Source organism: Pan paniscus, chromosome 11 (assembly GCF_029289425.2).
Source record: "Pan paniscus chromosome 11, NHGRI_mPanPan1-v2.0_pri, whole genome shotgun sequence".
NCBI lineage: Eukaryota > Metazoa > Chordata > Mammalia > Primates > Hominidae > Pan > Pan paniscus.
In genome coordinates this window covers 11,363,570-11,431,854 of record NC_073260.2, presented here as the reverse complement: position 1 = coordinate 11,431,854, position 68,285 = coordinate 11,363,570, and the positions used below count along the sequence as shown (strand labels likewise).

At 55.5% G+C, this 68,285-nt stretch overlaps 3 protein-coding genes and 1 long non-coding RNA gene across 10 annotated transcripts in view; 1 reads left to right on the top strand and 3 right to left on the bottom strand.

The window, feature by feature from the left end:
- PIP5KL1 (phosphatidylinositol-4-phosphate 5-kinase like 1) overlaps window positions 1-9,274 on the bottom strand; it is a 9,978-nt gene extending 704 nt beyond the window's left edge. Inside the window, exons 1-10 of one of the 5 annotated variants that reach the window (XM_003822307.5) lie at window positions 9,155-9,274; window positions 8,120-8,317; window positions 6,866-6,916; window positions 6,498-6,652; window positions 6,081-6,205; window positions 5,728-5,762; window positions 5,584-5,639; window positions 4,281-4,393; window positions 3,521-3,674; window positions 1-530 (exon numbers count right to left, since the gene is read on the bottom strand). The exon at window positions 1-530 is cut by the window's left edge and continues 704 nt beyond it. In XM_003822307.5, coding sequence (XP_003822355.1) covers window positions 263-530; window positions 3,521-3,674; window positions 4,281-4,393; window positions 5,584-5,639; window positions 5,728-5,762; window positions 6,081-6,205; window positions 6,498-6,652; window positions 6,866-6,916; window positions 8,120-8,317; window positions 9,155-9,184 — 1,185 coding nt within the window. In that variant the 5' untranslated portion in view covers window positions 9,185-9,274 and the 3' untranslated portion in view covers window positions 1-262. The remainder of the gene's footprint in view (window positions 531-3,520; window positions 3,675-4,280; window positions 4,394-5,583; window positions 5,640-5,727; window positions 5,763-6,080; window positions 6,206-6,497; window positions 6,653-6,865; window positions 6,917-8,119; window positions 8,318-9,154) is intronic. The other 4 variants (XM_008975831.4, XM_034929134.2, XM_034929135.2 and 1 more) reach the window with 4 other exon arrangements.
- A 4,253-nt stretch (window positions 9,275-13,527) lies between these two features.
- DPM2 (dolichyl-phosphate mannosyltransferase subunit 2, regulatory) lies at window positions 13,528-16,380 on the bottom strand. Of its 2 annotated transcripts, XM_003822308.7 has the most exons (4): window positions 16,242-16,380; window positions 15,858-15,947; window positions 14,982-15,084; window positions 13,528-14,209 (listed from the first exon to the last, which is right to left on the bottom strand). In XM_003822308.7, the coding sequence occupies exons 1-4, from the start codon at window positions 16,242-16,244 to the stop codon at window positions 14,151-14,153; spliced, it is 255 nt and encodes an 84-aa protein (XP_003822356.1). In that variant the 5' UTR covers window positions 16,245-16,380; the 3' UTR covers window positions 13,528-14,150. The 2 variants fall into 2 exon arrangements, with proteins under 2 accessions (XP_003822356.1, XP_034785029.1); XM_034929138.3 differs by lacking the exon at window positions 15,858-15,947 and having other exon boundaries at window positions 16,242-16,346.
- LOC134728558 (uncharacterized) lies at window positions 14,733-19,147 on the top strand. Its single transcript, XR_010109085.1, has 2 exons — window positions 14,733-14,871; window positions 18,803-19,147. It is a non-coding gene; the product is annotated as an uncharacterized LOC134728558 (long non-coding RNA).
- Window positions 19,148-19,285: 138 nt separating this feature from the next.
- On the bottom strand, window positions 19,286-59,420 carry EEIG1 (estrogen-induced osteoclastogenesis regulator 1). Of its 2 annotated transcripts, XM_003822309.6 has the most exons (11): window positions 58,391-59,417; window positions 32,224-32,344; window positions 31,994-32,023; window positions 28,839-28,955; window positions 26,782-26,828; window positions 26,485-26,639; window positions 24,061-24,165; window positions 23,779-23,974; window positions 23,189-23,310; window positions 23,027-23,096; window positions 19,286-21,646 (listed from the first exon to the last, which is right to left on the bottom strand). In XM_003822309.6, exons 1-11 carry the CDS (start codon window positions 58,534-58,536, stop codon window positions 21,601-21,603), a joined length of 1,155 nt encoding a protein of 384 aa, XP_003822357.1. In that variant the 5' UTR covers window positions 58,537-59,417; the 3' UTR covers window positions 19,286-21,600. The 2 variants fall into 2 exon arrangements, with proteins under 2 accessions (XP_003822357.1, XP_034785028.1); XM_034929137.3 differs by lacking the exon at window positions 31,994-32,023 and having other exon boundaries at window positions 58,391-59,420.
- Window positions 59,421-68,285: the final 8,865 nt, after the last annotated feature.

The window sequence follows — 68,285 nt, the reverse complement described above, 5'->3', positions numbered from 1 at the left end:
CTGAGCCTCCATTTCATGGTCTGTAAAAAGAGAATAATAGCATTTTTTGAGGATTAAATGAGCTAAAGTAGGGGAGTCCTTGGCACGATGCTGGGCACGGCACCACCGTCAAACGGGACTGCGCGGTTACGGTATTAGTTAGGGGATGCTGCCCTCTGGCGACCATCAGGAGGAAGCGCAGGCGAGATGCCCGGGCCCGGGGGAACCGGCGTTCCTGGCGTGAGCCCATCATCCAGATCCGGAGAGTGGGGCCGGGCGCCCGTCACTCCGTGTGCGCCTCCACCCACTGGCAGAGGCGACGGGCGTAGCGAGCCGGGCTGACAGTGGAGAAGGTCCGGCCCGGGTAGCGCAGTGTCTTCCACAAGTGCTCCAGCCGCTTGCGGAGCCCGTAGACCGTGGCGAGATCCACGACGCCCAGGAAATAGCGCTGCTCGGGCCCGTCCAGGATGTGTAGGGCGTTGGGGGCGTCGGGCAGCAGCCGGCGGTTTTGGGCTCTCGACTCTTCCGGGCTCTGTGCCCCTTGCACAGACCTGGGGGCCGACAGGAGGGTGAAGCTGCCAGCTCCTCCAGGAAGCCCCAGCCAGTCGGCTCTGCAAGCCTGGCCAGGCTGCCCACCCCTCCACCAGCTCATTCCCACACCTCCTGTGTGCCCAGGTTTGTGAAGTCAGGTAGACTGAGAAAAGCGAAAGTGTTGGGCTAGAGGTGCACTGTTCAGTAGACATTGGCCACAGGTGGCCACTGAGCCTTGAAATGTGGCTATTCCCAGTTGAGATGTGCTATACGTGTACAATACATACTCAATTTCAAAGACAGGATGAAAAAAAGGATGTAAGGCTGGGCGCAGTGGCTCACGCCTGTAATCCCAGCACTTTGGGAGGCCGAGGCAGGCGGATCACCTGAGGTCAGAAGTCGGAGACCATGACATGGCGAAACCCCATCTCTACTAAAATGCAAAAATTAGCCGGGTGTGGTGGCGGACGCCTGTAATCCCAGCTGCTCAGGAGGCTGAGGCAGGAGAATCGCTTGAACCCGGGAGGCGGAGGGTTGCAGTGAGCCAATATCTTGCCATTGCACTCCAGCCTGGGCGACAGAGCGAGACTGTCTCAAAAAAAAAAAAAAAGAAAAGAAAAGAAAAGAAAGAAAAGAAACAAAGGATGTAAAATATCTTACTCATTTTTACGTTGATTCAATGAAATGAACATTTTGGATGTATTGAGTAAATGAATTATAGTATTTCACCTGTTTTTACTTTTTAAAATGAGGCTACTAGAAAATTTTAAATTACATGTATGGCTTGAATTATATCTCTACTGGGTAGCACTGGTCTATAGCCTTTGCGTCACACAGACCCTGGAATCTGCACTTTGGTGCCACACGACTTCAGGTAAGTCTATTTCCTAAATTTCTCTTTGGAGTCATCCAACCCTGGAAGTCTCAGGGTTGTGAAGCAGAAGTTTTGTGAACAAAATCCAGCAACCCCAGTTTGCAGATGGTGTGTCTATGGTTTTGCCTCAAAATGTCTTCCATACCAGAAGGTACCTTTGGCAGGGCGCCCAGACCCAGCAGAAGTAGGTTCAATTCCCTAACTTTGTCCTCAGGCGTTATTGAAGGGCTTTAATCCTGTCCTGTCTGGGTCTCGGGGTAAATAGACCAATGAGAAAAAAGCCCTGCCCGGCGCTGGCCAATCAGAGCTCAGTGGTCTGAGAGTCTGAGCAGAATGCTGGTACCCTGTGGGCTACCTGGATGATGGGGAGATGTGGGATGGGGGCGTTCTCAGTAGGGGCTGGGAACTGGGTTGGGGTGGGGCTGGGACAGCCAACATGAAAATATTTCAATGTCACAACAATTCCATGCAAACCAGGACTCACTGACTGAATGACAGCGGTGGCCTAAGTACCAGCTAGGGGGAGAGGGCAAGGGAAAAGCTGACCTCACTTGGATGGGCAGATGTGGGAGGCTCCGTGCCCCATGGCAGGCTTGCCACCATCCGGTCAGGACATGTCCAGCCCAGCCAAAGGCCAGTGACTCCAAATTCTACCCAAGTCTCACCCATACCAAGTTCTTCCTCTGAGGGGTAGGAACGAGGCAGGGGACGGGAGGGGTGGCGGCTGGACCTCCTCTTTCACTCTCCTTGTCCACCCACTGGATCAATGGAGTGCCTGTCTTAGCTCCTATGTAATTCTGTTCGACCACAGGGGTGGGCCTGAGGGAACTGAAATGGAAGTAGCTGGCCAAGTACTAACATGAGTCCTCAGAAGTCATTCTGCAACCTCGTGTCTGCTTCCCGAGCCTCAGTTCTCACATTTCTCAAATGGGGATGAGTCTACCCTCCCAGGGAGGCTCCCAGTCAGCACGAAGGAATGACGGTTACCACTACTGAGATGAAGACAGGAAGACGGTGCCAACGATGATGACGTCAGCGTCCTGGAAGTGGAATGACCAGCTAAAAAGGGCAAGGACCCTTTCTAAAGCAAAAATTAGGCTGGGCGCGGTGGCTCACGCCTGTAATCCCAACACTTTGGGAGGCAGAGACAGACGAATCTCTTGGTCAGGAGTTCAAGACCAGCCTGGTCAACATGGCGAAACCCCATCTCCACTAAAAATACGAAAATTGGCCAGATGCTGGGCCTCCCAGCACTTTGGGAGGCCGAGGCGGGTGGATCACTTGAGGTCAGGAGTTCAAGACCAGCGTGGCCAACTTGATGAAACCCCGTCTCTAATAAAAATACAAAAATTAGCCGGGCATGCTGGTGTGTGCCTATAATCCCAGCTACTCAGGAGGCTGAGGCAGGGAGAACTGCTTGAACCCGGGAGGCGGAGGTTGTAGTGAGCCAAGATCGCGCCACTGCACTCCAGCCTGGGCTACAGAGTAAGACTCCATCTCAAAAAAAAAAAAAAAAAAAAAATTAGCCAGGCATGGTGGGGATGCCTGTAATCCCAGCTACTCAGGAGGCTGAGGCAGGAGAATCGCTTGAATCCGGGAGGCAGAGGTTGCAGTGAGCCGAGAGGGCACCACTGCATTCCAGCCTGGGTGACAGGGCGAAACTCCATCTCAAAAAAAAAAAAAAAAAGCAAAAATGTTAAAAATTAAATAGGTCTTTTTCTCTGCTCTGAAACCTTCAGTGGTTCCACAGCCCCACTGGAAAATGGGCAGATTCTTCAAATAGTCACCAAAGCTCTTCTCCAACTGGACTTCATCTGTTCTGTCCCCTGCTGCAGTCCACCTGTGCCCCTCCTGCCCTACCAGCCAGGCTTCTCCAGCCCTCCCCTCTACACACACACACACGCACACACGCACACACACACGCGCATATGCACACCCACACACATGCACGCACACGCATGCATGCACTCACACATATGCACACACGCGCGCACACGCACACACACACACAAACTCTGCACTTTCCGCCTTCATGTCTTTGGCTGCACTGCTCCCGGTGCACTCTCATGCCCCCGTGTCTGTCTTTCCCTTACTCTCACCACCTCAATCTCGCTGTTGCCCCTGTGGGAGGCTCACCTGGCCGTGCGGAAGATGAGGCTGCTGCCCGGGCCCCTCTCATCCTCGTGGAGACGTTGGAAGGCTATCAGGAGGCTGTAATCCAGCACGTTGAGCTCCCGAAGGAAGGTGGTATCCAGTTCCATCTGGCGGAGGAACCAGCTCCGCTGGGGCCCTGCCGGAGCATCAGTGCCCCCACCTGAGCGCTCATCATGTGCCAGCCACGGTGCTCCACACACTCTGCCCCGTGACAGCATGTGGCATTACTGTCCCCATCTCACAAATAAAGAAACTCATCTGTAATTTGCCTTGGTCACCTAGCTAGGAAGTCATGGAGCCTGAATTTGAACTCTGCTCTGCCTGATTCCAGAATCTCTTTTATTTTTATTTTATTTTTTGAGACAGAGTCTTGCTCTGTCGCACAGGCTGGAGTGCAGTGGCGCCATCTCGGCTCACTGCAACCTCTGCCGCCTGGGTTCAAGCGATTCTCCTGCCTCAGCCTTCTGAGTAGCTGGGATTATAGGCGGGTACCACCACGCCTGGCTAATTTGTGTGTTTTTCATAGAGACAGAGTTTCAGCATCTTGGCCAGGCTGGTCTTGAACTCCTGACCTCGTAATCCACCCGTCTCGGCCTCCCAGAGTGCTGGAATTACAGGCGTGAGCCACGGCGCCCGGCCAAATCTGGGCTCTTAATAACTCAGGCAGAGGGCAGCAGGGACACCCTTCTAAACTTCACCCTGAATGAAGGAGGAACAGGCATTGGCCACCCCCGTGGCTCACCCAGGTTGATGGTCTTGCCCTGAAAGTTGAGGTCCTTCAGCACCAGAACAAGGGGGCTGCCCTCAGGGGCGGGATCCACCCAGCGGCTCACCTCGCAGCCTTTGATGTCATACCTGGGTGGGGGGACAGAATTCAGCTTTACATAGATTTGAGACACACAGAGAATCTCACAAGAGCTTCCAGTGACTACTTATGTGCACTGAACTATTACATAGATCATCCCCAATCCTCAGCACAACCCTGGCCTGTCTTTTTCTCTTTCTTTCTTTCTCTCTCTCTCTTCTTTCTTTCTCTCTTTTCTTTCTTTCTCTCTCTCTCTTTTCTTTCTTTCTCTCTCTTCTCTCTTTCTTTCCCTTCCTTCCTCCCTTTCTTTCTTTCTTTCTTTTTTTTTTGGAGATGGAGTCTCACCTGTTTCTTTCTTTTTTTAGAGAAGGTCTTACTCTGTCACCCAGGCTGGAGTGCAGAGAAACAAACACGGCTCACTGAAGCCTTGACCTCCCGGGCTCAAGCAATCCTCCCACCTTAACCTCCCAAGTAGCTGGGACTACAGGCACGTACCATCACACCCAGCTAACTTTTTCATTTTTTGTAGAGGCAGGGTCTCACTCTATTGCCCAGGGTGGTCTCCAACTCCTGGGCTCAAGTAATCCTCCTGCCTTGGCCTCCAAAAGTGCTGTGATTACAAGCATGACGCACCATGCCCGGCCCTATAGCTGAACCCCGGCCTATTATTGTTTCTGAGTTAAAGATAAGAGCAGAGCAGGCATTCACACTCAGGCCACTGGTGGCCCAGCCCAGGCTTGAGCCCTGCCTGTGCCTGCCTCTGGACACCTTGTCACCCCTGAGGGTGTCCCAGACACAGGGATCCAACCCCAGGCGGTGGCAACAGGAGGGCTTGGGGGCAGCCAATGGCCGGGGGGTGGGGAACCTGCGGGTAGAGTCAGCGCTGGAGGGCACAGGGGGTTACGTGCAGTCAGAGGCTGGGTCTGAGTCCCTGCTCCCCACATGTTAGCTGTGTGGCCTTCTCCTTCCTCGGTTTCTCATCTAGGAAGGAGGATAAGAGCTGCCCCTCAGCGTCCTTCTGGGAATTAAAAAGCATGCGAAAGGCCCAACACGGCGCCTAACGCACACTGAGTGCTCCAGAGATGCTGGGTGTGGGCGTCACTGTCTCTGACCCACCAGATCTTGGGAACGCCCCTTCTCCTTCCTGGGCCTCGGTTTCACCGTCTGGCTAGTGAGTGTGGGTGCTTAGGGCCGCGAGTTTCGGCTGGGATGGGGCCCCAAACCTGCTTAGGCCACTCACCTCTCGGAGATGCGGCCGGCGGGGTAGAAGACGCTCTGCATGACGATGAAGTACGTCTGGGGGCCGGGACAGGGAGTGAGGGAGGCCGGCTGTCGCCCTCCAGCCGCCCGCTCCGCCCAGCCACCTCGCCTCGGCTTCACCCACCTTCTTTCCCCGGTCCACCCGCAGACTGTGCACTCCTGGAAGGGGAGAGGGCGCCGGATGAGGATCCCCAAACTCCACAACCCGGGGTGCATCCGGCGCCAATCCCAGCGCCAGGCCACGCCTCCTTCTCAAGATCCGCGGCACCTGGACCCTTCCTTGGCTGGGGTCCGGATCCCGACCCGATCCCACCCCTAAACACAGCCCCAGTGGTGCCCCGCCCCCAAGTATGGCCCCACCCCCATGCCCTACAACCCCAAATCCGCCCATTTGGGCCCCGCCCGCACACCCCGCCCTCCCCAGGTATATGATGACCTAGGACCCGCCCCCACTGAGCCCCGCCCCCAGCCAAGTACCCAGCAACCGCGCCAGCAGCGAGTGCGGGTGCCGCTGCAGGTGCTGCACGTAGCGGGGCAGGTGGGCGAGCAGAGCCTGCACCTCTCGGCGCCCCTGGGTCTTCAGGAAGAAGCGCTGGTCGTGGCTGGGGGGCAAGAGAAAGAGGTCACTGCCCAGGCCTGGCTGGAGCAGCTCCCACCCGGCCCCCTTCCCCGACCTGTGCACGTGGATCTCGCTCCCAGGTCTCGGCACCGCCCCTCTCGCCTTCGGCCCTCGCCCTCCTCTCCTCCCCCATCTGTCCACCATCCGGCCCTGACCCTCCCAGATTAGGGCCGCTCTGTTTCTCTCTTCAGGGGGCCTTCCCCGCCACTGGGAATTCTGCCCTCCCAGCCAGGGGTACCACTCCCACCCCTGCCCCACCCCTGCCGCAAGCTCACGACAGGAAGAAGCTGGCCTTGCTCTTGGAGGTGCTGAGGAACTGCAGGTAGGGGCCGCCGGGGCCCAGCGCAGCCTGATAGTCCTCCTCCGCCAGGCCCAGGGAGCCGCGCAGCCAGGCAAAGGCGGGGCCGGCCAGCGTGCCCAGCTCGAAGCCCTGCAGGGGAGGAAGAGCCTCCTCTGGAGTGTCTGCGTGGGCCCGGGTGTGTGCAGTTGGTCCTGGGACAGGAGGGTCAGGGTGACCACACCCTTCCTGCAAGGCTCAAGGCTCAGGGACAAGCCTTCACTCCCACTGCACAGATGGGAAAACTGCAGAGGAGAGAGCAAGACCAGCACACGTCCCTCCCACACGGGAGTCTGGGCCTCCTACCTCATGAACCTGGGTTAGGACCTCCGAGAAATCGTCCCGGGAGGGCGGCCCCTGCAGGGAGAGGTAGAGGAGCTCAGGGCAACCCTCAGTCCCCTGCTGCCTGCCCCAGGATCTCCAGATGTCCTGCACCTGGCCCGTCCCCCACCTCCTCCAATTGGATTCCTTCAGCAAACCGGGACCGTAGTTTCTGGGAGTGCCTGAGTTGGGCAGATGCCTTGCTCACCTCCCAGGGATGCCAGGGGGACAAGAGTGACCCACGGCAAGGCCTGAGTGTATCTCATCCACTCTGGATCACCAGCACCAGGCCATGAGTTCAAACCAGGCACGTTCCCAGACTCACAGGCTGGCCAAGTGAAGCCAGATTCAGTCCAGTACAAGGGGGTGGCCCTGAAGCCAAGGGACCTGCCTGATGCAACCTGGGAGGGGCAAAATCAGAGAAGCCTTCCTGGGGGTGGAGACCTCTAAGCTGAAATCTAAAGGGTAGTGGAGAGGAGGAGCAGGGTGCTCGCACCAGTAGAAACAGCACTGGTGGCTGCCGGCAAGGGAAGGAGGGCCCAAGTGGCTGAAGCCAGTGAGGGAGGGATGGAGTGTGAACAAGGCTGGATGCAGCTGGATCTGGAGGTCATGCTGAGTATTGGGGAGCCATGGAAGCTTTTCAGCAGGTGATGAGGTCAGTTTGTGATTTAGAGAACTCCCTCGAGTCTCTACACTTTCCCTGGATCTCCAGGTCCCTGTGCCGGATGTGGTCTGTGGAATGTGGTCCCACTGCGCACACATGCACACACACGAACACCACACACGTGCTCACCCAGGCCCGCCCAGCTGCTGAGCTTGCAGTTGGGCCACCTTTCTGCTGAGCCAGCCCTGCCTCAGCCTGAGCTCCAGAGAGGATGGGCTAGGCCAGCAGGGTGGGGGTGGGGGTCCCTTTTCAACCATACACCCTGGCAGGGCTGGGAGGGCCTCAGAAACCAAGGAGTATAATCTCCCCCCATTATACAGATGGGGACACTGAGGCCCAGAGAGAGGCAGAGACCCACCTAGAGTCACACAGCAACCACCTGAGTCAGGGGGTTCCTCACACCCCCAAAGCACCCCAGACGTTCCAGCTCCCACACCACAATGTTCCTCCCTCTCTGCCTTCCTCCCCTTGATATCCCTCTCTGATCCCCACACCTGCAGTTTCAGCCAGACAGGGCATCAGCCAAGTCTTGCCATTGCTGGTGTGGAGATTCGTGGGACAGATGGGCCACTCACCGTGGGTGGGTGGTCCATGGAGACCTGGGTGGCAGCCCACAGCCCTGCCTGCATCATGCACGTCATCCCATGCAGTTCATGCCCCGGGCTGATCTCAAACAGGCCCAGGCGAGACTGCTTGTCTCGGAGGCGCCAGAGAAGCCCCCGGCGGCTGGAGGTGACTGCTCTGCATCCAGCCTCAGGGGAGGGGGCCAGGACCTGGTGGGAGGAGGCACAGGACACAGCCTGTGGCAGCGTCACAGAGGAAAAAGATCAGGGTTCAAGTCCCACTTCCACTACTTGTGAGACTTCCCCTCATCTCTCTCTGCCTCAATTTCTTCAGCTGTAAAATAGAGATGATGCTGGTACCCAGAGGGGCCACACAGTGCCTGGCACGCAGTCAGCACCCGAATAAAGCAATGGTTATGATTATCAGTAGATACGGCGTGCACTCTGCAGTCAAACCTGGCCTTAGATGGACCGTCTCTCACCAACCTTGTGACTTTAGGTAAGTCACCTAACCTTTCTGTGCCTCATTTTTTCATCTGCAACGTGAAAACTAGAACAGCTTCCTCGTGGTAGGTATGAACTCTTGTTACTTTTGAGTTTGAGCTCCTTGCACGGGAGCCCTTGATAGTAGGAGCTGTGATGCCGGTGATTCAGTCACATCTCTTCCATTCGCCTATGCTGAGCGCCTCCAGGCCAGCACGGAGGGGCCAGCACGATGCTTTTCATAGCCGCTGACCCACCAGTAGTGGGCATCCACCGCGTGCCCCGCACTGGATGAGAGCTTGACCTCCTAACAGCCCCCTGAAGGAGGAGCTTTAGCATCCTCTCCATTTTCCCAATGAGAAAGCTGAGGAAGTGTTGAGGGATATCCGCCAGGCCGCCCCTCGGGATACCTGGCGCCCCGTGTGGGGCGTGTCCTGGTCTTCGCCGGCTGCAGGGCCCCTCCCAGGCTTGGATGGGGGCGTGTCCGCGCCGCTCGCCGAGGGGAGGCCCGGCCCCTGCCCACCAACCCTTCCCTCTCCTGTCCTCTCTCGGGTCCGCACCTACCTCGCGGGGCCCTGGGCTCGGCGCAGCCATCGCCCCCGCAGCAGCTTCCCGGGCTTTGGCCGCATTCCCCGCCGCCCAGCTGCAGGAGTCAGGCCCCGCCCCTACCTCGCGGCCGACCAATAGCATGGCGCCGACTGCGGCTGCATCCAATCCACGCGGGAGGCGCTGGCGATCGCCTGCGGGTCCCGCCCCCACGGCTGCAGCATCCTTCAGACCTCGGTCCGGCTGGGGCGGGGCCGCCGGACGTTGGCTGGGGTCCCTCGAAGGGAGCACCCCCATTTTCCGCCCTCGGCGTGGGGACTCGGGTCGCTAGGGCCGCCTGGGGAGGCGAGTAACCTAAATCCTGTGCCACCCACCCATTCCGGCGTGAAATCCCCATTGCCCGTCTTTTGGGTGAAAAAACTGAGAGATCTAGAGAAAGAAGTCACTACCTCTAGGTCACACAGCAAAGTCGGGGACATCCATTCATTGAACACATAGATATTGAACACCCACTGTGGGCCAGCAGTGCTAGGCCCTGGGGATTTAGTGGTGAGCGAGAGGGAGGGGCTCAGCTGCCTGCGTGATCTTTAAAAGCATAACTTGGATGATGTCACTCTCGTGCTTAAAGCCTCCAGTGGCTCCCATGGCAATGGAACAAAACCCAAACCCCTCACCCTGACCCCAGGCCCATCTCAAACCACTCACCCTACACTTAACCACTGAGCCGCCCGGCCCCTCCTGTTCCTTAGCCGCCAAACTCTCCCATTCAAACCTCTGCATTTTGCTATTCCCTCTGCTTGAAACTCTTGACCCCAGACTGCTACTCGCCTCGTTCTTTCGTCACCTTGCCAGACTCCAACAGAGCGCTCCCCTCCCCAACTCCTGATCACATCACCTTTATTTTCTTTCCCACCCTAACACTGTCAGAGACTGTCTTGTTTATTGTTTATCACGTCTCCCCCTGGAGTGGGAATGCCATGAAAGCGGGGCCATGTCATTCCTGCTTCCTGGCTGAGTGCCTGGCACAAGCCTGTGCTGGATGAGTGTCTATGGGACCAAGGCGAGTAGGACGTGCAAAGGGCCTTGGTGAGTCCAGGAAGTGAAAGGCCAGAGTGGCTGGACTGAAGAGGGGAAAGCACGCTGAGGCAGGGCCCTGTGGGGACCCAGAGAGGTACTGTGAGTATGGGTGTGAGTGTGAGGCACCAAGGTTCGAGGGTTTTGTTTGTTTTAAGACAGAATCCCCCTCTGTGGCCCGCGCTGGAGTGCAATGGCGCAATCTCGGCTCACTGCAACCTCTGCCTCCAGGTTCAAGTGATTCTCATGCCTCAGCCTCCCAAGTAGCTGGGATTATAGGCAGGCGTCACCATGTCCAGCTAATTTTTTTTTCTTTTTTTCTGAGACAGAGTCTTGCTCTGTCACCCAGGCTGGAGTGCAGTGGCACGGTCTCAGCTAACTGCAACCTCCGCCTCCCGGGTTCAAGAGATTCCTCTGCCTCAGCCTCCTGAGTAGCTGGGGCTACAGCCGCGTGCTACCATGCTGGGCTTTTTTTTTTTTTTTTTTTTTTTTTTTTTTTTTTGAGACAGTCTCTCTCTGTCGCCAGGCTGGAGTGCAGTGGCATGATCCCAGCTCAGTTCAACCTCTGACTCCCCGGTTCAAGTAATTCTCCTGCCTCAGCTTCCCGAGTAGCTAGGATTACAGGCATTCGCCACCACATCCAGCTAATTTTTGTATTTTTAGTAGAGCCGGGGTTTCACCATGTTGGCCAGGATGGTCTTGATCTCCTGACCTTGTGATCCGCCCACCTCAGCCTCCCAAAGTGCTGGGATTACAGGCATGAGCCACCGCGCCCAGCCATTTTTGTATTTTTTTTTTTTTTCGAGACGGAGTCTCGCTCTGTCGCCCAGGCTGAAGTGCAGTGGCACCATCTCAGCTCACTGCAAGCTCCACCTCCTGGGTTCATGCCATTCTCCTGACTCAGCCTCCCAAGTAGCTGGGACTACAGGTGCCTACCACCACACCTGGCTAATTTTTTGTATTTTTTTTTTAGTAGAGACGGAGTTTCACCGTGTTAGCCAGGATGGTCTCGATCTCCTGATCTTGTGATCCGCCTGCCTCAGCCTCCCAAAGTGCTGGGATTACAGGCGTGAGCCACCGCACCCGGCCCCATTTTTGTATTTTTAGTAGACACGGGGTTTCACCATGTTGGCCAGGCTGGTCTCCAACTCCTGACCTCAAGTGATCTGCCCACCTTGGCCTCCCAAAGTGCTGGGATTACAGGCGTGAGCCACCGTGCCTGGTCAAGGTGTGCATTTTTGAAGGGCACTGGTTGTTATGCATAGTTGGACTGGTGGGGCCAGAGTGGGCAGGAGAAGCAGTGAGGAAGCCATCTGTGACTTAGGGCAGAGGATGGTGGCTTTGCATCAGGAAGGTGGCTAGAGGCCAGGAGAAAAGGGGAGGGAGAACTGATAAAGCTCAGGGTCCTGTGGATGGGGGGATAAGGAAGAAAGCCAGGTTAGGGACATGGTACACCAGTCACTAGAGGGGGCAGGGCATGAGGGGGACAGCCAGATTTGGGAGAAGTCTGAGAATTCAGCTCATGAGAGGATGCATTTGAGTTTCCCACCATGGCATCCGATGAGGATGTCAGGTGGGCAGCTGGGCCATGTGCAGTGCATCGGGCCAGAGGTGAGCCTGGCGAGGGTGAGACGGCTTGTGACACAACCCTGAGGAGCCCAGCATCACATGGCAGAAGACGGCATGAGTGAGACATCAAATAGCAGAATGATCATCACAGCCGGGCGTGGTGGCTCATGCCTGTAATCCCAGCATTTTGGGAGGCTGAGGCAGGCAGATCACCTGAGGTCAGGAGTTTGAGACCAGCCTGGCCAACATGGCAAAACCCCATCTCTACTAAAAATACAAAAAATTAGCTGGGCGTGGTGGCAGGCGCCTGTAATCCCAGCTACTCGGGAGACTGAAGCAGGAGGATCACTTGAACCCAGGAGGCAGAGGTTGCAGTGAGCCAAGATCGCGCCACTGCACTCCAGCCTGGGCAACAGAGCGAAACTCTGCCAAAAACAAACAAACAGAATGGTCATCACAGACATCAAGAAAGCGGCTGACAGTGGATCAGGGGATGTCACAGGCCAAATGCAGCTGAGAGTCAAGCAAACATCCTTTGGATTTAAAGAGTGGACATCAACTGGGCACGGTGGCTCATGCCTGTAATCCCAGCACTTTGGGGGGCCGAGGCAGGCGGATAGCCTGAGGTCGAGAGTTCAAGACCAGCCTGACCAACATGGAGAAACCCTGTCTCTACTAAAAATACAAAATTAGCTGGGTGTGGTGGCACATGCCTGTAATCCCAGCTACTTGGGAGGCTGAGGCAGGAGAATCACTTGAACTCGGGAGGTGGAGGTTGCAGTGAGCCGAGATCACACCATTGCACTCCAGCCTGGGCAACAAGAGCAAAACTTTGTCACAAAGAAAAATTAAAAAAAAAATAAAGAGTGGACACCGCTGGTGGCCTCAGTGGCTGCAGCCTGCCTGGAGAGATGGGGACAGATGCTGAGTGCGGCAGGAGGTGAAGAAATGCAGGAGACAGATGCGGACCCCCTTTGGGGAAGCTTGGTGGTGAAATGGACAGAGGGAGATACTTAGTGGGGACTACTGGATTGACGGAGGGCCCGTAAGTGGGGACCAGAGCACACTCAGGGAACAATGGGAGGATCCCATGGAGATCTTTCTCACAACAGGGGGGGCCAACTGTGACCTCAGGCTCCCACTACAGTAGTTGGGGGTTTAGGATCCAAAGCCCAAGTGGGCAGTTCTGCCTGGACTGGGGGACAGAGCATGGAGCAGGTGGGGACAGGGCGAGTGTCTGCAGTTGGCCTTTTTCCTCTGTGATGAGGAAGATACCTCCACCAACTGGAAGAAAAGTGAGGGTCCCGGGTTTGAGGAATGGGGGTTTACACTAGGTGCCGTGGCAAATGGGAGAGCCAGCTGCCCAGGCACGGTGGGACCGCTGGAAGGCTGGGGGCTGGGCCAGTCCAGCCAACCTGAACACAGAGCAGCCTTCACTGCTCAGGGCCACGTTAAGTTGGGCTGTGGGGTTTTTAGGGGAGTGGCCCAAGGGTCCCTAAAGTAATAAATCCAACCCGGCCAAGCTGGCACAGGGGAGGCATGGCAGAGGGGTGCCAGGGCCTCCAATGACTCCCAGCTGTGAGCTCCATTGGGTAGGAAGCACATCTGTCCCAGTCCCTGCTTTATCCCCAGTGCACAGGGTCAGGGCAGAAGGCCCCCGAGTCACCCCTACTGTACAGGATCTCCTGACCCAAGACCGCTCCCAGCCCGCTCCAGCCCCGACCCTGGGTAAACACGGCACAGAGACGAACACACCATCAGTGTTTATTGGTCAGCTGTCCCAAATGGGCCAGCCCTGGGGCTTTGGGGCTGGGCCTCCGTGAGGAGAGGTCAGTCGGTCAGCGGCCCGGGGTGGCTGCCCTGAGCCCCAGGGCTGGTCCTGGGGTCTGTCAGTCCTTCCCCAGGCTTTCCAGGTCCAGAAGGCTTTGTGGGGTCTGGGGCTGTGTCAGGGTAAGGAAAGCTGCCTTGGTGGAAGAAGAGAAGTCAGAGAGGTCACACATGTGGCCTTAGAACCTGCTAAGTCCAACATCAGCATGTGACAGGAGGGGAAGTGAGGCAAGACGGCAGAACCCAGGGGAAAAGGTGGCAGGGAGTCTGAGAGTGAGGTCGGGAGGACCAGCATCTTTTAGGCCCTGAGCAAGAAGGAGGTGACCGGAGTCTTCCAGGTATCCCTCCCTCCTAGCTTCTGGAAGTGGGAGTCGGGGAGGGGGCTCCAGTCAGTCAGGTGTAAGCTCCATGCCATGGGGACTCTGCAGGACAGGCAGGCTTGAGGAGCCACTGTGCCTGGACAGGTTCTGCAGGCTCCCCCACTTGGTCCCTGTGCTGGAGGGGAAGCAGAGAAGGGGCTGGCAGCCTCATCCCTGCGGGACCTTCACTGAGCCTTCTTGGTCACTCTCTTGCTCTTCAGCATCACGTAGGAGATGAACAGTCCTGGGATACACAGACCAGAAAGGCCACGTAAGATCTAAGCTCAGGGCTGCTGGGAGGCCACGGCATGACACAGCAGAGCCACCCACACGCAGGGCTGTGAACCTACCCAACCATCCTTCAGGGAACCTGCTTATCTCCCTAGTCATTCGTCAAGGCATATGTCTACTCACATTCACTCAACAAACACCAACTGAGTGCCTGCCTCAAGCAAGATGCTGCATTTAGTGTTTCAGATTCCAAGGGGAACAAGATCCACCCATCTATCGATCACCCGGTCAACCACTTGTCTGTCCACCTACATACCTACCCACCTCCTCCTACACCTCACCCACCCACCCATCCATCCACCCATCATCCAGGCACCCGGCTGTTGACTGACTCATCCAAATGACTTTCTGAGCACAGCCTCAGTGCCACAGCCTGTTCTAGATGTGCAGTAATGATGGAGACACAGTCCCCATCCCTAGGAAGCCATGAGAGAGAGAGGTGCAGGAATTAGAAGCCAGGGTGACAAGAGGGTGACTGAGGTGTGAGCAGAGTGATGATGGGGTTGGGGCAGAAAAGAGATGGACAGGTCATTGGAGTCCAAAAAGCCTGGGGCACCAGGAAACCCAGAGGTTACTGACCGGCAGCCTCGAAGGATGAACAGGAAAACCCCACGGGTGAGTTCAGGGCAAGCAGCTTCCAGCACCGCCATAGTGTGGAAGCATGTTCAGAGGTGGGGTCTTCCCGAAACCCTGCCCAGGGTCAAGGGGAGGAGGTGATGACTTACCCACAAACAGGAGCAGCAGGAGGCCTGCAGCCAGTGGGATGGCGACAGCATAGGCTCGGGGCAGGAAATACTTGTGGATGACATGCTGACTGTCGATGAATGGCTGGCATCGAGGGCAGAGCTCTGGTGAGTCTTGCTTGCCTTGCCGAGCCCCCAAGCCCAAACGTCCCACCTCCTCCATCTAAGGGGCTGACCCATTCAGAGGATTGGGACTGCATTTGCTTTTCTTTAAGATTACGGCATTTGGGTGTCGTGGTTTGTTTCTTTCCTTAATTTATTGGTATTTACCGGGCACTTGCTTTGGTGCCTGCTATAGGTTGGTGGTGGGGACAAGAGAACAGGGCACAAGAGACCTGCCCTAAGGCACCTCACAGCCTAGCAAATGGTACTTGAGGAATCCTCGACTGACTCCCAACCTGGGCCTCCAGGGCTTCTTCACTAATATTTTCTCTAAAGGATACCAAGTTCTGCACTTCCAGACACACTGCACTTCTTAAGCAATAACCAACAAGTTTTCCCACAAGAAAAAAATATCCTAAAGGCCTTCACAAATATCACTGGCGTTTGCCATGCCTAAGAGTCAGCAGGCTAACCCAGAAGGAACAGAACTCCTCCAAAAGTCAAAGCAAGCCGGAAACAGAGTTTTAAGTGTAGCGGCTAAGGATGCAATCTTGGGCCAGATCCTTCTCCCCTAGCCTCAGCTATCTCATCTATAAAATGCGGTACCACTGGCATCTTCCTCATAGAGTTGTTCTGGAGAGTTCAAGAGATGAGGCAGGCAATGAAGCCAGCGCCGTGCCTAGAGCCTATATAGTAGTTGCTCTGGCGGTACCAGGGCTCGGGGAAGGTGAGCAGCGGACGGGGAGAATGACATACCAAGAGAATCACCCAGGCGGTGTAGTAGGTGAAGATGATCAGGCTAACGGCGACGAGGCCGAGTCCCACCACCTGGTCTGTCCCCGTGGCCTGGAGAAAAGGGAGGTCTCAGCTGACGAAGTGACCCTCTATTTCGGCGCACTAATGGAAGCAGGGCGTCGCGGCCCGATCACGGTCTAAGCTTCCCATTCAACAGATGGTAGAGGGCTGACTAGGGATCAGTTTCTAGGCTGGGAGAGAATGCTAGGCCTCCGCGTTGTCGTCCGTACAATAGTGGGGGCGGGAGAGCAATCCCCGTTCCAAGTGCCCATGCCCCAGCTCCTGAGCAGACCCGGGACCCCACCCCCAGACGCCCCTATCTCCGGCACACGGTGCCAATCTCACCATTTCCCCGCGCGCTCAGCCACCCGAGCCGCAAGCCACATCCGGTTCCGGGTCCACGCTCTTCCGGCTTTGGACTGCGGAGCACGCCGGGAGTCGTAGTCCCCAGGCCTGCTCGGGCCGACCTCGTCGGAGACGAGCAGGAACCGCCTCCTCTCCTTTGCATATCGGCGAAGTGTAGTTCTCAAGAGCATTGTGGGGCCGGTTGCTGCCCGAATCTCTCTAGGGAATGGGACCGAGTTGGGGACCCAGACTCCCTGGCCTTCATGGCCACAGTCCTGTCGCCGCCCCACCAAAAGCCAATCTCTAAGTATCCCAGAGTCCCGGGGCCAGAGTGGGATGGGAGTGCGGGATCGGAAGTTCCATTTTTCAGATGGGAAAAGCGAGACTCAGAGAAAGGCAGATCCCATTCCGAGTCAGTGGTGAAGCCGACACGGAAACCGGGTGCCCTACTTAGTCTGTAGGTGGGAGAGGTGCAGAGAACGTTCACTTTCCAGCCTAGGGTGGGCGGGGGAGGGTCTGTCCCTAGCCCGCATGGATGGGGAGGATTTGGTGGAGAGGAGGCGCCCTCCTCACCATCGCCCGGCCTCCCGGGCCACCCTTCGGATGTCCCCTCCCTTCCTTCACCGACTGCCTCTCGCAGCAGCCCAGACACGTTTCAGACCGGGACCCACGCACAGGCCCCTCCCCGGTCTTGGAAGGCCCTTCCTCTGAGAACAAAGAGATGTTGGGCCAGATCATCTTCCACGCTTCTTCAGCTCCGAGATAGGAACGCGGTTCCCCACCACTCACAGGCCGGCTGCTCCTCACCCATCCGGTCTCACTGGGACGCCACGTTCCTCAGGGAAGCCAGTCGGGAAGGTTTTTTTTTTTTTTTTGAGACGGAGTTCTATGTTATCCAGGCTGGTGTCGAACTCCTGGGCTCAAGCGATCCTCCCAACTCGGCCTCCAAAAGTTTACAGGCGTGAGCCACGGTGCCCAGCCTCCTGTGCCTTTTAATTCACTGATGCAATTGTTGATCCGGCCCTGTCAGCTCCGAGGGTAGGGTCTGAGGTTGCTGCTGTATCCCTGGCACTCAGTGGAGGCTTGGCCCAAAGAAAGTTTTTTTTTGTTTTTTTGTTTTTCCCAAGACGGGAGTCTCACTCTGTCACCCAGGCTGGAGTGCAGTGGCATGATCTCAGCTCACTACAACCTCTGCCTCCTGGGTTCAAGCGATTCTTCTGCCTCAGCCTCCCGAGTAGCTGGGACTACAGGCACGTGTCAACACGCCCAGCTAATTTTTGTATTTTTAGTAGAGATGGGTTTTCACCATGTTGGCTAGGTTGGTCTCAAACTCCTGACCTCAGGTGATCCACCCACCTCAGCCTCCGAAAGTGCCTGGATTACAGGCGTAAGCCACCGCGCTCGGCCCAAAGTAAGAGCTTTGAACCTGTCAGCTTTAAGATTCAGTGATTGTTTAGATACTGGAGTACAGCATCTGGACTCCAGGCCTCCCTGAGGGGTTATGTGGAGGCCTTTGGCCCGCTGTCCCCACCTGGGGGGTTTGGGGAGAGATGTGCTTTGAGCCTGGCATGGTTCGCTCCCTCTGGCATTTATCTCCTTGGTTGGTTGGAAGCCCATCTGCAACTATGGAGTCTGCCCTCCCAAAGCTGACAAGAGCAACTTTTTTTTTTTTTTTTTTTGAGACGGAATCTCGCTCTGTCACTCAGGCTGGAGTGCAATGGCGCGATTTTGGCTCATTGCAACCTCCACCTCCTGGGTTCAAGCGATTCTCCTGCCTCAGCCTCCTGAGTAGCTGCGATTACAGGCACTCACCACCACGCCCAGCTAATTTTTCTATTTTTAGTAGAGATAGGGTTTCTCCATGTTGGTCAGGGTGACTTCAGGTGATCTGCCTCCTGCCTCAGCCTCCCAAAGTGCTGGGATTATAGGCGTGAGCCACTGTGCCCGGCCAAGAGCAACTTTTTTAAACCTACAGTCCAATTATTTTCCCTTATCTCTCAGGAGACTTTGGGCTCACCTAGGAGCCCACTTTTACCTCCTTCCTCAGTTGTGCATATAACAGAAGAAGGGGCAGAATCGGCCTTCAGGGTTTAAAGGGGCCATGAGTCGGGGTCAGCCCTGAGGAGGAGTGGGGTGAATGCTATCCCAGGATAGAGATGGAGCCCTGGTGGCCTGATTCCTCCTGGCCTGGCCAGTACCACTGAAGCTTCCCAACACCTCCAAGCTTATTAAAGAACCAGAGTGACTTGCCTGTCCCAGAGAGACTTGGGACGGTCAGAAACAGGGGTGAGGGGCCCGGGGCAAGCCAAGCCTGTAAATGATGGCAGCCTGGGGCTTTAGTTTGGGAACACACTCACACCTCCTACAGGTCAGGCTGCACACTCGTGTTATTTGATAACCCCATCTGCAGGTGAGGAAACTGAGGCACAGTTATTTGTCCTCAGGCATGCTCCTTAGAGGCCACTTGATTGCAGAGAAGGTCTACAGAGCAGTGGTTAGAACTTGGCCCTGAGGACAGAGCTTTTGCTCCGTATGAGGCTGGCAGGTAACGATCTTCTCAGTTTTCTCCCCAGGAATCTGGAACGATGAAGGTGATGATTGTGCCTGTGGCCAAGACCGGGAGAACCCTGGACCCCTACACCTTCCCCACCCCTGGAATGTCACTATACATATCTGACTTCTTCTGATGTTGCCTTTGACCCTAAAGTCAATATGATAAAGTAACAAGGTAAAAACAAAACAGCAAAAGAAACAAAAACCGAAACATTTAATTTTTTCTCCCCAAACCAAGACGCTGACACTAGGCTGAGTTCCCCTAACAATGTTATTTTCTACAACAGAAGCTGGGACAGAGGAACAAACACAGCCCACTCAAGCAGTGGTGGCAACATTCTGTTAGAAAGGAAGGGAGTCAAAGAAAAAAACACCCCTCCGCCCATCTCCTTATCACCTCCCTAAAGACAGAGGAGAACATGGACACCCTCCATCCTGACAGAATGCCATGTGGTCAGTTTGTGCGGTAAACAGGAAAAAAAAAACCTAAAGATATTGTAGACCTTTATTTTCTTTAAATCTCCTAATAAAAACATTAAACTTTCAAGAAGATTCCAAACTGACATTGCATAGACCAACTCCTTTCCAAAAATATCTCTGATATACTCTCCAACTCTCTCAATATATAGAATTTGAAGTCCAGGAGCTGTGGGCACCTGGTGGGAATTCACTGAGCTCAAGGGGACAAGAGGGCTGAGGACAAGGCTCCCACATGGGGACAACAAGGCCAGGCTTTCTGGCCTCTGGTTCCAGCCAGCATCAATTTGGTTGTGGCCAAATTCTCAGTCCAATCACCCTGGCCCAGGGCCTGGCGTGGGAAGATGTGGCAGGCTCTGTCTCCTTCTGGGGTTCCTGGTCTGGAGGAGTCTCCCCAACAGCGCCAAAGCTGGCTGTTTTCCGCCCAAAGCCCCAGAACTTTGAATGAGAGGCAAATCTACCCTGAATGCACCTCCCTCCTAGGCTGGGTGAGGTCACGCAGACACAGAAGGGCAGGACAGAACTCCCCATCTTCTGGGGGCCAATTCGTCTGGACACTGTGCGGTCAGCTTCCTTTTTAAAGTGCCAGTATCGGTGGGGCAGGAAGGGACTCTCAGGGCTGAGCAGAGCCTTCTCCAGCCCGAGCAAACACTCTGTCCCGCCTCGGCAGGCACCTTCTAACATTCATTTTCTAAGGGTTAGGTGAGTAAAACAACAACAACAAATGCTGGAAATGCTCTGTTCCCAATGCCAGGGAGTTCCAAGACCAAGAAGCCCAACTCTCACCAGCGGGGGCAGATGGGTAGCTAGGGAAGGAACCCTCCCAGCCTGGGGAGGGCACCTGCACCCCTCCCAGAGAGAGAAGCCCCCATCCCGGCCCCCCAGCTGGGCCCCAGCGCTGCTGGAACCAGCCGGCAGGTGGGGCAGAAAAGCAGCACCTCCCCTCACCAGGGGGAGGAGGCAATATTGAACCGTGAACTCAAGAAGAAAGACGGAAAGAAAAAATGAAAAAAGCCACAGGGCTAAGTAAACACCAGCCTGCTGGGTTTATACAAAATGAGTGAAATTTAAAAGGGGCAGGAGAGTTTGTCCAGGGACTGGCTGGCAGCCAGAACACACCTTCAAGCAAGTTACAAGGACCTGGGGGAAAGTGCTGAGAGCAGAGGCTTTAGTAGGGGCAGGGCCAGACTGCTCCCCACTGGGAAAGCACACCCCTTAAAGGAGCCCTTCCCCCTTGCCCAGAACTGGGGATGCTTCCAGAGGAAGGCTGAGGCTTTTCTGGTAAGGAAGCCAGCTCCGGACCAGTCCAGCCACAGCCCACCTGCCTCTCTGGCATCCGCCCCAGTCTGGGCAGCTGACCCTGAGGGCAGAGAAGGACTTTGCTTGCTCCAACCTTCCTGCAGGAAAACCAGCTGCTCAGGACCCAGCCCTGGGCAGAGGGCACGGTCGGTGCTCAGACCTTTCTCAGCACGGGTCTCAGACCTGAGCTGGAGCTAACTGGAGGAAGAGGCAGCACCCGTTCCCGCCGGGCTGCTGGACCCTGGGCCTCTGACTGCACAGCAGGCAGTGACCAGGAGTCCTTGGGAAGGGGCTCAGGGAAGGGGAGGTGAGGGGCCAGCGGCACTGTGCTGGGGGTGAGCATGTGCAAAGTGCAGGCTGCAAGGCAGCGGGAGGACATTTGCCGGGGGGAGGCAGGGGTCTCGATCTGGAGTGTGGGTGGGGTCTGAGGTCATGGCTCCCAGGAAGAGGCCGCCAGCAGGTCCCCCAGGACACAAGGAAGGGACAGCTGAAGCACTAAGCAGTCAGACAGTCACAGGTGGCAGGATTCCGGAGGCGGTCTGGCCCCCCCACCACCAGGGCAAGGGAACAACGGAGCAAGGCCCTACTGCCAAGACGTGACCAAAGCCAGTGCTCCTGGAGTGAGTGGGGACACAGGTAGAGAGGCCCCTCAGCCACAGGCATCTCTACATTTAGGAGCCGCTGCATGTCCTCAGCCAGTGGGCTGGGTCAGTCTCCAGCAGCGCCAGTCCTTGCCAGCTCCTTCTTGCCCACAAGCTGCACGGGCCCGCCTGGCCTGCCTGGCCTGCCCTCTAGTGGTTCAGAGGAGAATATTCACAGTGGTGCCTGGGCCTTGGTGGGCCAGGAGGGTCCCAGCATGGATGGGAGGGGCAATGGAATGATGCTACGGGGAGTGTGGACTGGAGTGCATGGAGGAGGCATGGATGAGATGTGGCGCAGAGGTGATCTGAAGGGGAAAGTTCCTCATGGAATGATACAGGTCTGGACTCCAGAGAAAGCAGGACTCTTCTCCAGCCCGGACACCTGCTCCTCAATGGCTTTCAATCACAACTGGCTCGTAGACCCCAGAAGAGACCCTGCAGGTGAGAGACAGGTCAGCATGTCCCCCTCGATACCCCATTTCCTGAGCGCTTCACTGGACCAGGCCTCTGGAGGTGTTTCACAAGCAGGTACTGTTAACCAGCCCTGTGTTGCAAAGGGGCTAAAACTGTGCCCCAGCGATGGTAAGTCCCTTGCCCACAGTGACACAGATAGTAAGCATCAGAGTCTGTGGGGCCTGCAGAGCCCTTCCGGGCACGTCTGGCTGTGCCACCCCATCCTCACGGTCACCTCGGCAGGGAGTCACTGCATCCTGCCCCACTTGACAGGTGAAGAAACTGAGGCTCAGAGGGATGTGAGGGTGACCAAGAGGGCAGTGGGAAGTCAGGAAACCTGGTCAGCTCCTTTCCCTGCCGAGCCCAGGCCCAGCCCTGGAGTCGGGGACTTTCGGGGCTCAGCATGTAGCTCTGCTGTGATCTCGCTCCCAACCAGATTGGCTTCTTTCCCCAAGATGCTTCCTCATTTTCAGAGGGGGCCAGGGAGGGGTGTGTTTACAAACCCGTAAGGAAGCCAGCCCCTCAGTTTCCTTCTTGCTCACGGCCCCCTCACCCCCACCCCAGAGCAGCCCAGGAGGCTACTGGGAGGTGATGGCTGCCATTCCAGGCCGTGGCCAGCAGGAGTCAGCAGAGCAACGTGAGAGGGTAGCCTCTGCGCAGCGGCCTGGCCACGCCTCTTCCCTGGAGATGTGGATGTTAGGCGGGCTCCCCACCTGCCCTCAGCAGCCCGCCCGTGGGAAGCTCATTCGCTCACTCGCTCATTCATTCAGTTAGCCAAAGCACATGGAGAGCCAGGCACATAGTCAACATGCTCCAAATGAATGTCTGTGACGCAGCACTCTATAAACTGTCGTTCCCGCAACTTTGGTCCCATCTACCCCCGCCATCTGTGGATGCTGTGTAGGCAGCAGCCTGCATTGAACCAGGCCTTCGCTCAGGGCCTAGTGCCTAGCTGGTGCTAGGGAAAGATTTGTTCAGTAAACCCATGAGGCATCACCACCACCATTCTTCCCGAGTCCCTGGAGCTGGGAGGAAGTGGAAGGGAGGGTTCTAAATAAATGCGTGTGAGGCCCCTGCCATGTGCTGAGCCCTGCACCAGGCATTGCTAGAGGTGACCTTGTGAACCGTGACAGGTGACCACCGAACCTGTCCGTGCCCTCACTGCCCCAGGCCCCCAGGTGAGGTGGTGGTGTCCACACCGCCTGACAGATGGGGAAAGGGAGGTTCAGAGACATGACAGGCCCAGGGTCACACTGTGGCGACAAGATTTGGCGTTCAAGGCCAGGTGAGTGGACTGTGGGGACTCTGCTCTCACCCCCAAGCCCCAGCCGCCCCAACGACCCCTCCCTAAGCCTGCCCTACCTGGTGGCAAGCTGGATGCCGCTCAGCGTGGCAGAGCCATCGCGGCTCACGAACAGCCGGAGGTTGCTGTCTGTGGGGACACAGGGGAGGATGGAGGCTGAGCGCGGCAGGGCCAGCCCTTGGAGCAGGTGGCCTCGCCCCCACCAGCCCGGCACGGCTTACCCTCGGTGTTGCTGCCGTCTGTGAAGTCCTGGCTCTGCATGATCTTCTCCACGATGGCATCCGCATCGATCCGCGTGTCGTCCACCCAGGTCGGGTGGCTCTCCACCGAGTCCTTCTTCCGCCTGGGTCAGGTCGTGGGAGGACAAGTCACAACGGTCAGGGCAGTAACAGGTACAAGCACAGAACGACGACAATAATGCCAGTCAGCTGCAGCGGCGCTCAGAATGTCCCTGTGCGCTCCGTGCTGTACTTCACTGAAACCTCACATGCACAATAGGGTGCAGCTGCCATCATGAGCCGGTTTTATAGACGAGGATGCCAGGCAATGAGCAGGTAAGTCAGCTTCCTAAGGCCACCTAGCAGATCGTGCTCTTGTCTGATCCACAAAACCGCAAGAGCAGCCATGAACAGAACCAGCTGCACGCCGGGCATGGCTGCACCCTTCAGGGCCATCAGCTAGTGGAATCGTCACCACCCAACCCTCTGAGGTGGGGACCTTACGGTCCCTGTGTTACAGGTAAAGAAGCGGAGGTTCAAGGCACCACCGGGAGAGGTCTGTTCTCCAGGGGGCACCAAGCAGTAGGCCTCACCTGAAAGAGCGATCGGACAGATGCAGGGGCCGGGGTGGCCGCGGCGGCTTCTCCGGGGGCCGGTGCTCCCGCTCACTGCCCTCAGGGCCCTCCACGGTCATGCCAAGGCCCCCAGAGGCGCTGCTGCTGGTGGACGTGTTGCGGCGGTGTGTCAGGTCTGAGAGGCTGGAGGAGCGCGAGTGCTCTGTGCTGTAGCCTGTCAGGGGCGATGCAGGGGAGCATCACAATGGGGGATCCTGAGGAAGGAGGAGGCCATGGGGGCAGGGCCAGGCAGCCACTCACCGGAGATCTTGGACTGCTGGCTGGCATAGCTGGAGTTGCGGGAGTGGCCAGAGTGGAACACCTCCTCAGGGCTGGACAGGTTCTGGTCGGGTTCCTCTGGCAGCCCTGGAAGGCAGGAAGGGGCAGGGGGTGAGGTGACAGGGGTCACCCAGTGCTGCTCACTGTTGCCCTTCACAACGTGCCCTCACAGAGCCTCCCATGGCAGGGCGCCATTTAACAGACTGAAAAACAGGTTCAGAGGAGCAGCAACCAGCCTGAGCCATAGGTCACCCTCCGAACCCAGGTCCCTTCATTCCACAGAGGGCACACTTGGGTGGGGTGCCCACCACAGGTCAGCGAGGAAGAAGAACAGAACGCTGAACAAAAACTGCCTCCACTACCCACAACCGCAGTGAGAGGTGCACAGCAGGGAGCAGTGCTTACTGGGGGTCTGGCCCAGTCTGGGGACAGAGGAGGCTTCTCCAAGGAGATGGCCTTAATGGCAGACCTCCAGGACACATTGCTGGAGGGAGCCAGCTAAGGCCTCAAGAGGGCAACGGCTTTCCAGGCACAGAGAACAGCATCAGCAGAGGCCCCGAGGCTGGAAGGGGCCTGGGTCAGCGGAGTTGGAGTGGAAGGGACACGGTGAGGGCAAGCAGTCTGGCCCAAAGGGACAGGCCCACAGTCCTGTCCCAAGTCACCCATAAGCCCAACTTCAAAACAGACTTTCCTGGCACTCCCCAGCAGGAGGCAAAAGGGACTAGGTGGGACCTACCCAGGGCTCTGAGTATCCACCTGCCTTCCCGCCCAACACACCCCAGGCTGGCCTGTGACACCCCAGGCTGGCCTGTGTGCCCATCCATAACTATGTGGCTTTTCAAGTCCCCAACAGGTTCTGTGCATATGGGGGGAGGCCAGATCCAGAGGCAAGTGGGCTCTCAAGTCCCACCCTGCCTGGGGGAGGGACCTCTTCTACTTCACACGAAGGCACCACCTGCGCTGGGGTGGCCTAGTCCCCAGACACATCTCTCTTCTGGGGAACCCCATCCAGGGGCTGGAGAGAGTAATTGTGCTGGGAAGCCCCCAGCTTTCTGTTCTGGGCCTCAGCTGGCTGGGTCTGCAGTGGAAAAGGGAGTGGAGGAAAGCTGGGCCCTTGAGGTCAGAGGGTCCCTCACTGCTCTCAGTTCCCAGAGGCAGAATCACTCGGCAAGCATCTGCTGGGCCACATGAGGCCTGTGCTCTAACTGATTCTGTGGGACAAATCAGGGTTGTCACGTGACACCTTGTTCACTAATCAGCCTGGAGGCGGTCCAAGGCTCATACCTCTGGGGGCCCTGCTTAGGGTTGAGGGGGCCCAGCAAACACTTGGGGGCAGGCCAGAGCCTCCTGTCCTGGCAACACCCCCTCCTCCTAATTGCCACACCATCTCCTCTGGGGGTTGGGGCTCGTTCACATTTTTCATAACATTAGTACCAGTGATAATTTAATAAAAACAGAGTGCCCGGCCGGGCGCGGTGGCTCACGCCTGTAATCCCAGCACTTTGGGAAGCCAAGGCAGACAGATCACGAGGTCAGGAGACTGAGACCATCCTGGCAACCATCCTGGCTGATATGGTGAAATCCTGTCTCTACTAAAAATACAAAAAAAAAAAAAAAAAAAAGTTTATCTGGGCATGGTGGCGCTCGCCTGTAGTCCCAGCTACTCGGGAGGCTGAGGCAGGAGAAATGCTTGAACCTGGGAGGCAGAGGTTGCAGTGAGGTGAGATTGCGCCACTGCACTCCAGCCTAGCGACAGAGCAAGACTCTGTCTAAAAAAACATAAACAAAAAACAGAGTGCCCACTGAGTGCTTACCATGTGCTGGGCAGGTGCCCACATGTGGACAGTTAATCCCCAAAGTGACCTGGGATGTAATTGCTATTACCAATCCCATTTTCCAAAGAACACTGAGACAGAGAGACGCAAACTGGCCAGTCAAAGTCATAGAGTATGTGGGAGAGCAAGAGCTCCCAGCACGTCCCTCTGCCAGGTATACTGTGCCTCACCCCCTGAATGCAGCTCAGATACCACATCCTCAGGGAAGCCTTCCCTGGCCCCGGATGGATCCCACCTTCTGGGCCTGTCTTCCCCAGCTTTTATCCTGTTTGCAGGTAGACATGCATTTATCTATGGCTTGATTGAGGCCTGTTTCTTCTGCTAGACTGCAGGGCCATGAGGATGGGGAGGCCACATCAGTCTCAGTCCAGGGCACAGCTGTGATCTCAGGGCCCAGCACCACAGCCAGCACGCAAGGTGATCAGATCTCATCAGCCCAGCAGGAGCATGCAAACACCCTCCCACCATCACTCTCCCCTCAGTCAGCGTCTCCCTGGGGACCTGGGCATGACATGGAGGTAAACCCCTCGGGCCGCTAGCAGGGGAGGGGCGGACAGATGAGGAACTGTACCTGAGCTGAGAATAGTGGGCCGGGCCTTGGGGGGCCGGGACCCAGTCAGGGAGTTGGTGCTGCTGCCCCCACTGCTGGTCCCACCACCCTTACACGTCAGCTGCAGGGAGGAATCCTGGCCTGGGATGGAGATGGACTTGGCAGTAGATGGTGGCCTTGGGAAGACAGACAGGTGTGACTAGGGTGCCCTGCTTCAGGACCAGATGAAAACAGAGGACACCCAGAGTCCCTGTTCCTCCACCCCTAGTGCCCAGGACTGGGCTCCCATCCACTCCCTAGGCCTGTGCCAGCACTCACGTCTTGAAGCAGGGATCTCCAGAGAGCAGGAACATACCAATGGTGACCTGTGGCGAGGGGAGCAATCAGCTATGCCCTGGCCACCCACAGCCCGCCCAGGCGCAGGGCCCCCTGCAGCCTTTCGGCTCTGGCCTCAGAAGGGCTTGGATTCCAATCCTGTCTCTCTGCCCCCTCCTGGCTTGGGGGCTCTGGCAAAGCCACTAACCTCTCTGAGCCCAGTTTCCCTGTGTGGAGGACAGAGATGGAACCAAGGCCTGCCTGGCAGACCAGAGGGGAGGGCATAGCAAGGTGAGGCCTGGGCTCAGCCCTGCGCCTGGCAGAGTGAGTGGACTGCCATCAGCTACAGGCCTAGATGATGAGCTTCTCCATGGTGAAGCCACACACTCACCCCCGGCCCTGTGTAAGGACCACAGAGCTCAACCCAGCAGGCAGGAGAGGGAAGAGGGCTCATGGGGCCTGGCACAGCAGGTGGTGGGCAGGGTTTGGTGAAAGTCTGATGAAAAAGCATGAAGCCATTGCAAACTAACAACAGCCCAAATGTGGCAAGATTTGGGCCCTAAAATCTAGGCTGAGATGGAGTGACAGGCAGAGGATGAGCAGGTGGAAAAGAGGAGCACAGATCCTGAGGTCACCACTTATGAAAGGGTGACCACTCCGTTGAGGCTTTCGGCCGGGTGCCATGGCTCACGCCTGTAATCCCAGCACTTTGGGAGGCCAAGGTGGGCGGATCACGAGGTCAGGGGCTCGAGACCATCCTGGCTAACACGGTGAAACCCCATCTCTACTAAAAATACAAAAATTAGCCGGGCGTGGTGGCGGGCACCTGTAGTCCCAGCTACTCGGGAGGCTGAGGCAAGAGAATGGCATGAACCTGGGAGGTGGAGCTTGCAGTGAGCTGAGATTGTGCCACTGCACTCCAGCCTGGGTGACAGCGAGACTCTGTCTCAAAAAAAAAAAAAAAAAAAAAGAAAGGGTGACCACTAGGTTGAGGCTTTCTATGGCTTATTCACTCGGCCATGAAAGCATCCTAGCTAGCCCAAGGCTGTTGATGAGGGAACCAAGACTCAGAGAGGGGAAGTGACTCCCAAGACCTTGCAGACAGGAAGTGGGGGAGTTTCCCTTGAACCCAAGGCTACCTGGCCCCCAGGCTCCCTTGATCTGGCCTGAGGTGCACAGGGCTACTGTGCCTGTGCTTTTCAGCCTGACTGAGGCTGAAAGGCTCCAGCTCCCAAGACAATCAGCCTGGACCCTTTCTGGCATCTCCGGTTCCCTCTGCAAAGGGTCTAGGAGGCCCCAGAGCCCCTGCTCACCACCTCCTGCCCAGCTCTGCTCCAGATACCATAGGCTCTCCCTGGGTCCCCTTGCAGAGGCGCTGTTAGGACAGCCTGTTTTCCCGGCCAGGTGAAAGGTGTGGAAACAGAGGAAGAGAGGTGTGCTGGTGAGGGACACCCAGACATTTCTGTTCCCAAAAGGCCAACGAGGCAGCTGCCTGGGGGTGGGGCTGCCCTGTCCACTGGAAACCTGCCCCCGGGGCCCTCAGCAGCCATCATTTTCACTGATAATCCACTGGGGGCCAGGCTACCACATGTCACTTGGGGAAGAGTTAGGAGCTGGGCCAAGAAGTCAACTGGCTGGTGGTCAGGTGCCAGCTCTGTCTGTGACTTCAGGCAAATGACTTAACGTCTGTGCCTTAACTCCCTCCCATTTGAAGCTGGGACTAATCAAAGATACCACAGCTCATGGGGCTGCTGTCAGGGGACCACAAGAGAAGAGAGGGCATGCAGTCAGCATGACGTGAACCCACTGCAGGTGCTTGCCAAACCCTGGAGACTGTCAGGGCCCCCTCCCTGAACTTGATGGGGAAACTGAGGCCAACAGCGGAGCCAGGCCTCCCTCTGATAGTGGTTTCCTGATTCCAGGGCTCGCCCCTTCCCGATGTCTACCTATTCAGGTAAGGCCTGTATTTTTAACAACCCTCCTCCAGAGGATTCTGATGAGCAGCCTGGTTTGTCCCCATCCCGTGATCAGGGTGGCAGAGGTGGCAGGATCCCTGGTACCTTAAGGATGGAGTTGTCCTGGCGAGTGTTCTTCGTGTCATATCCCTCGAGCAGGCAGCAGCGCACCGTGGAGCCCGAGCCCGCAAACTCGGCCAGGTTCAAGTCAGCGAAGCCCAGCTAGGAGGTGAGAGGAGCGTGTGGGAGGGCTGAGGGAGTGTGGGCTCCTGGCTGGCGGAAGCCCAGAAGGGTAACTTGGCAAAAGTTGGGGAGGGAGACAGACAAAGCCCCTGGGCCAGCCCCACAGCCTCGACTGACTGTTGCATAACTGGGACCCAAGGACAGAGGCCCCGGGTCGGCAGCACCAACATGGCAAAGCCAGGAGCTCACATCCCTGAGCTGCACAAAGCACCCTTTGTGCCACGTCCCGGCGTGCACCGGGGCCAGTGCGCCTGACATGAAAGGACATTGTTGTCCGTGACACAGATGCATTGTTCCCTGGGAAACAAGGCCGTGCTGTCGGGAGCTGCCGGGTCAGCAGGCAGGGGAGGAGGGAAGGCCTGTGAGAAGTGGGTGCTGGGGAAAGTGATGGGACACCGCCACAGGGGTTGGGAGGGGAGGGGCACTGCAGGATGAGCAGGAGCCCCAGGGAAGGCACCCTGGTAGAGGCCAGAGTGAGGGGCTGCTGGGCAGAGTTCAGGGTCTGAACAGGCCCTTGGGAACTCTGGACAGAGGATCGAGGGATGGGGAGGGAAGTGGGAGTAAGTGTAAAGAGGGCATGCACTAAGAAGGCCCTGTGGATGGAGGCCAAGTCTGCTAGACCTGGAGGGGAAAGTGAGATTGAGACGAGGTGGTGCCAGACTTGGGGACTTGGAAGACATCTCCGGTTCCCTCTGCAAAGGGTCTAGGAGGCCCCAGAGCCTCTGCTTACCACCTCCTGCCCAGCTCTGCTCCAGATACAACAGGCTCAGAAGAGACAGATAACGAAATGTTTGAACCAACGTTTGAACCCAACCGAACCAATCAGGGATGAGTGTCAAGTAACTGCTGCCTGCAAGTCTCTACTGCAGTGTTCAGGGCACACACTCCAGAATCAGGGAATTGGATTCAGATCCTAGCCCCGCCATGGACTCAAGAGTGATCCCCATTTTATAGATGAGAAAACTAAGTTCACAGAGGCCGGGCATGGTGGCACGCCTGTAATCCCAGCACTTTGGGAGGCCAAGGCAGGCGGATCACGAGGTCAGGAGACCGAGACCATCCTGGCGAACACGGTGAAACCCCGTCTCTACTAAAAATACAAAAAAAATTAGCCGGGCGAGGTGGCGGGCACCTGTAGTCCCAGCTACTCAGGAGGCTGAGGCAGGAGAATGGCGTGAACCCGGGAGGCGGAGCTTGCAGTGAGCCGAGATCGTGCCACTGCACTCCAGCCTGGGCGACAGCGAGACTCCATCTCAAAAAAAAAAAAGAAAAGAAAAGAAAAGAAAACTAAGTTCAGGGAGGGGAAGAAGCTTGCCCAGGGCCAAACAGCTAACCCAACAGAGACAGGACTGAAACTAGGCCTGATCAGCACCACGTCCAGCCACTTCTCAGGGCCTCAGTTTCCTCCTCTGTCTAATGGGAGTAAAGCCTGCAGTGGGAGTTCAATTACAGAACAGAAGGGAAGGGGCCTGGCAGTGCCTGCCACGTGCTGGGTGCCTGGTAAATGTTTGCCAGTGGAGGTGAGATGCTCCCAGGTGTTTGCTGGTAATTCCTTTCCTGGCTGCACAGCTGTCCTCACCCGTGTGAATCAGAGAAATTTCCACTGTGACAGCACCCTCCACAGCCTGGTTCTAGCCATACTGTCCTCTGCTTCTGGAGAGGGACGTCAGCGCCCCGGGCCAGGGCAGAGTGCACGGCCCAGCGGGCTGAGTTCCTGAGCTCCGGTCAGTGGGAAGGGCCGCGCCCTGTATAGCACCTCCCTCGGGTGAGAGGTGAGGCGAAGGCATTTCCCCTCCCGGCTGATGAAGCCCACCCTCCTGCCACTGGGCTAAGCCTCAGGAGCTGAGGAGGGGAGGCCAAGAGTCCACCATGGAGAAGAGGGATGGAAGGCAGAGCAGGCTTATTCAAAGCCAGAGCTGTCTTCTCCCTCTTTGCCCAGTAGAAAAGCTCTTAATACTATGTAGGGCTGAACTGTCTGTGGGTACAGTGAAACCCTGGTAACAACGCACATGTCCAGCAGCAGGGCTGGCTGAGTCAACCATCGCCAGCCATGCCACGGGACACTGCTGCCATTAGAAAGCACATGGAAATTAGTGATAACACAAAAAGATGCCCAGAATGGATTAAGTAAAAAACCAAGCTGCGAATCTGTTTATTTATTTATTTATCTGGAGGCAGAGTCTCGCTCTGTCACCCAGGCTGGAGTGCAGTGGCGCAATCTCGGCTCTCTGTAACCTCCACCCTCCCGGGTGCAAGCAATTCTTGTGCCCCAGCCTCCCGAGTAGCTGGGATTACAGGCATGCACCACCACACCTGGTTAATTTTTTTTGTATCTGTAGTAGAGACGGGGTTTTGTCGTATTGCCAAAGCTGGTCTTGAACTCCTGAGCTCAGGCAATTCGCTTGCCTCAGTCTCCCAAAGTGCCAGGATTATAGGCGTGAGCCACCATGCCCAGCCGTACTCGGGAGGCTGAGGGAGGAGAATTGCTTGAACCTAGGAGGGGAAGGTTGCAGTGAGCGAAGATTGTGCCATTGCACTCCAGCCTGGGCAACAGAGCAAGACTCTGTCTCCAGAGGAAAAAAAAAAATCATATTGTTTGCATGCACTTCAGTACACACAGAGGGTGCTCATTTTGCATTTCTTTAAACCACACACATACATTTTATTTGCTGCTCTCTTTGTATGGTATATTTCCTTTTTTTCTTCTTACAAGGTCTGGAAAGGTCTTAATCTATCCCAATAATGGGGTCCCAGAAAGAGGCCTGGAGAGAGGAAAGGGGACAGAAACTGGCCCTTTTGCTCTGTGAACTTCTGTACCATTTATATTGCAACAACCATATGCTGCCTTTATATTGAGTGCAAAGACCATCAATAAAGATATTTCTAAAAAATAACACACCTCAGGTAGGGCTGAGTGTCTCTTGCTTGTGGCAGAAAAGGGGCTGGAGGCTTCCCTTGTGCCTGTCCCATGCCACCCCCCATCCCATCCCACTGCCCCTTCACACAGCCCCTCTTACCTTGGAATAAGCCTTCCCGCCTTTCAGCTCCTGCACAGGGAGGGAGACACGAGCAGCAAGTTGACTGCGGAATCCCAGGGACCTCATGCATCTCCCGCAATCCCCCCAGATCTGAGGGGAGGAGGGCAACGGGCAGAGCAACTCACCCCATTTTCAGCTGGGGGTGCGGACTCATGAGGGGAGGGGCCTATAGCCCAGCCCAGCAGCCCCACATGCGCCCTTGGCCTCACCTTGCGCACAGACACGCGGAAGACACAGGGGTCCAGCAGGCCGGTGGCCGGGTTAGCACTCATCTTACACACGAAGGTGAACCTCTTTCGCCACCGCACGCAGTTCTCCTGTACCTCCTCCCTGTGGGCCAGAGGCGACAGGTGAGCACAGGCACACACATCCGCGCCAGGGGACTCCATGTGGTACCAGGGACATGGCACTCCCCATTGGGACTGAGGCGGTGGGAAGCTCCACTTTCACTCTGTGTCACAAAATAGCTGTGTTTTCACCACAAGAATGTACTCGTGTAGTTGTTGTAAAAACAACAGTGAAAACGTAATAAAAATGAGACAAACACAAGGCAGGGGTGAGGTGAGCTAGGGCAGCTGTCCCTCCCCAGGAAGCCTGGCAACCTGCAGAGCCTCCCTCTGTACCCAGTGCTGCTCCCGCCACCTTGCTCTTAGACCTTGGGCAGTTCCCTGCACTGCCATTACCTCCTCCAAAGCCAGGCTCTGCCAACCGCCTCATGACCCTCACAATAGTCTTAGGCTGGACTACTCAGCCCATTTCAAAGATGAAGAGACCGAGGCTAGGCAAGCTGCCCCACACCTCCCAGCCAGTAGATAGCTGAGCTGGGCCTGAAGCCTGGTTCCTCCTGACTCCAGAGCTGCCTTCTTCATCACTAATAACAACAATGGCAATAGTAACAACAGCTGATACCCACACAGTGCTTCCCACGTGCCAGGCACTGTTCAAAGAACTTCACAAGAGCCAGCAGGCCCTGGAGCCTGCTCCAAGTGCCAGAGAAAGGTGGTCATGCCAAACCTTTCCAACCTCTGTATGGAGCAGCCACATCATCAGCTCAATCCCCAGTCAAAGAAACCGGGGGCCCGGAGGCTAAGACCCTCACCTGAGGCCCACCACAGGTAAGAGCAGAATGGGGATTAACCCAAGCAGTTGGACTCTGGGTGCGGAGACAGCGACCTGGGGGCTTCAGCTTCACCAACACTAAGCAGAGGGCTCTGGTCTTCTAGCCCCCCGGTTCCTCCTGAGTTGGAGAGCATGACCATGCTGAAAAATTCAGCACCCCTTTACTGGAGAGATGCTTTGTGCCCTGGGAGTGAGTGGGAGCCAGTGGCAGCAGCTCATCCAAGCCCCTCCCAACTGCTGCGGGGGCCTTGGCAGGATCTGGGGGTGGCAGCGGCACGTGGCAGAACCGAGCTCTGCATCCCCAAGCAGCTCCCCATCTCCATACAGCCTGCCTGGCAGAGCCCGTGCTCAGGAAGGGGCGGCCAGGGAAGGGAGGAGACAGTGTGAGAGACGTTATCTCCAGCTCATCCCACCTAAGCACAACCGCCAAGGGGACAGCTAAGGAAGTGACCCGAGGAGAGTGGGTTAACTGCCAGATCGAGGCCTCGGGGCAGAGGGTCGGAGAGGGCCGCAGCCAAGCCTCCCCTGAGCATCGCCAGGTTTGCTTTGCATGGCAGCCTTGCAAGGTGGGCTCTATGCCACCCCTTCTACTGCTGAGGGCACTGAAGCTCCAAAAGAAGGCCACCCTACCCGCCACTCGAGCTCATATCCCCAGTGATTGGCAAAGCAGGATTTAAACCCAGGACTGTATGACTTCAGAGTCAGGGCTCTCAGTCGCCACTTTGGCTCAGGAGCCCGGGAAAGCCTGGCGAGGAGAACCTGTGGTGTTGTGGGGCCTGTAGTACCCTGCTGTGCCCCGAGGCACCGCCCAGGTCTCTGAGTGCCAAGCAGGTGCTGGGATGAGCCACTGCAGACTGTATTTACCCAGTGATGACTCAGTGTCACCAGGAGAGGGCGGGGGAACAGATGAATCAGGGAAGGTGACATTCAAGCTCAGGATAGAATGAGCCTGGGGAGTAGCCAGGTGGAGGAGACAGTTCCAAAGAGAGAAAACAGCATGAATGAGGGAGTCCCGTTTCCTTAGCCAATGAAAGCCCCTAAGCCTCACTTTCTATGAGGAGCCCCCTCCAGGCTCCACAAGGCTCTGAGGATGTGACCAAGGCTTACCCTGTGCTCCTGCCAAGGCGGTGACAAGGGTCAAGAGGGCAGGCAGACCTGGGCCACACCCTGCACACTCACTGGGGCACACCGCCCCTGTCGTGGCCGCTGTTGTGGGAGCACTGAGTGAAATGAATCCTGCAAAGTGCCTGGCCCGGTGAAGGCTCTGTGATGTCACCAGAATGCACCTAGCTTGTTAGGAGGGTGAGCTCCAACAACCCTCTGCAACCAAGACTGGGGACAAGCAGAAAGGTCAGGGCTGAAGACGGGAGGACGGGACAGATCTAATCCCTATAGGCAGGTGCCACAGGAGTGGGGGCCCTAGGCTGGGGGCATCACCTGAGCCTAGTCATGCTGGCTCCACTTATTCATTCATTCTTGATGATGATTCATTTATCATCAAACAACTGAGCACCAGTGTGTACCAGGCCCTGTTCTAGGCACTCGAACCACAGCAGTAACCAGCTTACATTCTGGTGGGAGGAGAAAGAAGAAGACCAAATAAATAAGAAAAATACCTAGTAGTGGAAAGGAAGAACTAAAACTATATTAACAGATGACTTGATCTTTTATACAGAAAACCCTTAAGGAATCCACTAAAAAACTATTTTGTTTTATTTATTTATTTTTTTGAGATGGAGTTTCGCTCTCGTTGCCCAGGCTGGAGTGCAAGGGCATAAACTCAGCTCACTGCAACCTCTGCCTCCCGGGTTCAAGCAATTCTCCTGCCTCAGCCTCCTGAGTAGCTGGGATTACAGGTGCCCACCACCAAGCTCGACTAATTTTTCTATTTTTGGTAGAGACGGGGTTTCACTGTGTTGGCCGGGCTGGTCTTGAACTCCTGACCTCAGGTGATCTGCCCCCCTTGGCCTCCCAAAGTGCTGGGATTACAGGCGTGAGCCACCACACCTGGCCATTATTATTATTATTATTATTTGAGACAGAGTCTCACTCTATGGCCCAGGCTGGAGTGCAGTGGCACGATCTCGGCTCACTGCAACCTCCACCTGCTGGGTTCAAGTGATTCTTGTGCCTCAGCCTCCTAAGTAGCTGGGATTACAGGCATGTACCACAACACCTGGCTAATTTTTGTGTTTTTAGTAAAGATGAGGTTTTGCCATGTTGGCCAGGCTGGTCTCGAACTCCTGGCCTCAAGTGATCCATCTGCCATGGCGTCCCAAAGTGCTGGATTACAGGCATGGGCCACAATGCCTGGCCTCATACATGATTACAGGTGTGGTGGCTCATGTATGTAATCCTAGCACTTTGGGAGGCCGAGGCGGGCATGGATCACTTGAGGTCAGGTAGCTATAGTTCCAGCTACTCGGGAGGTTTAGATGGGAGAATCTCTTCAACCCAGGAGGCCGAAGTTGCAGTGAGCCAAGATCAAACCACTGTACTCCAGCCTGGGCAACAGAGTGAGACCTTGTCTCAAAACAAACAAAGAACAAAATAAAAATAAAAATAAAAATGCATGAGTTCAGAAAAGTTGCAGGATACAAGATCAATATACAAAAATCAATTCTTTCTATATATTGGCAAACACTTACAGTGAAAAGAAGAAAGCAATTCCACATACAATAGCATCAAAAAGAAAAAAACACATAGGAATAAATTTAATAAAGTACAAAATACATACTCCGGAAACTACAAAACATTGCTGAAAGACATTAAATTTAGGAAAGACATCCCATGTTCATGGATCGGAAGACATGTTGTTAAGATGATACTCCCAAATAGTTCTAAAATTCATCACAATCCCTATCAAAGCCCCACGCTGGCTTCTTGGCAGAACTTTGACAAGCTGATCCTAAACTTTACACGGAAATCCAAGGGACCAGAATAGTCAACATAATCTTTAAAAAGTAAAACATCATTTAAAAATTCACGCTTTTGATTTCAAAATATCTACAAAGTTACAATAATCAAGAAAAGGTGGTCCTAGCATTAGGACAGACACAAATGGAATACAACTGAGATTATCCAGTTTACAAAGGTTTAGAAATAAACCTTAGAGACCAGCCTGGCCAACACGGCAAAACCCCATCTCTACTAAAAATACAAAAATTAGCTAGGCATGATGGCATGTGCCTGTGATCCCAGCTACTTGGGAGGCTGAGGCACAAGACTCACTTGAACCCAGGAGGCGGAGGTTGCAGTGAGCCAAGACGGCACTACTGCACTCCAGCCTGGGCGACAGAGGGAGACTGTTTCAGAAAAAAGAAACCAACCTTCACTTTTATGGTCAATTGATTTTTGACAACAGTGCCAAAATAATTCAGTGGGAAAAAGAATAGTCTTTTCAACAAATGTTTCTGGGACACTGGATATCAACATGCAGGAGAATGAAGTGCGTGTGTGAGGGGGGTGGTGCACAGGGCTATCTCATGCTATATACAAAAATTAACTGAAAATGGATCAAAGATCTAAGTGTAAGAGCTAAACTATAAAATGTTGAAAAAAAGCATATGGGTAAATCTTCATGACCTTGGATTAGGCAACTATTTCCTGGATATAATACCAGAAGTACATGTGATAAAAGAAAAATATAGATATATTGAATGTCATCAAAATTAAAAACTTTTAGTGGGGCACAGTGGCTCACACCTGTAATCCCAGCACTTTCGGAGGCCAAGGTGGGAGGATCACTTGAGGCCAGAAGTTTGAGACCAGCCTGGGCAACACAACAAGACCCCATCTTTACAGAAAATTTTAAAATTAGCCAGGAGTGGTGGTGCATGCCTGTAGTCCCAGCTACTTGGGAGGTTGAGGCAAGAGGATGACCTGAGCCTAAGAGTTTGAGGTTACAGTGAGCTATGATTACACCACTGCACCCCAGCCTGGGTGACACAGTGAAACCTTATCTTAAAAAAAAAAGAAAAAACAAAACAAACAAAAAACCTTTTGCACTCCAAAGGACATCATCAAAAAAGTGAAAAGACAAACCACAAAATAAGAAAAAATACTTGCAAATCAGATATATGAGGGACTGGTATCCAGAATATATAAAGAGCACCCACAACTCAATAAAAAGACAAAAATCCAATTAAAAACGGGCAAAGGATCCAAATAGACATTTCTCCAAAGAACATACACAAGTGGTCAACAAGCACACAGGAAGATGCTCAACATCATTAGCTATTAGGGAAATGAAAATCAAAACTAAAATGAGATACTACTTCACACCCACTAGGATGGCTAGAATCAAAGGCGAAGATGTGGAGAAAGTGGAACCCTCATACACTGCTGGTAGGAATGTAAAATGGTGCAGCCCCTTTGGAAAACAGTATGGCAATTCCCCAAAAGGTGAAACATAGAGTTATGATATGACCCAGCAATTTCACCCCTAGGTATATATCCCAGAGAAATGAAATGTGTCCACACAAAAACTTGTACACAAATGTACATCACAGAATTATTCATAACCAAAAAGTGAAGGCAACCCAAATGTCCATCAACTGGTAAATGGACAAATAAAATGTGTTCTATGCATACAATGGTGTATCATTCAGCAATAAAGAGAAATGATGCACTTCTAACTGGGGATTAACCTTGAAAACATGAAGCTAAATCAAAGCAGCCAGCCAGAAAGAACTATAGAGTTTATTATCTCATTTATATGAAATGTCCAGAATAGGCAAATCCATAGTGACAGGAACTAGATTGGTGGCTGCCAGGGATGGAGGATGATATGGTCTGGCTCTGTGTCCTCACCCAAATCTCATCTCAAATTGTGATCCCCACATGTCAAGGGAAGGACCTGGGGGGAGGTGATTGGATCATGGGGGTGGTTTCCCCGATGCTGTTAACATGAGTGAGTGAGTTCTCATGAGATCTGATGGTTTTATAAGGGGCTCTTTCCCCTTTGCTGCTGCTTCTGTCTCCTGCTGCCATGTGAAGAAGGTCCTCGCTTCCCCTTCGCCTTCTGCCATGATTTTAAGTTTCCTGAGGCCTCGGCACCCATGTGGGACTGTGAGTCAATTAAACTTCTTTCCTTTGTAAATTACCCAGTCTTAGGTATTTCTTTATGGCAGTGTGAGAACAGACTAATACAGGGGACTTGAGGGGAAAAGGAGTAACTGCTAATGGGTTTGGGATTTCTTTCTGGGGTGATGAAAATGTTCTAAAATTGGTTGTGATGATGGTTGTGCAACTGTGAATATACTAAAAACCACTTAACTGTACACTTTAAATGGGTGTATTGTGTGGTATGTGAATTATATCTCAATAAAGCTGTTAAATACATGGTAGGTCAGATAAATAGAAAAATGGAGAACACCACAGGGAAGGTGAGTGGGGAGTGCAGGTAGCGATGAGGTGTGGCTGCTTCAGGTGGGGAGTTAGGGATGGCCCTTAGGGCAGTGACATCTGAGCAAGGCTTGGACTGAAGTGGGGACTGAGCAAAGACAGGGGAAGAGCCCTCCAGGTGAGGGAGCAGCAAGTGCAGAGGCCCTGAGGCAGAAACACACTTGGCAGGTAGAAAACTAGTGCAGAGGACAGTGGCTGAAGAGGAGCTGGGGGGAGATCAGAGGGGATGAGATGGGTGAAGGAGCAGGGGCAGGTCCTGCTAGACCTCAAGGGTGTGAGAAGACTGCATCTGATTCTGACAGCGGCTCTGTCTTGCCCCCGTGGACTGTGGCTTAGGCAGAGGCTGAGAACAGCCACAGAGGAGGAGAATGGAAGGGCAAAGAGAGCAGAGACACTTCCCAGGCAGCCAGAGGAGGCCCAAGCTTGAAAGGGGGAAGGCTGGGGAGTGGCCATGGCTCCCCACACTTCACCTAGGGTTGGAAGCAGCTGCTGGAGGCCTGGGGAGGCAGCTCGGTGCTCTGGGCATGTTGAAACACCCAGTGGAATTGGGATTAGTGTCTGGGAACAAAAGCTCACAGTGAATTGTGGGCTTTCTCCCTTTCCTTTTGAGAGTTTGCTGTGGGAACGCCAGCCAGGAAGCCTAAGGCCCACTTGCAGTTCCAGGGCCAAGCCAGAGAAAGCCACCTGGAACCCTCCTAGCTCAGGTAACAGGCACATTCCCCCCTCCACAGGAAGAGCTCACAGGGTCAGCACTGGGCCTCCCTCCTGTTTCTACAGGGCTCTGAACAATCACCTATTAGAAGCCACCACTCCCACGGGAAGAGGCAAGCAGCCTCGCCCTGGCCCACGGCCAGAGGTCACAGCAAGGGTAAAAAAAAAAAACACAGCAGCAGCGGCCACCTCCTGAGGGCCTACTGTGTGCGGCCCAGAACTCTTCAACACTGAAAGGTGACTGCTACCACAGCCCACTTTACAGATGAGGAAAGTGAGGCTCAGAAATGCTGCGTAACTCATCTGAAGTCACAGCAGAGCTAGTCTCGACCCCAGCCCCATCTGCGTCCAGACCCTGTGTCACAGATGGGACACAGCTATGCAGCTGCTCTCAGGGCCCACACTGCCTCCCCCTCAGCCCCGGGGCCCCTCTGGTGGGCCCCAGGCAGGTGGCATGAAGTCCCATGCATGGGGCAGGGATCACGGGGGGAGATGAACACAGGCTCAGGCAGGGTGGGGTAAGGGATGCTTGTGATGGGAGGTGGGAATGAGGATGCCAGGCAGGCAGCCATGAGCCCCAGGTTGGGAGCTGGCCAGGTCAGGACTGAGGACATCTCAGAGCCTTGATCCATTCAGAAACCTTTTATGAAGCCCCTACCAGGTGCCAGGCACTGCTGAAGGCTCTGGGAACACAAGCAATAAACAGAGAAGACAGAAATCCCTGCCTTCAAGGGGCTTATACTCTGGCAGTGGGTGGAAGACAGACAAAACCAGGCAAATGCATACCAGCTAGCCTGGGGTGCAACAGAGAAAAAGGAACCAAGGAAGGAGGCAGACAGTGCCCCAACAATGGGGGCACCAGAGAATGAGGGCCAGAGAAGGTCTTCATGGGAAGGTGACATCTAAGCAAAGACTGAAGCGAGTGGCCACAGATATCTGGGGGAAGAGCAATCCGGGCACGAGGAACAGCAAGTGCAAAGGCCCCAGGGTGGGAATGTCTTGTCGCGTTTGAGGAGGAGCTGGGGGCCAGTGTAGCTGGGGCGGAGGATGCCGGGGCAGGCGTGGGCCAGGGAGACTGGAGAGGCAGCCTTGGTCCTAAGCTTACAGAGGGGCTGTATGGAGGGGCAGTCCCCACGGTGTCCACGTGTATGCGACTGGTCACAGCAGCAGAAGTTGGGCAAAAGTGGGAAGTAATGAGGACTGCTCCGATGGCACCCAGCAGGCAACGCCAGAAGAGAAGGAGGGGAGGGAGGGCAAGCTGTGCTCCCCAGCAGGGTGGGACGGCCCCATCAGACCTGCAGGAAGGGAACATGCAGAAGGGGAATCTACATGACCCCATTTTTATTTAATTTTTTAAAGTGACATATGTAAATGTCCACAAGCACACAGAAAACAGGAGATGCCCACATCAAATTGCAAATGAAGGCCACCTCTGGCCACTGGAGTGTCTGGAGATTGGGGTAAGTAGGGAAGAAAAGAAAGGATGAAGATGGGCATGGTGCCCCTTTTTTCCTTCGTCTTGAACAGAAAGTATCCGTTGTGAGCATTTCTTAAAGCACACCTGACCAAAGGAAACCCAATCCCCGGCAGTCCTGGGGACTGCATTGTGGCCCAGGGTGGAAATGCAACTCTGCAGAACGACCCCACCCCAGTACTATGAGACCCTGGAGGGAGGGCCCAGGGTCCTGAGAGCTGAGTGCCACCAGGGCCGGCTGTGACCTCCATGGCCTGCGAGTGCTAACAGGGCAGACCTGGGCTGCTGGGTGCTGTGCACGCCAGTACCCAACACATGTCTCCAGTGACCAGAGGCACAGCCAGCTGCCTGTCTCAGAAAGAGGAAAGTGTAAAAAAACTAAAATGAGCACCTATGAAGAAAAATTATAAATAAGATGTTTATTAAGAAAACAGGCCAGGCATGGTGACTCATGCCTGTAATCCCAGCACTCTGGGAGGCTAAGACAGGAGACTCACTTGAGGACAGGGGTTGGAGACCAGCCTGGGCAACATAACAAGACCCCACCTTGATTAAAAAAGAAAAAAGAAATAGGACCACGGACCCTCCTTACTGCCCACCACCACCTACTTACCCTAATGTGGCCCAGGTCTGGGCTAGAGAACTGAAATTTTAAAATGATAGAAGCAAGGTCCGGAGAAGGAGATTGTTTTAACCCAGAATCCTGGACTTCAGGCTCCCTGGCCAAGCAGCTTATTCACACTGGTATGAAGGGATAATGGCCAGAAGGCAGGCAGGGAGCTCAGTGCAGGTCTGACCAAAGGTGGGGTGGAAGGGTTATCAGAGACTCTTTCTTTGTTTCTGTCCAATAGTTGTTTCCATAATTGAAATTTAAATTGAAAATGAGAAAAGGGTATGGGTTAGGAAGGCTCCTTATAAGCAAAAGGGATCTGAACCCTCAGCCACCTGGTTCAAGGCCTGGGTCCTCCCAAGTTACCAAGTGGAGTCACCCCATGCAGTACATGGGACCTGCTGGCAGGGCTGGCCGCCCGCCTGGGAAGAGACAGTGATGAACGGCCCTCCCAGGCCTGGGGTTGCAGGGCGTGCTTCCCCAGCTCCCCGCTGCCAGGAACAGGTAATTACAGAGACTGGGTTTCATTTTTAGCTTTAAGATATACAATTAGACATGTAAATCTCAGCAAGGCGGGACAAGCCCTGCACCCACCACAGCCACTGTGGCCATCCCAGCAGTGGAATTTGGCTATTTCTGGGCTGTCTGGAAACAGCAGAACACCCCACCAGGCTGGTGTCCTTGGCCCAGCAGAACTCTCCAGGAGCTCTCCCGGCCCTGGGAAGGCTGCCCAGTGACCTGACCACCCTCTGACCCATCCCAGGAAGCACGCCAGGTGGTGTGGGGAGACACACAGACCTGTATCCCAAATCGGACCAGGACCTCCACAATGCATCCACGAGGACTGACTGTGGTGCCAGCTCGGGGTGTGGGACACAATGCGAGCAACCTCCTGGAGGAGCCCCTGGTTGAGAGGGGGAGACAGCCATTACACAGGAATGACTGCAGTCACCGCCAGTCTCCCAGGAAGGAGAAGGAGCTACAAGGGCGGTGAACAGAGCAGGCTGGGGGCAGGAGGCCGAGAAGCCTCCCTGGATAGTGACATCAGAGCCGGGACCTCAGGCAGTCAGCTGGGTGAAGACCTGGGGGGAAGGAGGTCCCAGGCAGTGGGAACAGCACAGGGAAGACCCAGAAGGAGGGAGGTGGCTCCCGGGAAGAGCCTCCCTGGAAAGCCGGGGGGTGGATGAGGCTGGTGAGGAGGAGAGGCCACCAAGTGACTCGGGGAGCCCCATCTTGGTGAGCCTCAACTTCCTCATCTGTAAAAGGACGACCTGCCCATCACATGGGGCTGTTGGGGTGACTCTGTGGTCCCACAGCACCTCTCTCCACTGCTCAACAGAGGGAGGATGCAGAGAATTCTGCCTCTGTGGTCCCGAGGTCAGTTCACTGCCACATCCCCAGCACCTGGCCCCAGCCTGATCCAGCATTACTGCCCAGTAGGTGCAACAAGAAGATCCCAGAGCCTTGACAACCCCAGGTCTCCATCACCAGGGTGACGTGGGGCCAGGTGCCGTAGGGCTGTGGGAGCCACCTCCTGGCCTCAGGCTGCCAGGCTCACAGGATTCCTACAGACAGGGGTCAAATGGGCCCATCAGGGGCTCTCCTCAGAGTTGGAGCAAAAGTGCATGCCTGGCTGGCAACCCTCACAGGAGCAGAAAGTCAGGAAAAAGGAATCCGGGTATCACTGGGGCAGTCCAACCTCTGTGACAGGGCTCCAGCCTGACCCACGTCCACTCTCAACACTTCGCCTTCCCAGTTCCAGTACTCAGAGACACACATCTCACCTCCACTGGGTGCCCAGCACGAAGCCCTGGGGGGGCAGGTGCTCAAACTCACAAGCAAAGAGAGGGGTGAGGTCCAGCAGGACAGGGGTTCTCAGATAAAAATATCCCTGGCAGCCAGGCGCAGTGGCTCACACCTGTAATCCCAGCACTTTGGGAGGCTGAGGCGGGTGGATCACCTGAGGTCAGGAGTTCGGGACCAGCCTGGACAACACGGTGAAACATGAAACCCCACCTCTACTAAAAATACAAAAATTAGCCTGATGTGGTGGCGGGCACCTGTAATCCCAGCTACTTGCGAGGCTGAGGCAGGAGAATCTCTTGAACCCGGGAGGCGGAGGTTGCAGTGAGCCAAGATTGCGCCATCGCACTCCAGCCTGGGTGACAGAGCAAGACTGTCTCAAAAAAAAAAAAAAAAACCAAAAACCAAAAAACATTCCACTGGCTCATGACAAACGAAGATTCCCAGTGAGCCCTGCCAGAACCACAGACTCCGCAGGACAGGGTTTCTTTTTGTGAGGGGCTGTCCTGCGCACTGCGGGATATTCAGCAGCACCCTGCCAGTAGCACAGCCCCAGGTGTGACAACCGAAAATGTCTCCAGAGATCGCCAAATCAACCCTGGTTGACAGCCACTGCTGCAGGTCTTAAAAGGGCATTTTAAACAAGCTCCCAGGTGATTCTGATGCAGGGAGCTGGGCACCCAGCTAAGAGACAGTAGCGCTCTGACAGGCATGTGGAACTCCAGGTTCCAGCTGTGCTCCTGGGTTCCTGACAGTGCTGGTCCCCCAGAACAGGGCCCCATCACTTAAGTCCATCACTTAAGTCCCTTGCCTGCCATCCGTCTGCCCCTCCCTCAGCCACGCTCACTCCCACCCTGCCTGCTCTCCCAGCCCTTGGCCTGGTTCCTGGAGGAGTGAGCGGCAAAGTGATGCAATCAGAGTTCCCGGCTGATGAAACCCAGCCCAGGCCAGAGAGCGAGAGTCTAATAAGGAAACAATTTAAATCGACAACATCTGCCTTGTGCTTCCCCGAAGAGAAGAGAATACAGCCGCCTGGGAGGAGCCTGCCCCGGGGACCAGCCAAGGCGTCCGTCCAGGGGCTGAAGAGCCAGCGTGGCAGCACAGCAGCGTCTGGCTCCTGCCAGGGGTTCAGGGGGAGCAGCTCACAGTCCTAGCATGGCCAGGACCTCCTCCTGCAAGGAGGCAGCAAGAAGTTTCTGGAAGCCAAGCCACTCTGGCCAACACTGGAGCACTCAGAGCAGCCACCTGGCAGCCCCAAAACACTCTTTGTTCCCCTGCCAAAGACACCCCTATTAGCAGTGGCCTGGGATTGGTGGGTGGGCCGGGAGGGAGGCTGACATCATAAGTGACCCAAAGAAGCACAGAGTGGACAGCCCACTGGGGCTTCAGAAACTCCAAGATGGAAAAGGGGCAGGGCATGGGCACAGGGTGGAGGGAAGCCAGGTCATCCAGGCTTGCTGGGAAAGCGTCAGGGTTAGGTGAAAGGATCCCAGAGTCAGACACATCTAGGTCTGAATCCTGCTGCTCACCGGTCAAGCAGCAACCTTGAGACTGATCTTCAAGGGAAACCCCACACAAGCTGGGCATGGTGGTGCGTACCTGTAATCTCAGCTACTCAAGAGACTGGGACTGGAGGACTGCTTGAGCCCGGGAGTTCAAGACCAGCCTGGGCAACACAGCAAAACCCCATCTCAAAAAAAAAAAAAAAAAAGCCCATGCAGGCAGGTGTGGGCATCCCTATTTTACAAGCACAGGCAAGTGGCTGCCCTGCTCTGTCCTCTGTACCCAGAGTCAGGTTGTGCAGATGCCTTGAGCTACTGCCCAGGCAAACGCCCTGTTAACGCCATTCTCCAGATGCAAATGATCACTCTCTCTTGCTCTTACAGCCCAAGAGGCGAGCAGGCCATTGAAGGGAACCAAAGTAAACTACTGGCTTTAACCAAGAATCTCATGCACCTGGGCAAAGATGCCCCTGGCACCCAGCATGGCCCAGCCTGGCTGTTTCCCAGGCACCCTCCTGTGTGCCAAGTAATTCTCAAGCATCATCTTCCTGCTTCTACTTCACAGATCAGGAAACAGACACTTGGGGAGTCCACACAGTCGCTGCAGGTCACATGGGAGGTAAACGGGTGGTCTGTACTCCCAGGCCCCCCTTCAGGAACCCACCCCCACTTCCTGATCTTGCAGAATCCCTGGGAAATCTGCCAAGGCAGTACAGCCATTCTCCAGAGATTGTGGCATGGGCATCTGTCACGCTAGCGACCCTGGACCCCGTGCTGTGTGGGCTGACCCTTCACCTTGAGTCTCAATCCCAGGGAAGAGGCTTTGAGACCAGGTTTATGCCAAGGGAGGGATGGTCACTGGGTCAAAGTGTAGGGCCAATGGGGTGTGGCTCTGAGCCAAATCCGTCAAGACCTGCTGGTGTCGGGGACCACGTTAGGAAGTCCCAAGTTAGGAGGGAGAAGTGGGAAAAGGCCCCCCAGCAGGCAAGCTCTGCAGAACTTCCAAAGATGAGCCCTCCATCTCCTGAACACTTGCTGCATGTCAGGCACCGAGCCAAGCACTCTCCCTGACCCCAAGAATCCACACCCAGCCCTAGGAGATGGGTGCTGTCAGCCCATTACCCCATCGCAGCCAAGGAAATTGAGGCCCCAGAGCAGGGAAGTCACCTGCCCAAGGTCTACTGGCCGGGAGAGGGCTGTGACCTAAAGCCACGGCTGTCTGACCCCAGAGCTGCAAGCTGGGCTCCCATGCCAGGGTTGGGCCCAAGACCCCAGCAGTTCAAAGCAAGAAGACACAATGGGTGTCACACTGGGCTGTGGTAGCAGCTTCCCCTCCCCAGGATCCATGCCCACAGCAAACACAGAGCTTGGGGGCTGGCTCTGCTCGGGGGACTTCCCTTCCTGCACCCACCAGTCTCCCAGCAGGCCTGCCCACAAGGCATTGGGAAGCAGAGACTGGGGCTCAAAGCCAGGCTCTGGTACCCACTGGACACTTGACTTTTCTGGGCCTCAGTCGCAGTTCTGTCCCTGTCTCACAGAGTTGCTACAGGACCTAGCACAGTGGACACCCATGCTGAATGGGGGCAGGGACTAGACCTCCAGAAGTAACTACTGACAGGCACCTGGAGTTCCCCTCTGAGGCAGATGGTCCAGCAGGAAAAGCTGGTCACACTGTCCCCTACCCTCTTCTCCACCCCAGGACCATAGATCAGGATATTTCCCCGGGTCTTTTTTTTTTTTTTTTTTTTGAGGTAAGGGGTCTCACTATGTTTCCTGGGCTCAAATGATCCTCCTGCCTCAGCCTCCTAAGTAGCTGGGATTACAGGCGTGAGCCACCAAGCCTGGCTTCCTTAGATCTTAAACCTGGCTGGGACACCCTGGTTGGGACATCCAGGGAGGGGGACCAGCAGGTGGCCTAGGCATGCCTGAGCCACTCCTGGCTGACTCATGCCTGGGTGGTGGTTGATTCACCCAAGGAGGAAGGGGAGAGAGAGGAGGAACGGATTCCCATCCCCAGGGCCTGGCTCTTCGAATGACTAGACTCAAGTCATGGGGCTGCCTCTGTCCTCTCTATCCTTACCCTCCATCCCAGCCCATCCCAAGGGCACCCCCTACACACTGCAAGTTTCCTCTTCTAGGCCTGGGTCTTAGGTTCCTGTCTCCCAGAGTGTGGAGGTCCTGGAAGAAGGGCCTCTGTTTTGCTCACTGCTGCTTCCCCTGTCGCAAGGATGGTGCTGGGCACACGGTAGGTCAGTAACTAACTAATGACTAAATGAGCGCCCTTCATACCCCTGCTCCCGTAAGGGCTCCCCTAAGCCTTCTTGTGCCACCTTCATGGAAGGGTAGGGCCATATTCTCTGCAGAGTGTAAGGGGCCAGGGGTCACTGCCATTGCTGGCTCTGCCACCCAGCTGTTCCTACTGATCCATACAGTATGCCCTAAGGTTCCCTGGACTTCTGAGGTGACCAGGAGATAATCGTGAATCGCTCCGCCAAAGTCACTTTTCCTCCCAGCCCTGCACAGACTCAGACCTGTTTTCCTAGCTGTCTTCATCAGTTCCCCAAGATTCCAACCACCATGGGCTAAGCATCAGGCTGGAGTGTGAGGCCCTGACTCACTGGTCTCCACCTCCTCCCCGGACATGTGATTCCCTGAAGACTCACAGACCAATCCTGGACCAATCTTTGCCTCTGTCATTCACGGACTCCACACATATGTATTGAGCACTTACTACACGTCAGGCCTGTGCTAGACACGGGGGACACATCCCAAGAGCCTGGCCTTGGTCTTGCCTGTATCCAAGATGGGTGTGGCCAACATAAAAAACCCTTAGGGGCTGCTACACCCCAAGGTCAGGCCTTCTCCTGGGATTTGGGGAGAGCACAGTCAAATGCCCGTCGGCAAAGACAGGGTTCAGGGCAGAGCAGGCGGAGTGGCAATTCTCCCCCACCCCACTGTGCTCAGCACTCCTCTGAGAGATGAATGTGCCTAACAGTCTCTCCTGGCTCTGGGCCCAGGCAGGGACGGTTGTCTTGGCCAAGGCAATGGCCTGGTTCTAATCACAAATGTTTGCTGGATAGGTGAACCACAGGAAGAGAGAAGAGAAACAATTACAGGGACAGAGGGAGGAATATGGACCTTTCCTTTCTGCTCTCACCCCTAGGGCCCTTACAATAACTGCCCTGGATGAATACCAATGCTGCCAGCCTTTACTGAGCCCGTACTCCATGCCAGAGACTACGATGGGCACATAATAGGCATTAACCCATTTCACCCAAGCATCAAGGAGGACCTTATTATCCCATTTCACAGATGAGGAAAGCAAAGCTCGGAGAGATCTAGTTCTCTGGCAGCCTCAGGAGCCTGCCCTCCCCATGAACAGCCAAGCCCCACAGCCCAGCAGGCCCTGCTGGAGTTTGCAAGAGGCAGAAGGAAAATCTCCAGCCAGAGAAGACTGTTTGCAGCTGCCAGGATGAGTTATTGCCTCATAAACAAGACTGATGCTTATCAGGTCAGAACGGTTCAGGCTGCCTCACCAGAAAGACCAAGGAAAACACCCAGGGATCTCCTCCAGGCTTCCGGGCACCCAAAAAGGTGCCTCATTTTTGTCTAGAGGACTCAGGCATCCACCCAGCACCACCCAAAAGTGTGGGGCATCTCGAGTCTTGTTTCTGGCACAGAGACGTGCAGAACTCACAGATTCTCAGAGAGAACATACCCATGAAACCAGCCCCCAAGCAGCAGAATATTACAGGCCCCCAGAAGGTCCTTCCAGACATGACTCCCCTCAGCAAAGACAGCACTGCCCTGACTTGCATCAGAAAGGTTTTTGAACTCTGTATAAATGGCATCATACACCTTTTTTTTTTTTGAGACAGAATCTTGCGCTGTCGCCTACGCTGGAGTGCAGTGGCGCGATCTCCGCACGCTGCAGCCTCTGCCTCCCGAGTTCAAGTGATTCTCCTGCCTCCTCAGCCTCCTGAGTAGCTGGGATTACAGGCATGCGCCACCATGCCCAGCTAATTTTTTTGTATTTTTAGTAGAGACGGGGTTTCACCTTGTTGGTCAGGCTGGTCTTGAACTCTTGACCTCATATGATCCTCCTGCCTCGGCCTCCCAAAGTGCTGGGATTACAGGAGTGAGCCACTGCGCCCGGCCGCATCATACACTCTTTTGTCTCCGGCTTTCTTTGCTCAACGTTGTTTGTCAGACTGGTTCCTGCTGTGAGTGGCAGCAGCTTGTTCATCCTCAGCACTGCACAGTATGCCTCGGGTTTTGTTTTGAGTAATTCCCTGATGACAGAGGTTGAAACCCGCCCTTCTCAGCTGACAGTCACCTGCCCTTCTGCAACCTGCAGTCCCAAGCAATCAACCCCATGGCTGCCCTTGGTGGTTCTAAACTACAAATGTGACTCGGATTCACACCTTCTGTGGCTCCCACCCCTCCAGGTACAGTCCAAACCCCTCCCCTTGACTCCTCCTGACTTCAAGCTCCCTCCCAGGCCAGCCAGTCCCTCTTTCCCGCTCAGCACGCTCGCCCTTGCCGTGCCTCTGCCGCAGGCTGCTCTTCTCCCACCCGCCACCTGTTAATCCTACTCATGCCCCAGAACCGAGCCCAGCATCACCTCCTTAGGGCCTGTGGCCATAGCACTGATTGGATTTGCGCACCTCCCCTCACTGGAGGGCCCTGCAGGGGTGGGGGCCACATCTCCAGGGCCCAGCCTGAGCCCCACACCAGAAGGAGCCCAAGAATTTGTCTGGGGGGAGCCTAGGGGGAGCAGGGAGCCACAGGTATGCTGCCCCACACCTGCAGAGTCTGCTCAGAGAGGAAGTGGTGAGAGGTAAGAGTGTTTAGCACCCAGACTTCCGCCCTCCCTGAGCACCAGCCGGCCACCTCCTCTCTGGGCAGGGTTAGTCTGTTTTTAGTTGCCAGGTGCCTGACCCCGTGCTGGGTAGGGAGCCCTCCTGAGCAGCCCTGTTTGATGGAGGAGGAAGCTGAGGCTGAGAGGACAAGGCCTTTAGCCACAGTCACAGGGAAATCAAGCAACTGCCAAGGTCCAATTGCCGTGCTTGGAGTCAGGCCCCAGCCCCCTCCTCCTTTCCATTCTGCTTGCTATGAGCATCCCTGCCCCATGCAGAGGAGCCCACCCCACCCAAACCATTGATGCCCCCAGCTGCCTCTCAATTGCAGCCTCTGAGCCCGTGGAGGCACCCAGCTGTCCGGTATGCAAGTGAGGGCTGCTCCTGTCACAGACTGACACCTCGGGCCTGAAGAGGGAATGCGGGGCGGGGGGGCGGGTCCAGCAGCTGGCAGCAGCCACAGTGAGGTCCCACACCAGCACTCACACTGGTTCAGAGCCAGGGGAGAAAAGCCCCGGCACCAGGACAGTGCCAACCCACAGCAGGAAGCCCCAAGACCAAGATGCAATGATGCAAGGACTACTCCTGCCCACGAAGGGCCCACAGTCTGCGGAATGAGCTAGAGATGTGGACAGAGACTGCAGTGCCTTGAGATGAGGGCCCACAGAGAGTGTACAAGGCCAAAAGAGGCCAGGGAAGGCTTCCTGGAGGAGGTGACTCTTAGGCTGAGAAGAAATTCAGTGAGCAGAGAAGTGGGGGAAGGGAACTTGAGGAAGAGGCAACTGCAGGAACAAAGGCACAGAAACCAGAAGGGCGAGGAGCAGTGGAAGCCGACGAGGCCAGCCTGATGCCGGGAGTGGCGGGGCCTCCCATGTACTGAGCGGCCGCTGTCTCTCTCACCCACACTCCAGCCCACCAGCAGCCTGACAGCCAGTGCCCTCTGCCTCCGTGGAGGCTGTCTTCTGCCTGCCAGAGCAGGTCCCAGAGCCGGCTGTGCAGAGGGCCTCTTCCCTCACCAAAAGCCCCTCAGCCCAGCCTGGGTCCACCAAGCAGGGACGCTCCAACTCACCCTGGCTCACAGCCAAGCATCTCCCTGTGGGGCAAGTTCAAGCCAACAAGGGACAAGAAAACACGCAGACCCCACTGGGGACCCTGAGCTCAGACACCCGGTGTGCTCCTCACCCACCCCCACCCTGCCCCGAGTGCAAAGTGTCCTCTCCCAGCAGCACCTCATCAGTCCTGGCCCACACAGGAGTGCCAGCGGCCATGCAGGGGCACTAACCCTGCCATAACTCTGCCTGGACACAGGAGGACAGACTGTAAGCACATGCAGCGTGTGCACTGTATGCCAGGAGCCGCGCTGGGTGTCTGACAGACATTATCTCACCATGTCCTCTGAGAGCACCAGGAGGCAGGCACCGGCAGCCCTGCTTCACAGGGGCGGTCACTGAGGCTTGGAGGCCAAGTCCCTTGCCCAAGGTCACACAGGCAGCAAGTAGCAGAAGCAGGATGGAAACGTCTCCTGCAGGCCTGGAGGCAGGGAGGCAGCAAGGCAGAACAAGCAGGCAGAAAGGCCTCTGTCAGAGCTCTTCCTCCCAGCCACCCAAATCAGCTGGCTGGCAGGACAGAGGACCGGGCAGGGTGGGGGTGCGGGCAGCTTCAGGCCTGCATGTGAGAGCTCTTCCAAGCCCTGGGTGCCAAAAGAGGCTCAGGGCAAAGACCCAGGGTTTGCCACCACAGCCCTATGCAGACACAGAAGCCAGCCATAGGTTGGCAGCTTCGGGCCTTACTGAGCCACGGACAGCAGTCTGACCTCATAGTGGGTGGCTGACAGGTCCCAGGGCATATCTGGAGTCCCCATAATCCAAAGCACTTGCCAGGGAGGTGGATAATACAGAGCAACACCCCCTCCCCACCCTACATTAGTTCTGGGTCTCTTTCTAAGCAAATCTGGTGTCTCTCCCCTGCTTAAACCTTCCTGGGGCTCCCTGGTAAGATGAGGATACATCTAAACTGGTTGTGCTTAAGATATTACTGCCTGTCCCCAGCAGCAAGCGAGTGACTGCAGGGTCACTGCATAGCAGTCACCAGATGCCAGACACAGAGTCAGTCGGCTCCTGACCCCTTAGCAGACATGCCAGCAGCCATCCCAAGGTGCAAGTAGGGCCTCCCAAATGCAAGTCAGGACTCCCAGGTACTGAACAAGCAGGGTTCAAAGGGACTCAGGGCCCCCCTGCCACCCCTGGACAAGCAGGGCCCTCAGGCACATAATGTGGTTGCTGCTAAGAGCCTCTGGCCAGAGCAGCTCCCAGGACGGAGCTTGAAGCAAGGAACAGGCCTCAGGAAATAGCCTGGCTCCACGAAGCCAGATCATCTCGGGTCAGGGCTGCTGCCAGGCTGGCAGGTAGGCAGCAGGGGCTGCCAGGGTGGCACCTGCCAACAGTGCAGCCAGCTGGCAGCAAAGGCTAGGTCCAAGGAGCAGACACCAAGGCCAGGCACAGTCACGGCAGCTTCAGGCTTCCCCGCAGCCACCAGCAGTATAGTCTGACCTCGCGGAACCAGCAGATGGCCTGGTACCACAGCCTCGCTGCCCGGGCTGGCCTCTGAGGCTACCCAGCCCTGCCCACTTCTGCCAGCAGAGCTTCTCTCCACAGGCCACTCTGCCTCCTTGTGCCCCCGGCCTGCACCTGGAAGGCCTTCTACGGCACCCAGAGGACCAGGCTGGCCTAAGGCAGCACACATCAGGCATCCAAGGCATGCTGCGGGGTCAGGGGAACTCAAGTGGGCAGCCCGCGTCAAAAGGCAGCTGTAAAGCCCCTTGAGCCAAACGCCGCCACACAGCACTGTTGCCAGATCTTCCAACTTAAAACAAATGGGAAGTCTGATTTTCATGCAATCACAAATGACTGGCGCACTGCAGGGGTCGACAAACCCTGGCTACATTTGGCCACTGTGCCCCCATCCATCTCCCGGCACTTACTAAGTACCAGGCATGATGCCAGCCCTGCGGTTGAGGAAGCCCACTTGCCCACTCTGCCTGCCAGCCCTCTCTCCAATCTGCCTGCTCCTCTGCCTGCTACCGCCAGGCCAGCAGTACCTGCCAGCCAACTCCCATTGTCCCTCCCTGGGTGCAGGTCAGGCCCCTGAACCTTCTCCCCCTGGCAACCAGGCCACGTGGTCCACTGCCCCTGGGTAGGTACTCCTGAGGCCAGGAACACACCAGCTCGGCCACCCATTACCCTAACTTACTCCATCCCCTCCTCCACCCTCCCCATACCCCAGCTCCTCGCCTGACCCTGGGAACAAGTGCCTGTTGGCCAGGGGCTTCTAAGCCAAAGGCTTATCCCGATCTCTTTCCTGTCCAATTCCCCTCTGCCTTCAAGGCTCCCAGGAAGGGTCACTTCTTCCAGGAAGCTCTCCCTAACTCAGTGATGTGCCACATGAGGACAAGGACCATGCCCAGCCTGAGTTAAGTGCTCGATCCACATCTGTCAAATAAATGGACAGACACCTGGACGGAAATGCCTCCCCAGCTGCCTGACGGGATCCAGTGGGATGCAGAAGGATATGCCCTAGATCTGCCTTGCTCTGAAGCTTTCACGATGCCCACCAAGCTCACTGCCCCCACCTAGCTGGCAGTTCCATGGAAACAGGGCTGTCTAATCATGATCACCTCCAAAAGCCCAAGACAAAGCGTGTGTTCAGGGAAAGTGGAACAGGCACACGTGCCCACCAGCCTCCTCTCCCTCTCCAGTGTGCTCAGCCTCCAGAGCTCCTGCTCTGTGAAGGAAAGTGGGTGCCCTGCCAATCTAAGAATCCCATCGAACCTCCACGGCCCCTGCTCCACTCAGCCCCAAGGGACAGAATTCTGTGTCCATCTCCATCCTGCCCTCCTGGAGCTCCACACTGTGCCTGTAAGCAGGCCTCCCCCACAGGTGGATTCAAGCAGCATTCCACAGCCTTTTCCTAGAAGGGCGGGTGAGGGACCAGGCGGGGTGGAGGCTCTGGCCACAAGTGTGTGGAGTGTGAGGAAAGACCCAGCCAGGCTGGCCTCCCCAGGGACCGGGCCTGGCGTGGGGCCCCCAGCGCGGCACTGACCTGGCCAAGGCCTTCTTCACACTAAAAGAACCCCACCTGTGCCTCCGGGGCCACCATCCCAGCCGTGCCATGGAAGGCAGGCAGCATCTTTGTGGTGGGCGGCCACGCGCCCACCAAAGACTGCCCAAATCAAAAGCCCACTGAGGATTCAAGCCTACCAAAGAAGAAAGGCCAGAGAGGGGCCTCCAAGTCACAGGCTGTCTGTTTCTTGGACAGTCTGGCACCCAAGTACAGAGCACAAGAGGACCCCAGAAGGACCCCTCCCCGTTCTGGCCCAGCCTGCCTCCCTCATACAGAGAGTTACTAAGACACGGGGGACAGAGGTCAGAGCCAGGCCCAAGTCCACTCAGCTACGACATCAGCTCCTCCTGTAAGTGGCCGTAGCAAGTCACTTCTCTGCCGCAGGCCTCAGTTTCCCCATCTGTTGGCTGAGAAAATGCTCTCTGACCATCTCCTCCAGAAAATACTTGCTATGAGGTAAGTCAGTGCCTCCCTTGTACTCCTCTCCCCTGGCACCACCAGCCACGTGCATGAGGCAGACACAGGACTGGTGCCAGCTGCAAGCAGAGATCTCTTGGGTGTTTGAGATTCTTCCTGCCCAAGGGCTGCCTTGGACAGGATGGCAGCTCCCCGACTCACCGGACTTGGCTAGGACCTCTGCCTCCCTCCCGGGACCCCTGGGAAAGCCTCCCAGATGCTATGTGGATACATATGCCTGGGAGGCCTCCAGGCAGGGACCTTAGCAAATGCTCACCATGCCCCAGTGCCAGCCCAGGCCTGGCCACAAATCCACAGCAGTGACTTCAGCCCCACCCCCTGAAAGGTCCTGGGGACACTTTTCCTTGGACCTCACGAAACCTACCATGGTGCCTCCTAACTGCTCAGCTCTGGACCTTCCTGAACTACCCAATCCATGGAATGGAGCCTTTCTCAAAGGTCTGGGGCTGTCACACGGGTCTGCAGCTGCTTCCGGCCCACTGCCATCAAGGCAAGACAGGGCCTTAGAGCTGGACCTGCCCAAATTCAAATCCCATCTCTGCAATTTCAAGCTGAGTAGCACAGACCCAGTCACTTCAGTTGTCCTGACCCCAGCTTCCTCACCTGTAAGTGGGGTAATGCCATCAGCCCATGGGGTAGGTGACTGCAGGGCCTCAAATAATCATCTATTTGAGGGGCTAGGCGAGCCCCTAGCATACAGAATGCGTACAATCAAAGGCGGTTTATAGAACGATAAAAGTGTTAATTTCCGAATTGCCATTTACCACCTGGGTGACCTCTGGCACTCACCTCTCTGGCTTTGGTGCCTCTCTGGATGGCTGAGAGGATTCATGGAAATACCAGTTGCAAAACAGTCAGCACCCTGCCTGGCACAGAGTGCAGGAGCTCAGAGCACAGCAGCGTGAGGATCGCTGCTCTCAAGGAGGCCTCAGGAAGATGAGGCTGAGCAACAGCCTGATGCACCACCTGCTCTACCTGCTCAAATTGGGTCAGGCGAGCGGTGTACCCAGCTGTTGCCAAGGCACCCAGCACACAGGGAATACTCCAGCCAGGACGGCGGGTGCTGTAGGGGTGGGGCCTTGGGCCTGCTTCACTGACACCACCCATGCTGCCACCACCAGGTCTCTGGGCCATCTCGGGGGTTCCTGGGGGTGGGGGAAATATGCTATTGATCTGGGTCCAGGATCTAACCAGGTCCAGTTCCCCCAGACCCTACCCGAACCTGGAAACAATGGGGCCTTTGCTGTCTAGAGGGGCAGACTGTGAAGCGGGGTTCCCAGGCTGCAGTCCAGGGTGGGTGGGGTAGGGGTGGAGGGGGTAGGAACCCAGGAACCCAGGAACCCCCGTCTACTGGGCAAAAACACAGCAAACACCAAAGCAGCTCTAAACTGGCCTCAGGTTCCAACGTCACTGTCTGCTGTCTCCAGCCACACCTACCCAACAGCAAACAGGTGCCTGGTGGCCACTAACTGCCCAGCTTTGCGGGAGCTCAGTGTCAGTTCCTCCCTCCTCAGCCCCATTCAGGTTGCATGCAGGACAGGGCTGGGAAATGCTTTGGGCTTAGCTGGATTCAGGCAATTTGAGGCCCCTTGCCAGGAGGAAGAAGGGAAAACAGAGGTGAAATCCAGACCCTGTGGACTAAGACCTGGAACTTCCCACACTTTCCCTAATGGGGAAGCAGGTTTGGGCAATGGAAAGGCCAACAGGTAGGGGGACAGTGGCTCCAGGGCCTGGAGGCCAGGCAAGTCCTCAGCCTGGGGCTCAAAATTTATATTCCTCAATGGGATCCAAGACCCTGTCCCCACTCCCAGCTCACACACAGGCCCCCTGCTGACTGGATCTGGTCCCCACCCCCCCCCCCCCCCGCCCACCAAAGACCCGGAAAGGGCTGGGCTCCAGCCTGGGCCCCTCTACCAACAGAAGCGATAACTGCTGCGGCAGTGTGCCTGGGCGAGACATAACACACAGATTATCTATACTCTAGAGGTGGGTATGACATCCCCATTTTACAGAAAAGGAAACTGAAGTTCAGAGGCACAAAAGGGTTGAATGCAGGCTCCACTGAATCAACTCAGGCAAATCATTTCCTCTCAGAGCCTGTTTCCACCTCTCTAACATGGGGATAATAATCCTATGGGGCCCCCACCTCCACTCCTGCTCCATGACACAGTCCAGGGGTTAAGTGAGAGGTGCTAGTAAAACAGGGAGCCCAGCACCAATGGTAGCTGGTTCTTGCAATCAGAGAGCTTAGGTAACTTGCCCAATGTCACTCAGCCAGTGGGTAGCCAACTCCAGGCCCTAGCTGTGAGCACAGCCTTCTCTCTGAAACCTCAGACTGCTGTGTGGGTGGCCTCAGGATCACAGGCTTCCCAGGCAACCAAGGAGGCCAGCCACCCCCACCACAAGGGGCAGCCCTTGTCCAAATTCCTCAGATAAGCAGCTCCCAACAGAACAGGGAGCCAGTGCTCAGAAAAAGCACCCCACCCTGTCCACACCGGAGATTCCTAAATCTGAGCCTGGCTGTGCAGTTCCCCTCCCTTCCCCTCCTCCCAGCAGAGTGTTTGACCTCTGGATTCAGCCAGCAGGCCCCCAAACCAGCGAAGTTCAGTTAACAACAGACTCCTTCGAGGTCCCTGGCAAGCCAGTGACTTCCTCTTTCTGGGCCTCAGTTTCTCCGCCTATAACACGCACACATGGGCTCTCAGAACAGGGAGGCAGCTCTGGCTAACAGGGCCCACAAGGAGGCCCGGGGAGCAAAGGGCAGACCAGGTAGGGAAGCAGCGTGTCCCAGGCACTCGGCCAGGCCCTGCCCGCATACTATTTTATTTCATTTTTATTTTTTAAAAAGAGAGAGGCCGGGTGCAGTGGCTCACACTTGTAATCCCAGCACTCTAGAAGGCCGGGGGGGGGGGTGCGGGGTGGATCATTTGCAGTCAGGAGTTCGAGACCAGCCTCGCCAACATGGTAAAACCCCATTTCTACTAAAAATACAAAAAAATTATCGTGGTAGCGTGCGCCTGTAATCTCAGCTACTGAGGACGCTGAGGCAGGAGGATCGCTTGAACCCAGGAGGTGGAGGCTGCAGTGACCCAAGATCACGCCACTGCATCCCAGCCTAGGCAACAGAGTGAGACTCCATCTAAAAAATAAACAAAATTAAAATTAAAAAAAAATTAGCTGGGTGTGGTGGTTGGCACCTGTAATCCCAGCTATTCAGGAGACTGAGATATGAGAATTGCTTGAACCCGGGAGGTAGAGGTTGCAGTGAGCCATGCTTGTGCCACTGCACTCCAGCCTGGGCAACAGAGTTAAATTGCATCCCCCCAAAAAAGAAAAAAAAATAGAGACAGGAATCTAAGTCGTCCACGCTGGTCTTGAACTCCTGGCCTCAAGCAAGTCTTCCACGTAGGCCTCCCAAAGTGCTGGGATTACAGGAGTAAGCCACAGCATCCAGCCTGCCCTAAGTTCTAGCTGCTGCAGCTTCTCCACCTGCATTAGGCTCACTTTCCAGAAGAGGAGGCCCAGAAAGTAACAGAGTCAAGAGTCACACTCCCATCTGTAGAAGTCCAAGGCTCTTCTGAGACAGGCCAGGATGATGTGACCCCAGCTGGGCCCAATTGGCAAGGGACAGCCTGGGAACTCAGTTGCATTCAGCAACAAGCTGGGCAGCTGGACCTGCCAGGATGGGGACGAACAACACAAAACCAAACTCAACGGAGCCTCATTCAGAGAGGGCAGCAGCCTCCTCGACAAGGGCATTTGCAATGCAAAGCAGCCCAGCTCCAGCCAGAGGAGGATAGTCACTCGGAGGGGGCTGGGTAGGCCAAAATCCAGCCACCTCCCTCCAGCCAGACTAGGGAGTGCCTGCGATCGGGCCTTCCCAGGCGCCTGGGGGTGCCGGGGAACCCGTGGCTGGCCTGGACTCTCAATCATATGACAGCCCCAGTGGCCAGTTCGGGTGCAAGGTGGCCTGAACACCCCTCCCCTGCACAATCGTTCAGGGTACAAATCCCTGATAGGCTGTACATGCAAGTCTGCAGAATGGACCTACTGCAGGCGGCACGCAGGGCCCCAAGAGAAGGCTGAAAGACTAGACCCCCAGGTATTTGGCTGGCGGCTGCCTGGCACCCTGCCAACTGCCTCAGGCCCAGTCCTGCCTTGTGCAACCTGCCCCAGGCACACAGAATCCCCCGGATCCTCCTCACACCGGCCCCAAGGGGCCCTTCCACACTTGCCAAGTGTCTAGATCTCGCTCATCACCCCCGCTGCTGCAGGCGCGACCGCCCCAGCTCCTACCTTGACGACAAGCTGACAAAATCCCCTCCATCCAGCAGCCGGACCTTGCAGAAGAGGACCCCGTTCACGAAGGGAATCGCAGTCAGCTCCTCCAGGGTGAAAGTGGTTTGGAATTTGAATTTCTTCTTCTTCATCAAGAAAGCCATGAGCGAGTTCCCTGAGTCTGAAGCCCCGAAGGCGAAAAAAGGTGGAGAGGGACGGGATTCCTTTCCCTACACCACACCCCCTCCTCAAAACACCAGAGCCGGATCCCGCCCTGATGGTGGCGGAGACGGCGGAGATCGGAGTCCGGGGCCCCAGGTCTGAGAGATCCACCAGTCCAGTTCGCGGGCCGGCGGGCTTCACCCTCGGGGAGCCGGGGCTCGGAGGGGTTCGGAGCGGCCGGGAACCTCACCGGCATGTAAACAGCAGGGCATGGCCCAGGAGGCAGAGGCAGGGGCGGAGGTGCGGGGCTGCGCGCGAGCGGCCGCGCTGGCTTGCAGCATCCCGAGCCGCGATGTCCGGGGAGCTCACGCCGCGCGGCCGGGCGGACCGGTGAGACTGAGGGCGGCGGGCGGGCGGGCGGGCGGGCCGGTAAGGCTGAGGGCGGAGGGCGGAGGGCGGCCCCGCCCCCGCCCCGCTGGCGGCCGGGGGAGGCGCCCTCGCCGCTCACGCCCCCGCACCTGGGTGCCGGGCGGCCAGCGCAGGTAAAGCCGGGGAAGGTGGGGCAGCCCCAGGGGGCTGCCGGGAGCTCGGGGGCCTCTCCAGGAGGCGCGTCGGGGTCGCTGCGGGCCGCGAACGTCCGGCCTCGGGCCTCCTCAGGGCAGGCACCGGGCCGGCCCCGGGCAGCGGGGGCGCCGCCTCCTCCTCGATCCTGGGACCCGCGCCGCGGGTCCCGGCGGAGCTGAGGCGCCCTTCGGCCCGGCCGGTGGCGCCCGCCTCGCCCGGCACCCTTCGAGCAGCAGCGCCGCCCCCTGCGGCCCCGACGCTGCAGCCAGAGCCCGACGCTGCGAGGCGCCGCTTGGAGAATGCCTGGGCCCCGCGCGGCCGCCCGCCTAGCCGCCGCCGAGCGCGGCAGGGGCGGGGCGCCGGCGGCTCAGCCCTCCCGCGATTGGGCGGCCCGGCGAGGCGGGCGCGCAGCGCGATTGGTGGGCGGTGGCGTGGGGTGGGACTCGCGGGAGGCAGAGGCGGCTCGGGGCTCTCGGATTGGTGCACCGCGCGGCCGGGCCCGCCTCCTAGGGCAGGGCGGGGCTGAGGGAAGGGAGAGGGGCCCTGGGAAGGCAGTGGGAGGTCGCGGGGCTGGCGGGGCAGGGAGAGCGCGAGCAGAAGAAAAGAAGAAACAATGACAAGGAGAAACAGTTTGTGGCTGCAGCGGCCTTCCAGGGTCCCGCCAGACTTGAGCTCGTAGAACCCTGAAGCAGGCTCGGAAGGTAGCGAGTCTCCTTTCTCAGAAAGCTGGCGCCCAGAGAGAGCCCCTGGCAGGTCGCTTGCTCGCCCTGAATCTCTAGTGCCCCTCAGCAATGAGCAGAGACGCGTCTGGAAGGCTTCACCGAGGAGGTGGCTCTGGCTCAGTCCATCACGCAGCCTTGTGACCCAGCTTGTAACATTCCAAGCTGTTATCTAAGCCTTCTGTTGTCCTTTAGTTTCTTGCCCAGCGTGACTGGTCTCACTGACTAGTTAGCTGTTCTGGGGGCAGAACCCACTCGAAAGTCTCGTACCTCCCAGGCCCCTCGGCATATTGTGGTTCATTCATCCAGTCCCCAAATGTTTAGGGGCAGTCTCCACTAAGCCAGGCTGGGACCTAGTGGAGAACCTGGTGGGCTTGCCCTTCCCAAATGCTCCCAGCTCAAGACCACCAGGTGGAGAAGCAGACAGGGACACAGGCAGCGACAAATCTATGGGTAAGAGTTGTAACAGGGGATAAGAGGCACCTGACATGGGTTGGGGCGCAGACTCAGAAAGTTTCTCGAACAAAGGGACCCAAGCCATCCACAGGATGCGTGCCCTGAGTCACGCAGGGTCCAGGCATAGGGAGCTGCCAGAGACCTGGTGGCTGGAGATCGTGGTGCCCGCAGAAAGTTTCAGGCAACTACATCTGGCTGTACTGTGGCAGTTGGAGAGAGGGGCAAGAGATGGGGCTGGAAAGGCCAGATCTCCCAGAGTCTTGTAGACCGTAAGGAGGAAGCCACGCACACGTGTTGAGATGGAGAGTGTCCTGGTCAGATTTGCTTTATTTTTTATTTATTTATTTTTTTTGAGACGGAGTTTCGCTCTTTTTGCCCAGGCTGGAGTGCAGTGGTGCAATTTCCGCTCACTGCAACCTCCGCCTCCTGGGTTCAAGCGATTCTCCTGCCTCAGCCTCCTAAGTAGCTGGGATTACAGGTGCGCGCCGCCACACCCGGCTAATTTTGTATTTGTAGTACAGACCGGGTTTCACCGTGTTCGCCAGGCTGGTCTCAAACTCCTGACCTCAGGTGATCCGCCCACCTCGGCCTCTCAGAGTGCTGGGATTACAGGTGTGAGCCACGAGGCAAGGCCCAGATTTGCTTTTTGTCCTAAGAAGCTTGCTCTGGCTGTGGGCAGTGTGAAGGGGACAAGCTGGGAAACAGGTGGATGAGGAGTTTGTTTGGTGATGCAGGCAAGAGATGATGACAGTGCAACCTCAGCATTGTGGAGAAAGCAAGAGGATAGGTCTGAGGCATCTGAGAGACAGGTTTGGCTGGACTTAGGGATGAGTTAGGTCTGGACACGTGGTGACCAAGGACTCTGATTTCTTCCTTCCTCCCAGCTGTAAGATGGGTGGCGATCCATACTTCTCTCCAGTTTGTCCCATAATTTAGATCACAGAGTTAACCAGATTAAAGAAAAGTGTTAACAGCAGCTTCCAATGTGACTGTGTGTCCCCTTTGGCAAACGGGGAAGTTAAGGCCTAGAGGATTTAAAACACTTGCCTGGGGTCTTTCCCCTGAAGCACAGGCTCAGGGTGCTGAACTGTGCTGCACACAGTGTGGGGTGTGCTCTCCTCACTATCTTGGCTGGGCCTGCTCCACAAGGGCAGAACCTGTGGCTACCTGACCCCAGGAGGGGACTTCAGAGTGGAGAGCCAGCCAAGGACATCCCAGTGCCTGGCTGGCTCCTCAGCTATGACCCTGAGTAACCTTGGGCCACCCAACAGGAAGCAGGGTGGGCCTGACTGCCAGGTTTAGCTGGGGTTGGGTATTTATCTCTCTGCGGCCTGTGGCCTGGGAACCCAGGAAATTTCCCTTCCCTCATTTCCCTGATGGTGCCTGGGGAAGGGGGAGAGTATGGTGCCAGGACAGCATGCTAGATTTGGGTGAAACGAGCCTGAGTTAGGATCCTGGCTCTGCTGCATGGTGGCGGTGTGGCCTTGGTTCAGGTCTCTGAATTGGTAAGGGGTTCGGTATGGTATGGCTGGGACCACTTGCAACAGAACTGAGTTCAAAATCCGGCTACTTTGCCATTGACAACCGGGGCCACACAAGCTTTGGATGCACCTTTGCATATGTAGAAAGGAATCTTGAAGAATACCGTAAACTTTCCCATCTCAGCCACGTTTCTTCACCTGTAAAATGGGAATCAGGATTTCCATCTTTCCGAGATGTGGTGAGGACTTCAAGAGGCTGTGCCTGTGAAAGGAATAGGCAGCTCCACACTTCCCCAGCCTCCCAAATTCCCAAGCATGGCCTGTCCTACCTCCCCGAGGCCGTGACCAGATGCATAAGGAACCTAGTACCAAACAAGATAATTGTTTGCCAGACCACAAGGCAAGTCGTCTGGAGAAGGAAACCCAGGGAAAGGTCAGAGAATGATTGGGTTGGAAGTCCTGATACAGATAGGGTGGTCAAGGAAGGCTTTTATGAGGTGTCATCTTAGCCAAGACCTAAGTAATAAGGTAGACCCAGGTACAGGAAGTTCTGGGGACAGAGGCATGAGCTGACATGTTTGGAGGACTCCGTGTGACTAGAATAGAGTGAGTACAGGGGACAGAGAGCGGTGGGGCAGACGAGCCTGTGCACATGGGCCCTTGTGGGCCTAGGAGGTGTTTTTTGTTTTGTTTTGTTTTGTTTTGTTTTGTTTTGTTTTGTTTTGAGTCCCAGTCTCACTCTGTTGCCCAGGCTGTAGTGCAGTGGCATGATCTCAGCTCACTGCAACCTCTAGCAGGTGTTTAGAGTTTATTCTAAGCCCCACGGGACACCACTGGAGCATGTGAGCAGGCAGAAGGGTGACAAGATGCAAATTAACATTTTGTGTGTGTGTGTGTGTGTGTGTGTGTTTTGAGACTGAGTTTTGCTCTTGTTGCACAGGCTGGAGTGCAATGGCGCTATCTTGGCTCACTGCAACCTCTGCCTCCCGGGTTCAAGCGATTCTCCTGCCTCAGCCTCCCAAGTAGCTGAGATTACAGGCATGCGCCACCATACCCGGCTAATTTTTTGTATTTAATAGAGACGGGTTTCACCATGTTGGTCAGACGGGACTCAAACTCCTGACCTCAGGTGATCCACCCGGCTTGGCCTCCCAAAGTGCTGGGATTGCAGGCATGCACCATGCGCCTGGCCAAATTAACTTTTTTTTTTTTTTGAGACAGAGTTTTGCTCTTGTTGCCCAGGCTGGAGTGTAATGGCTTGATCTTGGCTCACCACAACCTCCACCTCCCGGGTTCAAGCGATTCTCCTGCCTCAGTCTCCCAAGTAGCTGGGATTATAGGCATGTGTCACCACGCCTGGCTAATTTTGTATTTTTAGTAGAGACGTGGTTTCTCCATGTTGGTCAGGCTGGTCTCAAACTCCCGACCTCAGGTGATCCGCCTGCCTCGGCCCAAATTAACATTTTTAAACACTCCTTCTGGCTACTGAGAATGGATTGATTGGCAGGGGGCAAGAACAGAAGCAGGCAGACAGTGAGGAGGCAATTGCAGCCATCTCAGTGGGAGATTGACCAGGGTAACCAGGGTGGACACAGAGCGATGGCAAGAGAAAGGGAATCCATTTCAAAGGAAGCGCTGACAGCACTTGCTGAGCAATAATAGTTATGGAAGGTCGTGGTCAAAGCTCAAGAGCCCAGGAAGGATGTACAGCCTTTTGAATATTCCCAGTTATTTTGATTTTGATTGAATGTGTCCCATGGTTCTTGGAGTTGGGAGTTTAGGGAGTCTAAGCACTGGCTGAGGTGTGGGGAAGGAGTGGAGAGGAATGAAGGAATTCCATGTGACCGCAGGCTCCAGAATACAATCACACCTGGAGAAAGTGGGAGGGCCTTAGAGAATCCTTATCCTTATCTAGCCCTGGACAAACCTTGTGATGCCATTTCCTTAGCTCTGTCTCTCTTTAGATCGTGAGCTTCACAGGGTCAGATGCCTCTCCTATAGAGTCCCCATGTCCAGTACTGGGCCTGCCACGTAACTGATGCTCCAAAAATGGTGGTCAAAGGAATGCATGGTAGCTCACACCTGTAATCCCAGCACTTTGGGAGGCCGAGGTGGTGGATCACTTGAGCCCAGGAGTTCGAGACCAGCCTGGGCAACATGGCGAGACCCCCCCATCTCTACAAAAAAATTAAAAATTAGCTGGGTGTGGTGGTGTGCACCTGTGGTTCCAGCTACTCAGGAGGCTGAGGTGGGTGGATAGCCTGAGCCCAAAAGGTCCAGGCTCTTCTGGTGAGCACAGCAAGACCCCGTCTCTAAACAAATATTTAAATTATATATATATACACACACACACACACATATGTGTGTATATATATATATTTCTATATATAGGCTGGGCATGGTGGCTCAGCCTGTAATCCCAGCACTTTGGGAGGCTGAGGCAGGAGGATGGCTGGATGGCTTGAGCCCAGGAGTTTGAGATCAGCCTAGGCAACATAGTGAGATCCCTCCTCTTTTTTTTTTTAAAAAAAAAAAGAAAAAATCTGTATGTTTAGAAAGGGAGCTGGGCATGGTAGCTCACACCAGTAATCCCAGCACTTTGGGAGGCCAAGGCAGGTGGATCACTTGAGGTCAGGAGTTCGAGCAGCCTGACTAACATAGTGAAACCCCGTCTCTACTGAAAAAAAAAAAAGAAAAGAAAAGAAAAGAAAATAGGGGCTGGGCCCAGTGGCTCACGCCTATAATCCCAGCACTTTCGGAGGCCAAAGTGGGTAGATCACTTGAGGTCAGCAGTTCAAAACCAGTTTGGCCAAGATGGTGAAACCCCATCTCTACTAAAAATACAAAAATTAGCAGGGTGTGGTGGGGGGTGCTTGTAATCCCAGGTGCCTGGGAGGCTGAGGCAGGAGAAAGGCTTGAATCTGGGAGGCAGAGATTGCAGTGAGTCAAGATCGCGCCACTGCACTCCAGCCTGGGCGACAGAGCGACACTCCATCTCAAAAAACAAACTACAAAAGTTAACCGGACGTGGTGGCAGGTGCCTGTAATCCCAGCTACTTGGGAGGCTGGAGGAGGAGAATTGCTTGAACCCAGGAGGTGGAGGTTGCAGTGAGTGTAGATCATGCCACTGCACTCCAGCCTGGACAACAGAGCAAGATTCTGTCTCAAAAAAAAAAAAAAAAGAATATTCTTGGATATTGTTTGATTTTTGTAAGATGAATTTGTTTTATAATTTAACAATATATAATTATAAGAATATTATAAACAAAAGCCTTTCCCCATCATTCTCTGGATAAAATCCAAGGTTCTTAGCCTGGCATTCAGGACCCTCTGGAAGCAACCGCTCAGCCCGTCCCTGACTGCCTCCCTTGGGCCCCTGCAGCCCTGATGCCCAAAGGTCCTGGGCTTACCCTCCTGCCCACTTGGGGACACCTACTCAATGTCTCAATGTCTAGCTTTAGCTCCAGCATCCCCGCCCATCCTATCCCCCCATCAGGTACACTGCCCACTCCCTGCTCTGTGTGCTCATGTCACCAAAAATCTGTATGCAGAGAAAATGAGGGCTTAGCCTTCTGTCTTCTGTCTCCACCATAGCTGGTGCATATTTCATTCTCATTGGAAGGGAGGGAGGGAGGGAGGGCAGGAGGGAAGAAGGGAGAGAAGAAGGAGAGAAAGAGAAAGAAAAGAGAAACTGAGGTAGGGACAGGGAATACCACTTGCCCAAGTCACCTTGAGGGCAGCCACCCAGCTGGCCCACTCTCTCAGGCACCTGACACCCAGCACAGTGCCTGCTTCACAGCCATGCCATGCCAAGTTGTCTCCCCAGCCCTGCTTGCCAAGGGCGGTCAGTGCTGATTCACCGGTGACTGGCCTCCAATTATTTGCAGAACTGGAATGGCAGGCAAGCCACCGAAGCAGCTGACCAAGGGCATATTGATTTGTGCTGGGCTCCTTGCTAATATCTGAGCCAGTCACACAAGAAGATAAAGGCCACAAAGAACTCGCCCACAGCAGTCTGTCCTGATTAAGCCTCCCACGGTCAAATCCACAAGTTTCCCTGTTGATCAGCCAACTCTGCCCTTTCCAACCCAAGCCTGACCATCACTCACAGAGGGTAGTCATGGTTCAGAACACGAGATGTGGAGTCAGGCGGCCCTAGGTTCCGGTCCAGGGATTACTGAGTCAAAGAGTATTTGCATATTTACCATTGAGAGAAGTTGACAAACTGCCTTCCAAAAAGATCACACACATTTATATTCCCACCAACAGTATAAGAAAGTGGCCATTCCCACACTTTCTCCATCTTCACCAATCTGTTTGACCAAAAGAGGAAAAAAAAGCTATCCTATAGTGCTTGCATTTCTTTCATGATCATCTTTTCATATTTTTTGGTGATTTTAATTTCTTCTATAAATTGCCTGTCCACATCTTTTGTTTGTCCATTTTTAAATTTGGGAAATAATCTTTTTGTTATTTATTTGTAGTGGCTTATTACATATTGTGGACTTCAACTTTGTATATGTTAAAGTATTGCTTCTACTTATTATCTTTGTTTTTTGAGATGGAGTTTTCCTCTTACCCAGGCTGGAGTGCAGTGGTGTGATCTCACTGCAGCCTCTGCCTCCTGGGTTCAAGTGATTCTCCTGCCTCAGCCTCATGAGTACCACCCGCCACCACGCCTGGCTAGTTTTTGTATTTTTAGTAGAGATGGGGTTTCACCATGTTGGCCAGGCTGGTCTCGAACTCCTGGCCTCAAATGATCTGCCCGCCTCGGCCTCCCAAAGTGCTGGGATTACAGGCGTGAGCCACCGCACCTGGCTGCTTCCACTTAGTTATCTTTAGGCTTTGTTTATTTTTTATTTTATTTTTTAGAGACAGGGTCCTACTCTGTCACCCAGGCTGGAGTCCAGTGGTGCGATCATAGTTCACTGTAACCTTGAACCTCTGGGCTCAAGCAATCCACCTGCCTCAGCCTCCTGAGTAGCTATGACCACGGGTGTGTGCCACCACACCTAGCTAATTTTTTGTTTTTTGTAGAGATAGAGTCTCATTATATTGCGCGGGCTGGTCTCAAACTCCTGGCCTCCAGCAATCCTCCCACCTCAGCCTCCCAAAGTACTGGGATTACAGGCGTGTGTCACCTTTCCCGGACTCTAGACTTGGTTTATGGTGTCTTTTTGCCCCATAGAAGCCTCTTACGAAGCCCCAGCTAAGAGAGGGGAGTCAATCTACTTCAGTGGAAAGAATTCTAGATTGAGAGTCAGGAGGAAGACCTGTGTACCTCCATGGGCTAGACCAGCACTGTCCAAAGAACTTTCTGCAGTGACAGACATGCCCCATATCTGCACTCTCCAATTTGATAACCAGTAGCCGCATGTGGCTATTGAGCACTTGAAATGTGCCTGGTGTGACTGAGAAACTGAATTCTAAATTTCATTTAACTCGAATTTTAAATTCAAGTAGCCACACATGGCCAATGACTATTGGGCAGCACATGTGTAGATGGCCTACATTTCTGAGCAAGCTGCAATACCTAGTTGTTATTAGGGGATGAAGAGTCCCTGTGTGGCTTGGGTCAGGCACTCCATTTCTCTGGGCCTCAGTTTCCCCATTTGTTCAGTGAGGTTCACAACAGCCCCTGCTTCCTGAGGTTCTTCTACAAATTTGGTTTGTGGGTTGTGTGTGAAGGTCCAGGCCCTGTACTTGACCCAACACCGCAAAATCAGGCCACATTCCCAGGTTGAAACATGAGAGTATGTTGGCCCTGTTTACACTGTGTACAGAGACCCCTGGATGGCTTTCTCCAGAGCTACCCTCCTTCAGCTGGGAGGCCAGCTTTCCCTTCCTAATCCAGCTCCAGCAGGCCTCAGCCTGGGACTCCATATCGCTGACAGGGCAACGTCCAAACTCTCCAGCCTGTGTTCTGGCCTCTGAGAGCTGGCCCTGCCCTGGCATTACTGTCGTTCCTACAATATGCAGGTCAGCCCAGCAGCCTCCCCAGCCTTACCCTGTGTCTGCCTCCTACCCCAGCCTTCTAAGGTCTGCTGAGCCACTTCATTCACTCACTTCATTCATTCATTTTTCATTCACAGGTGTTTATCCGACCATCTGCTCTGGGACTGGGGCTACAATGAGGGATACATGGATGTGGCCCAAATGATAACTGCTGTGATACACCTAGTTAGGGTGGTGGGGGCTGGGGTTCAGGGAGCAATGGGAACACAGAGAAGGTCTGCCTGGGGTGGGTGGTCAGGGCAGGCTTCCCTCAGGAAGTGACATGTAAGCCCAAGCCTGATGAGTGGATAGAAGCAGCCAGGAGAGCAGGGAGCCGCTGGAGAAGACAGTCCGAGTCGACCTGCAGCAGAAGACAGAGGGTCCCATTATCTGCAGAGGCATGAGCAAAGCTGGAAATGAAACAGGCCCAATTCCACTAGAGGGGCTTATCGGCCATATGAAGGTGTTAAGGCCACGTGAGGTGGCTTGCGCCTATAATCCCAATGCTTTAAGAGGCTGGAGCAGGAGGATCGCTTG

Excerpts from the sequence above, each read along its gene's own strand:
- DPM2 (XM_003822308.7), bottom strand. Across the intron at positions 15,085-15,857 it reads CCGCCTGGGTGATTCTCTTG|CCATTCATCGACAGTCAGCA; the intron begins GTATGTCATTCT and ends CCTCGATGCCAG. Across the intron at positions 14,210-14,981 it reads CCTGCTGCTCCTGTTTGTGG|GACTGTTCATCTCCTACGTG; the intron begins GTAAGTCATCAC and ends TGTGTATCCCAG.
- EEIG1 (XM_003822309.6), bottom strand. The coding sequence starts at position 58,536 with ATGGCTTTCTTGATGAAGAAGAAGAAATTCAAATTCCAAACCACTTTC. Across the intron at positions 32,345-58,390 it reads TTTGTCAGCTTGTCGTCAAG|GGAGGAGGTACAGGAGAACT; the intron begins GTAGGAGCTGGG and ends TCTGGCCCACAG. Across the intron at positions 28,956-31,993 it reads GCGGGAAGGCTTATTCCAAG|CTGGGCTTCGCTGACTTGAA; the intron begins GTAAGAGGGGCT and ends CTCACCTCCTAG.